This window comes from Argentina silus (assembly GCF_951799395.1).
Source record: "Argentina silus genome assembly, chromosome: 10".
NCBI lineage: Eukaryota > Metazoa > Chordata > Actinopteri > Argentiniformes > Argentinidae > Argentina > Argentina silus.
In genome coordinates this window covers 22,209,520-22,277,645 of record NC_139664.1, presented here as the reverse complement: position 1 = coordinate 22,277,645, position 68,126 = coordinate 22,209,520, and the positions used below count along the sequence as shown (strand labels likewise).

General features: G+C 41.4%; 2 protein-coding genes across 2 annotated transcripts; both read left to right on the top strand.

Annotated features, from left to right (window-relative positions):
* Positions 1-19,935: 19,935 nt before the first annotated feature.
* Positions 19,936-40,091, top strand: hjv (hemojuvelin BMP co-receptor; the record flags this gene model as incomplete). The annotated part of the gene is made up of 5 exons (XM_083679482.1): positions 19,936-20,038; positions 20,453-20,970; positions 27,127-27,788; positions 39,524-39,638; positions 39,855-40,091. The coding sequence occupies 5 exons, from the start codon at positions 19,936-19,938 to the stop codon at positions 40,089-40,091; spliced, it is 1,635 nt and encodes a 544-aa protein (XP_083535608.1).
* A 4,082-nt stretch (positions 40,092-44,173) lies between these two features.
* On the top strand, positions 44,174-48,445 carry txnipb (thioredoxin interacting protein b). Its single transcript, XM_083678225.1, has 6 exons — positions 44,174-44,551; positions 44,941-45,016; positions 45,111-45,258; positions 45,781-46,140; positions 46,469-46,789; positions 46,986-48,445. Exons 1-6 carry the CDS (start codon positions 44,296-44,298, stop codon positions 47,031-47,033), a joined length of 1,209 nt encoding a protein of 402 aa, XP_083534351.1. The 5' UTR covers positions 44,174-44,295; the 3' UTR covers positions 47,034-48,445.
* Positions 48,446-68,126: the final 19,681 nt, after the last annotated feature.

Here is a 68,126-nt window from a genome sequence, read left to right as displayed (position 1 = left end):
GACTGGAAAAGCAGAATGTTCTCAAGAAAGTACGGAGGAGAGAACATGCATACTCATTTCTGTATATATCTGGATGTGTGGCTGTTGTGTTTGAGTAGTGTTGTCTTTGCCATTTGTTTCTTACTGTATGAGTGGTGGTATCTTTGAATGATGGTTGTGTGAATGTCAGCAGTTGATTTTGACTGTTGCGTATGAGTGCAATTGCTGTGTGATTACAGCAATTATAGGAATAATGCGATTATGTTCTCTGTCTTTTGGCCCAAGAATGAACAGCTCAAAGATTATCATCTTTTTGACTGTTTTTGTTTGTTTTTCCATCATCTCTAACTGTAATGTAAGAAAACTTTCAATGGAGTTTTACTGAGGAGTGTGCAGGCTGAAGTATGAGGATTGATGTTGTCTTACATGTAAAAAGTCTTGCTGCACTGTCAGTGTGCACAGTGAGTTCACTAATATGCTACCTGTCAATTAGCAGATAGAAATACCTAGAATAGAGCTGACATTTATCATATGAGACAAGAAGAGTGACATGTCCGTTGTCCTAAATATATTGTATACTGTATCTATGAACGCATTTCTGCAGGACTTCTTACTTTAACAAAGCTAGGAAAAAATGTATTTTACGACACCCTTGACATACAAGTAAATGTGGGGACAGTTTAGTATGTGTTCTACTATCCATCTATTGAGTGATATATTTCAGCAACAATTTTTTTTTTTTTTTAATGAAAGCCAACCATTTCCTCCTCAAACAAGATCATAGAGGAGGCAATCATTTAATGTACCCATTTTTCGTTGCAGCTCAGAGCCTTCCGTTCTCTTTGTTGTCCGTGGAGCAATGTATCCCAATACGCTGCACATTCCACCAGTACTGCACAAGTGCCTCTAAACCAATATGAATTCAATTTTCATCAAATGTTATTCTTATCAATAGGCGTTATCGACAGACAGTTGTAAGTGTAATTCAACATCAGACTATGAAAAGGGCTAAGACAGTTTATTAAGATCATGAGGCAACTATAACTAATATTCTTCAATAATCAATAGGTATATATCATACATTTATATATCACAAAATTGCTACACGAATTACGGATTGTGGCTTTAAGCTAATGTTTTAGGAATGGGAACTTGATAAGTACTGTACATTTTAGCCTCTGGATATGAAACTTATTAGGTAACTTTTGGACAAGATAATACTGTCTCCGCACAATACAGATTATATTTACATTTAAGTCATTTAGCAGATGCTTTTATCCAAAGCAACTTACAATAAGTACATAGCATATGTCACAAGAAACACAAATAACATGCAGTTATTAATCCACTTTATTTGGCCTTTAATAGTGGACTTCTGTCTCTATTTAGACTCAATCTGGATCTACATGGATTTGTGTATATACATGTGTAGACTTTTGAGTTGATGCCCAGCAATTGAATATGAAATAAAGCTGATCAATTCTAGTAGAAGTGTTTCTCAGAGGTGTTTGATTATTGTAAGTGTTGTAGATAACCTCACAATCTCCAAAATACAAAACAAATTAACTCACAATAAATATCTTGTAATAACTTTTTTTTAATTTGTACCACCTTGACCATTAATTGTAATGAGTTGACAATCACATATGCAGATCAATTATACTTATATCAGTACAAAAAACAACAACATGGGAAGAAATGGAGCTACTAGCAGTATTGCTGTTCCGAGCCCATCCAGTCATATGTGGTGACACTCTTGCCAACTCAACAGTGCACATAACTGCAGAGTACTGTGCTTGTCAGTATACAGTATAACTCAGTACATAACTGCAGAGTGCTGTGCTTGTCAGTATACAGTATAACTCAGTACATAACTGCAGAGTGCTGTGCTTGTCAGTATACAGTATAACTCAGTACATAACTGCAGAGTGCTGTGCTTGTCAGTATACAGTATAACTCAGTACATAACTGTAGAGTGCTGTAATTGGACATGGAGAAGACACCAGGGCTCAACTGACTGCCCAGTCTGTCATGCCTCTCTGCTCAACATTTTATAAGAGAAAACCATAGAAATTAATATAGAACCTTGGATATGAACATGAATATGAAGCCTATGATATACAGTATTTGTTTCTCATGACGCTCCACGCTCTAGAGTCTGTCAAACATAGCTTGTCCAGTGGTAACAGTTATGCTGTTGATGGGCTGATGAAATTACTGACAGGTCGTAGCACCATTCAAACATCATAAGCGAGCACGTCCGTTTTGAAATTAAAAACATCAAACCAGCTTTTTGTTTATAGAATGTTGGACATCTCTAATGATAACATCTAACTAACTAGCGAGGTTCCATCAACAACTCTAGGATGATAATGAAAAACGTGAGGGTGGGTGAGGAGTTTCCTCGGGTACAATTAATTGATTGATTGATGCCATTAAAAGGATAACAGGAGTTGTGTCAGAGATACATAGTCTGTGAAAGAAGGATACAGATTTATCAATGCCTGCAGTTATGGCCACAACTAATTCGATTTGGCAACGATGAAACCAATAGCGCAAATGTATATAACAGTAAATGAGTGGCATCCGTAACAAAACACCGCAATTGCTTCATTCTTCCACAAAAAATCTGCTTTTGAGCACTGATAAACTTAACATCAGTCAGTTGTAAATTACTGGGGTAGAGCACGAGCTAATAAGATTTTTATTATTCATTTATATTAAGTCACATCAAATGATATCCATCAGGATAGGCCTATGTACTTTGAGAATAGAGGTGAAACTGTTTCTCCCTTCACGTTACCACAATTGAATTGTTTAATAAATTTGGAGTTGATTGAATGTGAATACACTCCACCCATACTTTTGCACTCAACTCGTATTGCCAGCTACAATGCATATGCATGACTATTAAAATGCTTCTAAAGAGGTAAAGTACAAAACCTCCAGTAACTCCAGTTACTTACCACCCACAAAACCTTGATAAATCTGCCCCTGTGTGTTTTGATGTGTTATATGCGCGACAAGTATGGAGTATGACCAGATGAAACCCACCGTTCTCTGGCATGTTTGTTAATATGCATGCTATACTGACTGTGGGCTCCAATTTGCATAATCACTTTTTTCTTGAAAACGTCAAAGACAACTAAAATCATGCTGTATTCTGAGTTGTTAGGTATTGTTTTGCTCAGTTTAGCACTATTTGCTCAAATAAATTGGAGCCCTGTGATTAAATAACAAACTACGAAAATGAATATACACTGCTGTACAATTTAAAGGGAAGTACTCACTATGTGATAGCGTGACAAAATAGTCCAGTTTCCCTGCCATAGGCAGACTTTAATGCAGAGGTCTTTAGGAGGGACAGTTAAGATGTAACCTGAAGAGATGGGTCTTCAATCTATGGCAGAAGATAGTGGTAGTGGTAGTGGCTCTGCAGTCATGACAGCAGTGGGAAGCTTGTTCCACCAGCAGGGCGCCAGGACAGTGAAAAGCCGTGAGCGAGTAGCGCGGCTGCTGCATCCACGTAGAGGCGGCGGTGCTAGGCGGCCAGCCGAGGTGGAAGAGCGGAGTGATCGTGCAGGGGTTTGTGCGCAGACCATTGCTTGCAAGTACGGTGGGGCTGTTCCCTTTGCCGCCTGGTAGGCGAGCACCAGGGTCTTGAATCTGATGCGAGCTGCTACCGGGAGCCAGTGAAGGGTGCGAAGGAAGGGGTGACATGGGAGAATTTGGGGAGATTGAACACCAGATGGTTGGGAGCATTCTGGATGAGCTGCAGAGGCCTGATGGCGGAGGCAGCGACCCCGGCCAAGAGTGCGTTGCAGTAGTCAAGGCAAGATCGCAAGTGTTTGGACCAAAAGTTGTACTGCTTCTCTGGTGAAGAATGGACGTATCCTTCTGATGTTGTAGAGGAAGAATCTACAGGAGCGTGCTGTCGCTGTGATGTTCGCCACACAGGATAAGTGGTTGTGAAGGATCACCCCAAGGTTCTTGGCTGTCTGGGGGGAGGTCACAGTAGAATTCTCTACTGTGATGGAAAAGTCTTGGAGAGGGCAGGCTTTCCCCAGGAGGAAGAGCAGCTCAGTCTTGTTAAGGTTGAGCTTGAGGTGGTGGGCTGACATCCAAGCGGAAATGTCTGTAAGACACGCAGAGACACGTGTTGCCACCTGTGAGAAGGGGGGAAAGAGAGAAAGAGTTGAGTGTCATCTGCGTGGCAGTGGTAGGAGAAACCATGTGAGGAAACTACCGAGCCAAGAGATTTGGTATAGAGGGAGAACAGTAAGGACAGAGCCCTGAGGACACCCCAGAGGACAGCGATCCTCTCCCGTCACCTGGTAAGAGCGATCGGCCAGGTAGGATACAAACCAGGAGAGTGCAGAGCCAGAAATGCCCAGTTCTGAGAGGGTGGAGAGAAGGATCGGGTGGTTTACTGTATTGAATGCAGTAGACAGGTCCAGAAGACTGAGAACAGAGGAGAGGGAGGAAGCTCGAGCAGAGTGGAGGGCCTCCGTGATAGCAAGGAGAGCAGTCTCAGTAGAGTGCCCTGCCTTAAAGCCGGATTGGTGAGGGTCAAGGAGGTTGTTCTGAAGGAGGTAGTGAGACAGTTGGTTAGGGACAGCACGTTCAAGGGGTTTAGATAAGAAGGAGAGAAGGGATACCGGTCTGTAGTTATGGACAGCAGTCAAGAGTTGGTTTCTTGAGAAGAGGCTTGACTCTGGCTGTCTTAAAGGCAGCTGGGACAGATTCTGTGGATAGAGAGAAATTGATTATGGTTGTAAGGAACAGAAAGAGGTATTTGGAGATGGTTGAAGAAAAGGGAGGGGATAGGATTGAGGGGGCAGGTGGTTGCCCGCTTGGATGTGACCAGTTTTAGAATATCATCAGGGGAGAGGGGGGAAAAAGGTGATAAACCACAGACCAAGTGTAGCGCACTGGGTTTGGGAGAAGAGGTAGCAGTGTTGGCGAGAGGTAGAGGGAAAGAGCTGCTAATGTCATCAACCTTCTTTTCAAAGTAGGTGACAAAGTCATCCACAGACAGGGAGGAGGGGGAAGAGGAGGGTTGAGGAGTGAGGAAAATGTGCAAAACAGTTTCCTTGGGTCAGAGGCAGAGGATTGAATTTTGGAATGGTAGTAAGAAGCTTTAGCAGCTGATGCAGATGAGGTGTAGTTGAGGAGGAGAGATAAGGTTTTAGGTCAGAGAGAGTCGAAGGATGAGGAAAGAGTGGTCAGGAGGGTGGAGGAGGCTGCATCAGTGGACAAAAGGGAGAAGGATTCAACAGAGGGTAGGGAGGAAAAGACAGAGGAAGAGAGAGTGGTGAGGGAGAGGGTACGAAGGTTGCGACAAGAGGATACAGTGTGGGTAGAGACTGACTGGGGGGCGGTGGATTTGAGAGGAAGGGAGAAGGATACAAAATGATGAAACTGGAAGAGGGGTAACAGTAAGGTTGGAGGTATGGGAGGATCTGGTGAAGACAAGGTTGAGCTGATTGCCCGCCTTATGAGTTGGAGGAGAGTGGGACAGGGTAAGGCCGAAGGAGGAGAGAAGGTCAAGTATTCCAGATGAGTGAAGCTTCTCTGACTGGATGTTGAAGTCACCCAGTAGTGAGAGAAGTCAGAGAGGGCTGCCGGAGTAGCTGTGTTTTCCGGTGTAATCCATGTCTCTGTGAGGGCAAGGAAGTGGAGGGACATGAAGCAGGCATAAGCTGAGATAGCCTCTGCTTTCCTGACCGGAGTATGCTATTCTTTTGTCTCACAATAATGTCCTCCTCAACTATTGAAACATGAAACTTATTTGATCTATTAGCCATCTTTGAAAGTATATATAATCCTAAATGTCTCAAAGTTGTGAAAGCACATTATTTTGTGAATGCTGGAATGTCCTACTATTGACTATTAATCCTTGCAGTGCCCGATCAGGGCACCAGAATATTGTGGCTGGATGCCTATCTGATCATTTGACTCCTTTCCTCTACCCATGCAATCACTCTCTGATGTGCAAAGACTTAAGGTTATATGATTATAGCTCACCTAATTGGTCTGTTGCCAATGTGGATTCCCTGCAATATTGCTATTTCACCTATCCCGTCATCTTTGAACTGAGAGAGAGGCTAAAGGGGGTGAGTGATTAGATTGGAATCCAGCCCTGGCAGTGGCAGAGTTGGAATTGGTCTTCAAGTGGCAGCTTGCCAGTCAGTGGTCAGGTGGGGACAGGGGTAGCAGTTGGAGTCAGAAGCTTACGAACTGTATTGAATTAATTCACTGGGATTTCAGTGGAATCGGTTGACCTGTTTATCCTTAGTAGGTTTAACTTTGAAAGTCTCACAATTTTTTAGCAAGATATTTCCATTTTATTCTGTGTGACTGCATTGATAATAGACAATGGTCAACAACAGATATTGTACATAAGTATGCATCACAAAATTAGGCTACATGTCATGTTTTAATTACCATCACTTAATAAAATGTGGAGCTGACCCAGGACATACATTATCACAGTGCTCTTCCACATATTTTCAGAGAAAACAAAAATGGAGAAAAAAACTTTTTAACGTCCATGTTGAAGATGTTATATTCCTCTGGGTCTGGGAGGCCGGGACGAGTGCAATATTGGGTGGACATCGTACAACAGTGCACCACATCCCGCACCTGCCTGGCCCTGGGAGAGGTTCAGATGAAATCTGGATCCTCAGGCAGCAAGGCTCCATCCTGTTGCCTCTGGCTTCCCAAGTTAACTTACTCCTCCACTGTATTGGAGATCGACCCATTCACTGAGGGAGAGAAATTGCATCAGTCAACTATCAAATTATGATTTGGAGTGTTGTGGTATTGGCTTGCCGGAGCTTGCAACTTAAATCAAAACATTTAAGTTGCAAACATTTAAGTTGCAAGCTCCATAACATTTAAGTTGCAAGCAGCCCATACCTATTTCGGCATCACTTATCCCAGCATTGAAAATATCCCCATACTTTCCATCATCAGAAATGTTCTCCGGCCCCACAAAATATCCAAAGGGCTGCTTAATATAAATACAGATTAACATTATACCCATCATTACCCGAAGCCACAGTGGACAACTCGAAACATGGCACTCCGCATTTCTGGATAGTGTGCAGGTAAACCAGAGGGTGATTGGCTCATAACCGAGGAAGCGGAAATGCAATTGCGATGCAGAGTGCCATGTTTTGGAGTTTTCCACAGTGGCTTCGTATAATGATGGGTATAAATTAATCTGTATGGATATTAAGCAGCCCTTTGGATACAGATAAAATGTCTGATGATGGAAAGTACGGAGCTAACTAGATGCAAGCTTGGCTAGTTGGCATAGTTGTAGCTAGCGAAAATTGCATTTAAATCCTTATCAGAACCACTCTCCAAAGTAGAATAACATTCTGCAGGCAATATTATATATTTATTTTAAAAATATTTTGGCTTTAGTCTTTTGGTTTACAAATTGCATCCATTCTTAGCACCAGCACTGACTGACAGCAGTCTCCTACTGGCCCCGCAGCAAATGTAAAATGTGAAATAGAATTCAATGTATGTTCCCAATAGTGACATTGCTAGCTCCGAAGTCCACCAATATGAGCTTTACACATGGTGGAATTTTGGATTTAGCTTAAATTACGTTTTTTCCCCCAAATTCTTTAGGGACATGTAGGCCCAATATCTTGTTTCAGTCTTTATCTGGCGTTCTTTCATGGATAGGAAACATATTTAGACCAAGTAAAATGCAGATCATTTTCTAATAGCTGAATAAACAAAATGTAGAAAAAAAAACTCTTGCCTGTCAACCTTTAAGAACGACAATGTAGCATGTGTTTCCAAAAACACGAGAAAACGTTTGTGGTTTGAGCAGAGACGGGCATACAGAGGAAATGAATCATGGATAGGTTTGAAACGCTGCACTCAAACCAGATTTTCTCTGTTTCAATTCTCATTTTCACATGAGGAGTTCACAATATTACACAATGAGGAGTACACAATACTAGAGCAGTTCTTGGAGATATTATTTCCACCTACGGAAGCAGCGCATCACAAAGTCAGCTTTCTCAATCCTTGTGAAACCGTTGTCTCAAGCCTTCTAGAATATTCATTGGTTTATTGCTTTGATGCGCACAAGATCAAAGTGATGGCATCACGTTATGAAATCTATAGGCCTAGGCGATCACAATTTGCAATTAATCCATACATATATAACCATACACAATCCATACATATAAATGAATTGCCCTGTTAAAACAATATTCTATTGTAATTATGGCCTATGTTTTTTTTGTGTGTGTATATATATATATATATCATGTTCATATAATTAAGCCTATGAAACAAAACATCCTCATAACATTATCACATATGCACGTTTCACAGCTTGTTGATGAGTAATTCCTTGATATACTTGTCTGGAAAGACGTCTGTAAACTTGATCAAAGTTTCCTCGATGAGCATCGGAAGTGAATAAACCTATGAATTATATGTTTGAAGGGCATGTTGTTGATGTTCAGTGACACCTTACGATAGTTCCTGCTGTGGTCGGAGCCTGATGAATAACTCTGACATTTAGCCTGACCAGTAACCACGGCAACAGGTCTCCTAGCGACCTAGGGCTAATCTGTAACGCAGCAAAGAGCTTTTCTTTGGGGGAAAAAAAAAGGTTTTCTGTGTAAAAACATTTCTGCATTATCGATCAAGTATTTTTTTTCTTTCGTTGCGGTGCAGATTTAAAATGGAAAAGTACCTAGGAGGAGCGCGTATTTGCCTATTTCATCAAGAGCTAGATTAAAACCTACAACTACATTACATTTAGTTTGAACACTTAGGCCTACCTCAAAAGACAATGACCATGGAGTTTAGTTATTCTCTTAGCTTTAAATAATACAACAAGTTCTAAGTATTGGATAAGAATCAGCAACCAACTCACCAGTGGTTACAAATGAGTCCTTATTTTGTCCAGAATTCCACACACTATAGATCAGTTTTCTTGTCTGCGTTCTCATCAAATTCTGCAAGTCTCTAGAGCCGAAGATAGTGCTTTTCATGCCTTTCCCAAAATCTCCCTCACAATGGACCTCCCGCTCCAGACAGCCAGAGCTGGGTCTGCCGCCCCGCCTCCACGGCCACAACAAACAAAGGCCACTATGCGGTGCTCACTGAGGCGTGGGGGTCCCTCTGAACACGTCCCACAGCTCCAGACATTCTCTGCAGGAGAGGGAACACGTCCGCCAAACGTGTGCGTTCCTCTCAGAACTGTTGGAATATCTTGGCTATAGCTGTCTGAGATAGAGATTCAATTTCTGTGAATGATGGAACTATCACAAACTGCAATGTACCGTCTACTGTCACTGGCGATAATCGACAGTGAGGTGTGGGATGTGTTTTTATGGAGGAGGAATTCACCTGTTACTCCGTCAACACTGTGGAATTTCGCGCCACTATTGTGCGCCGCTGGTGAGCGTCACGTGACGAATGAGAACCACACAATAAGAGAACAGGCGAATGGTGATACAACTTTATTGTCTCCACCGATGAAATCGGGGAGGGCACTCTTATTCGGTCTCTGTCTGTTAGTATGTCACACGCTTTTTCTCCGACACCACTGGGACAGTTTATGAAATGAGGGTGAATGATGGGACTTTCCATACAGATGCGGCATTTACGAAATAGCACTGATTGGCCCAGTTTTGACGATGCTATGGTGAAAGATGCCATAGAGATTGTTTCGGAGTTTCGAGGTGACGCCGATTCATCATTAAAAAAAACGTCATAATAGGATGCAACGTGGAGTCTAGCCTAATACAGTAGGGCTATAGCCTGACGTATTTGGGAATCATATTTTGAGAAATCAACATAAAACTGTCAGAAGTAAGACTGATAATGAATCAAATAAGCACTACAGGTTCCGGTAACGTTTCAGTCTGGCTACGAATGCAGCTGTATAAGGGTAGCCTAATGCAGTAGGCCTATAGCCTAATGAGTTTCGGAATAATATTTTGAGTGAAGTATGTTATGCCTGTTAAGCATGCCGCATAATTTAATACCGAAACAATATGAAAACCAGAGTTGTGTAACCTAGGTTTATTGCCAGTTGCATTTGTAACCAAAACAATTGCCTCTGCAAATATTTTGTATTAGCCTATTGCTGACATTTCTTTTTGAAGTAAAGGTGTCTTATATCAATACAGAGTTAGTATGATAGTAGCCTAATGACGCCCACATTATTTTTCTCGTTGGTCACAGAAGGTGCGCACGGAGGACACAGCAATGTAAAACACAGACAACCAGCGTGTCTTAGTAAAAAGTTTATGAATAAACGTCTTGCTTCATTCACAGGTTTCTCCATCACTCTCCTTTTATAGAGGTGTGCTACATCATTCATGGGGGACAACATGTTTACTGTACACTTGCTTATTTTAGATTTATTTTTTTGAAATTGGCGCTGAATGTGACATAACATTGTGTATGAATTGCCCTCTTAAAAACAATATTCTATTGTAATTACGGCCTATGATTTTTGTTAAAACACTCCAGCAACAACAGGTTGCAAATAGAACAGGTTGTGGTAGTTTAAATAGCCCCTCCATGCCTACGAGTATGTGCGCTTTAGCAGACAGTTGTTGCGCGAGCAACAGGTGTTTGTCGTGAGTGATTTATTTACGCACTCGTGGAGGAACACTGTAAAAAATCTCACTCATCTGAAAGCCGACAACGAGAGAGGAAGGAAAAGCCGCTTGCAATAGAGCCAGTTGGAGATTGGACACCCGGGACAAGAGCTCGTTCGGACACTACGGGAGTGTGTGTGTGCGCACCGCTGTGCATTTTTCCATTTGGAGCGACGGGAGACATTGAAGTCGTCCGTCTCCAGGAGCCTCAGGTGAGTCATTGAAACAGGACAGATTGTGCTGCTTCCTCCTCCTCATGATTGAATCCTGGGCTGATTGAAGAGTTGAACAGTTGTTCACCATTTGGAGAGACAGAACCACCCCTGAATATATGTGCTTACATAATCCTGCTTATCATAATAATACTACACAATATAATTAAATACAAAAAACTAAAATACGTTTTATGTTACATATTTAGAGTTATCAAAAGCTGTAAAAGACACAAAATTCGATTGAACACCATAACTCTATATCTGACCTTTGCACTTATAGGGTTTTCCAGCACACTCAGTTTTGACTCTTGCTACAATAGTTGGGCTACTGTACTTCAAACAACATAGGATACACTCTGCACTGGGCATGTTGTTTGTTTCTCTCAAACAGCTTAATACTTACTATTCAGAGAGGTAACAGACCTTATCGTGGACTGTTTTCAGAAGAATAGCCTATCTTGATTTGCATTTGGTTGATGTAAGCTACCCCCCCTCCCACACACACACACACACACACACACACACACACACACACACACACTGTCTTAAACACAGACACCATGACACACAAATGTGAAGACACCTGTGTCTACACACACACACACACACACACACACACACACACACACACACACACACACACACACACACACACACACACACACACACGCATTAGCCTACTGTTGCTGCCTCTTGATTGTGACCAGAAGTCAGGTCTCAAAAGGGATAAGGATTCGAATAGAACATGTAACTAATTCAATCATTACGATTGTAAATGAAAGCCTGTACCAAGTATCAAACCACCAAGGGAAACATATCTATTTCCCAACCTAGTATGCTAATCTTATAAATTGGTACCAGTTTACTTAAAATATTTCAGAAGTGATGCCGCAATTCACATGACTTCATAAACTATGTGTATCGCAGGACGTTTTTTATTTGCAGGTCACATTTGTCCCACAGCGGGATAGTTTGATGAAACACCTCGATATAGGTCTAGAGTGAGGGACTCATCTGGACCCTACAAACATGGCCGTGTTATCTCATAATAAGTAGTCCACATATGTCTTAATATTATACAATTTCTTATATTCTTACCTACAGTATGTCAAGATGTATGGTATATGACATTTTTTAGATGATTTTTAAGATTATAAGGTTATAGCAGTGGCAGTGTATGGATCTCATATAATATTATGCATGCAGTAAAATGAACCATTAATCATAACCTACTGAATCCAGAATGAAGATGATGTTACCATACTACATTGAACTTAAAAGAGAGCTTTGTAGTTGAAAGTGTCACAGACAAAAAGATGGTTCACACTTAAACATGCTAGGTTACACTGAGGAAGGCAGCATTCTGGAATGCCTGTGCATGATCCCCCTGTTGCATACATCAAAAGACAATAAAAATAGCCAAATATGTTAATACATACATACTGCTAGACTGTATTGCCTATACAGCTCATACGCTGCTACACTGTTCATACTGCATTCTATTTATTCTGCTTATAATACTACTGCTAATTCATATACTGCACTAATTATACTATACTGCACTACTATACTGCACTACTAGACTGCTCATATGCTGCACTACCTGTATATACTGCTCAGACTGCAGTTTTCTGCTTTTTTGCACTTCTGGTTAGACGCTAACTGCATTTCGTTGTCTCTGTACTTGAACTCTGCACAATGACAATAAAGTTGAATCTAATCTAATCTAATCAAATGAAGAAAGCGAATCCTAGCATTTTTTTTTATTTTATTTTTTTACTGTGAACCATCTTTTTCTCTATGACACCATACTAAATTGACCCTCATGCTGTTAGACACTATTAATGTGCTTAACTGACCTTGCACACTAGATGCAAACAAGTATAATTAATTGTTATAGTTGTTTTCACATAATTTATTTATCTTGATCATCAATGTAGAAAAGTAATTAAATTGGCAAAACAAATCCACAAACCGGTCCCAAGTTTTGTCTAGTTTGAACCCAGCTTTTAGGCACAAGTTGATGACAGTCCCTAGTGCTTAGTTCATTTCATGTCAAGTTCAAGTAAGTCGATCTATTAAACAGCAGTGGAAACTGGACATTGAAATGGTTAGGACTGAGTGAATGGCTTTCAGTGGTCTTCATGGACTCGTGTGTCCAACCCGTTATCATGGTGACGTCAGCGAACGGCATAGATCAGGCTCAGTGATGGTTTTCATGCTATCATGCAGTGTTGTGTGATTTTTTGGGGGGGTTAAATGAGGGCAAAGAGGTTGCCGTTGTAGCATTACCTCTAGAAAGTACCGTGTTTGTGTTTAATTCTCAGTCGACTGTCTGTGTTTGTGTGTACACAATTGCTAATTATTTGTTGTTCCCATTGAACAAACAGTACAGTATGTCATCAGTGTTGGAGGTCTGCCCCACGGGGGATGTCAGTGTCAGTTTGCAGAGGGTAGTTGTTAACACCCCACTCAAAAAGTGCAGCTGCATCACAATCTACTGGCCTGCATTCCAGACCTCAGCCACCACATTAGGCAACACAATGCCCACCAGACAACAAAAGGAGACGAGTCCTCTGCATTAAAAAGGAAACGGGAGAGAAATCACCTAGAATCACCTACTACCTTAAGTCCAATTCAGCTAAAGATTTGTTTGACATGTATATTGGTGATATATCAGATTTCTAGACGGATCATGACAGCTACTTTCCCATCCTGCCTCTCTCTCTCTCTCTCTCTCTCTCTCTCTCTCTCTCTCTGTGTGTGGTGTGGCTGCCGTTGGCCCACCTGCTTTTCTCAGCCTTTAAGCGCCAGCTATTTCAGACCAGAGGGGAACACATGGTTGGAAGGGGTAGGGTGGCAGCTGGTATATATAGCAAGCTCTATTTAGGCTCTCTGCTGCTCCTGTAACTGCCCCCCCCTCCCTCTTGCAACTGCCCTGGTGCGCTGCACAAGTCTCACACACTGGAAGTAAGGTCAGGCGTTAGTGTTGGTGCAGAGAGAGAGAGAGGACCACACATGGCACAGATGGTACAATCTGGCCCATGGCGACCTCCAAGGCACACTTCCATTGGAATCCATGATGAGGAGCACCCTCAATGCAAAAGGTTGTTGAGTATAATGCTAATAACACTAAGCCAGGGTCTCTGAACTCTTATGGGGTGGCATATTTTTGTTTTCCAGCCTAGCACTAACACACATGACTCAACTAATCATTTGAATGTACCCCCCTGCCTAAATAAAGGTTTATTATTATTAATAATAATAACAATATTATTATTAATAATAATATTAATAATAATAATAAATAATAATGGTTGAATCAGTTGTGCTAGTGCTGGTCACCCCTGGTGGAGAATGTGGAAACCCTGCACTAAGCACTATGAAGGTCTTCCTTTGGTAACACTTTACTTTATTTAGTTTGCCTTGATCTAGTAGTTTATTGACTGTTCATTTTTAGTTAATAGTTTAGTTACTAGTTTATACATAATACAACTGCTAAGTTGTTACTCATGGTTGAAATATTGTTACCTGTAAGTATTGTTACTTGCACTGATAGCTGTAATACTTTCATAAACAGAGCTCTGGAGTCAAGTAGTCCATGAGGATCAGATGAGGCTGACTGCTGCCAACTCTGATAGGGAGGTGATCACCTGATCACTTGCGATCACTTGCGACAGTGCGTCCCAATTCTCTACCCTTCACCCACAACGTTTTCTGGTCTGATTAACATTTAATTTGTCTAAGTTGGCTAATTAATCAGAAAATAGATCGATCGTACAAGAAACTGTACGCCTATGTGTAACACAACGCTTATATAAGCTATTAGAAACAAATTTGATGGGAAAAAATGAATGGGGATTTTCGGCTTGAACCGGAAGTTAGTTGACCAAAGTTTGACAACCACTTTGCCCCCCTATAACACAAAAGTATAGGGCCATTTTTGTTACCTAGCATAAGCTTGACATCACTTGACAGCTGTAGGTGGGCTTAATACGCTTGGAAACATTATCTTCTCTATGTAGTTTTTTGTAAATTGTGGCGCAGCTTCAACGTCATGCTACTTTGAGGTCGTAGAGATTAGGGATTCATATTTTCCTGTAACTCTACCAAGTTTCAATACCGGGAATAATTCATATTTATCCTGAGAGTCACTGACATACAGCAAAATGGAAGTGCCCATTTAAAGTGTTTAAAACCAAGATATGTTCACTATCATGCCAGGTTTCTCCCCAAGGAATGTAAGAGGGGTGTAAGAGGGGTCCACCTTGTGGACTGGCTGCGCTACTTTGTAAACATTTCAGAGAAAATGAAAGTGATATTTAGTAATGAGAGAGTAACTGTCTTTCATCACCAATGACATTGCTGTGAACTGCGAAACAGGCCGTTCATAAACTCTGAGCGTTATCATGTTCCTCAGTTAATTCAGAGCATTTCAGCAGTAGGCTATTGACACAAACCGACTCCAGGACACCCAGAATGCACTCTGAGTAGCGTTGTCAAATCACTCTAACTAAAGTCACATGACCAAAGTTGCTCAGCTTGCTAACAACCTCCTTTGACTAATGACAGGATATCTCCTATATTTGGCAAAATATAGTTGATGATTATACAGATAGCAGATCAGCTCATGAATAATGGGGAGATTAATGGAAATTGTTTAAATATAAGGTATCTTAATGGGGACCAACTTTAAATATCTATATGTACTCTCGTAACGTTTATAGGATCATGTCTCTGTTCCCTAGCCCTATGTTCCCTCAGCCTGATGTTCCCTCAGCCTGATGTTCCCTCAGCCTGATGTTCCCTAGCCCTATGTTCCCTAGCCCTATGTTCCCTAGCCCTATGTCCCCTAGCCCTATGTCCCCCTAGCTCTATGTCCCCCTAGCCCTATGTCCCCCTAGCTCTATGTCCCCTAGCCCTATGTTCCCTTATAGAATTAGATTTGTGCCAACACAATTGAGGATATATTTCAGAATCAAAAGCAATTTATTAGTATTGCTGTTGAAATAGATATGCTCAGCTTTTATTTTATGGTATTTGTGTACATATTGGTTTCACCATTCAAAAATTACAAGACTTTTTATGCATAGTCCCCCTATTTTAGGGTATCCAAAAGTGATGGGACAATTGGCTTGACAGGTGTGTTCTGTTACATAATTTGTATAAGAGAGTTCTCAATGTCTAGTATTGATTCTAGGCTTTGCATTTGCCTTTGGAGTCTGCTATTGGTGACTGTCAATATGAGGACCAAAGAGACGTCAATGAAAGTCAGGGAAGCCATTATGAAGCTGAAATATCAGAAACATAGCCAAAACCTTAAACCTACCAAAATCTACTGTTTGGAACATCAGTAAAAGGAAAGAAAGTGCCGCCTGGTAGGCCAAAGAAGACATCTACAGTGGATGACCGAAGAATGCTCACAATGATTAAGAAAAACTCCAAAACAAGACCAGGAACACTCTCCAGTAGGTTAGGGTTAGGGTTAGGTAACCAGTGCAGAGACTTGTGTGATGTGTGCTCTCTGTGTGGTCTCGGTCAGGACTCTGCTGCATTCTGTATGATTTGTAGCCAACCAATAGCTTTCTTTGGTAGACCAGACAGGAGAGCGTTACAGTAATCAAGCCTGCTAGTAATAAAAACATGCATTAGTCTCTCAGTGTCAGCCTGGGAGAGAAGTGATAAAACACTGAAGAGATAAAATATTTTTTAGTCAAAACATTTTAGTCACATTCTTGATATGGGTTTCAAAATTAAGATCTGAGTGAATGATGACAACTAAGTTTTTTGCCTGGTGCTTGGTGTTAAGTACTAGTGTCTTTTCTCTTTTGCTTGGTGTTAAGTACTAGTGTCGTTTTCTTTCTTCCGGCTTTTGCTCCATTGACTAGTCACAGGTGATATCTATTTTTCCGCGGCCTGGTTGCCTCGGGCAACAAAATAGTCCTGGGCAGTTAGATACATTAGGTCCTAAACCTGTTAAGAACTAGACCAGAGAGGCCAACCCACTTTTCAAGTCTATCAATAAGGATATCATGGTCCACAGTATCAAAAGCTGCACTCAGGTCCTGCAGGACAAGGACAGAAAGCATCAGTGTTATGTCTGAAAAAAATCTTTAGAGCTCAGAAGGTTTTGTTTTTCTTTCAGTCACGCTTCCTTGACAACCAAACAAATTCTTAATTTATCCTTTATTTATACAGGGGAGATCTTACTGAGACCAAAGTCAACACAATATTTCAAGGAAATAAAAGCAGAGGGGAAAAAAAATAAATCTATAAAACAATGAATGAAAAAACATCACCGTCTGGTACGGTAACAGCACGGCCCAGGACAGGCGAGCTCTGCAAAGGGTGGTACGCTTTGCAGAAAGGACCATGGGAGCTCCAACCCCCCCCCCCCCCCCCCTCCATGTCCTGTACACCAGGAGGTGTAGGACCAGAGCCTGTAGGATAATGAAGGACCCTCACCACCCAAAAAACGGACTGTTCCAGCTGCTGCGGTCAGGCAAACGCCTTCGCTGTCATGCAGCAAGAACAGAGAGGCTTAGACTGAGTTTCTTCCCCCATGCCAACAGGATCATCAACGATGACCCCACCAGTGCCCCCCTCAAGTCACTCACACACTCACTGACATCATAACACATACACACACATAATTACCCATTGCATACTCATCTTTCACTGTAATTAACTGTACTGTCAACCTGTCATTGCCATTGTATATAGCCATTCCATTGTGTACCTTGCTTACATTGCTGTTTATACTGCTGTTTATATTCTATTTATTTTTAAACTTATTGTTGCACTCCTCTGTGGCACTGTCACTTTTGCATTTCACTGTATACTTGTATGCACGTGACAAATAAAGAATCTTGAATCTTGAATCTTGAAAAAAAGAAAAGAATAGCAACAATGATATAAACACTTAAGGCATCAACTCAACCTAGATTAAAATAAGATGTGGATAACAGAAAAAAAGCAATAGATAGGAATCACATAACAAAGGACCCGCTAAAACAGTTAACATTTTCAGTGAATACATCCACTAACATTCTCTTGAAATGGGCTGGATAATTTGTGACCCTCCAAATCAAAAGTAGGGTAAGGTATGATGGGAGTTTCTGTAAAAGTGATATAAACAAAAGTAAGCCAACAAAAGTGGTCCTTAAAGAAGTAGTAGCAAAATGATCATGAATGCGATCTGTCTAAACTGACATCTGATATGGGTCACTTGTAAAACTTGTGCCAACAAGTCAAACCAAAAAATTGGATAAGAAATGATCAGATTAAGTCACTTTGCTTGCAGTTTTAACCTAGCCTAAATAGCTTCACACTGCCATGCTATCTGTTTCCAAATTGGACTTGACAAAGAGAGGCACAGCTTTTAGTATTTTTTTTTTTTACTCACTTTCTCTCTGTCTTGTTTGCTCTTCACTACTGGCAAACAGAGGGAGAGGAGTCCAAATTGCAAAATGTCCCTTTGAAAACATTGGCATGGCTTAGCTTTAACAAGCGGCTTAAATAACTCAAAATGGGTCTTTGATACTAGTGCAGCTTTAGTGCAGCAAAGATGGTAAGATATACTGTACATTATAATTGTTTTCCAATAACATGTCCTGGTGAATTTTCTTTGTTGACCGAGCTCTAAAAAAACGAGAAGACATTCACTTTTTCTACTGAATGGAAACTTACAGTGCCTATACATTGTCAGGGAAAATATTTGTGCTTTTATTTTTTATTTTTATTTTTATTTTCAAACAATATATGAATTGTAAAGGGATAGTGGTCAGCTTTGTAGAGATGCCCTTTTGGAAAATAAAAACTTTGTCCTTTCCATGAATGTGACCAACATATATTGTTTTGCTCTGATTTTCATATTTGTCAACAGGTTCCTCTGTATGTTCCTGATCTTGTGGATGACAAAGCTGAAAGATGATGTCAGACTGCAGTTGATGGGTCCCAGGAGAGTGGAAGATTGTTTTTCACTACATTACTATCTCAAACAAAGTTAGCATCCATTTACTAAGGTACTGTAAAAGCAACATTTCCCATAAATTGAAATTGATTGATAGAAGCATGAGGAATGAATGTAATGAGGGTATAGGTTGAATTTGATTACACTATAGCCTAATCTGTTGGCAGGTGACATTTTATCTTTCATAAAGTTCCTACAGAAAGTCTACAGGTACACCCACAATGTTCACATTGTATTGCCTCAGAGCCTGTACAGTATTTAAAGGTAGACTCTGGGATAGGATGTCATGCCAGGAGTTGATGGTTTCCTCGTTTCTTGATGGTCTCTCGTTTCTTGATGGTCTCTCGTATCGTGATCGTTTCCTTTTTGAAATAATCTCTGGTAGCGTCTACCTTTAAAGGGACACTTCACCAATTATAATTTTTTACCTCAATCAGAACGTGTTACGAATGTGTGGGCATGTGAAAATAATGCGTCCAAATGCGTTCTGTAGATGCAGGGTTAATCACATGGTTTTTGAAAACTACAAAGAGATTTAGGAAGGAGTGAGATTATCGTTTCCAAATTAGGTACTGCCTGGTTTGTTTACATCCATAAACACTGCGCTAGCGCATACATCTATCACTTGTGTTTACTAACGTCTCTATGGATGTTGTAGGATTTCATCATTCTGACATATTACGTCCTGGTCCAATAAAAGGCTATTTTCTCGCTTATTTGCGAAAGTTTTTGTATATTCCCTGGATATTTAGACAAAGACCACTTGCACCACTTATAACTTGCAATCAAATTCCTTCAAAAGTAGATTTAGTTCCTAAGAGTAGAGGGAAAGGGCTTGTTTCCACATTTACATTTTACATTTTTGTCATTTAGCAGATGCTCTTATCCAGAGCGACTTACAATACATGTCTAAATTAAGTGAATCAACTATACATCACAGTCATCATAAGCAAAACCTTGCAATGGCATAAGGATAAGAGCCACAGGCAGTCACAGTGCTAGAGAAAGGAAGAAAACAAGTTGTTAGTTTTAATTTTTATTATTTTTTATGGCCGGCAGCTCTAGCCAGTGTGCTGAGCCTGGTCTGTAGGCAGCCTTTAGAGGCTGGGAGGGAATGGGGACACTGGCCCTCAGCAGCGACCACAACCTGCTGTCATGGCATTGGAAACGCGGCGTTGGTGTGGCATTGCTTCTGGTTCACCTGTGCTGCCTTCAAGGTAGGTCTCAATTATACACAGTTTTTGTGTCAAACTAAAGTATCAAGCAACTTTGACACCTCACACACTTATGTTGGTAATATGCTCATCATTTAGACAATGTTAGTTGTCTCGACTACTTGGTTGCAATATGTCACAGTATGTGCGTATCTTGTTGTGTTTATAGTAGATAGTACTGATTAAGTATTTGCCAATGTTATGCACACAGGATGGTTTAAACTGAAAAAGTTTGTGTGTATATGGGTTTTAATTTGAACCTAGATTGGGAAGACAGGATTTACTGGTACTTGAGGATTGCACTATTAATCAATGTTCATGCAAAATAGTATCATTGCAGTAACGGTATGCTGCAGCATGCAATAAATGGTGACTATTGGTGAATTGCAAACTTTATCTTCCTCCCTTTTCCCTCAGTATGGGCCTCCTGCCGCATCCTGAGGTGCAACTCTGACTTTGTAGCCGCCACCCTGGACCTGGGGGGTAGTGGCAGCAGTGGTGGAGGGGGGAGCAGGGAGGGGGGCAACGCAGGCTACTGCAGCGCCCTACGGTCCTACGCGCTCTGCACCCGCCGCACTGCCCGGGCCTGCCGAGGCGATTTGGCCTACCACTCGGCCGCCCAGGGCATTGAGGACCTGGTAAAGCAGCACAGCTGCCCCAGGACAGGCCCCACTGCTCAGCCCCGGCCTCTACCCCAGGCTCCCATCTCCAGGGACACCTGCCTCTATGAGAAGGGCTACTTGCAGCGAGAAGGCCGGGCTCCAGAGTACCTCCACTGCGGGGTGTTCGGGGACCCCCATGTGCGTACCTTCCACGATGAGTTCCAGACCTGTGCTGTGAAAGGGGCCTGGCCGCTCATCGATAATGAGTACCTCTATGTGCAGGCCACCAGTGCGCCCATGAGAGGAGGGGCATACACCACAGCCCTGACAAAGGTTAGTAGATAAACAGGTAAACAGGTAGCCTGGATACAGACTCGCTGAATAAATGATGTTGTGGCTCATTAAAGGATACAGTACTGTATGTGTGTGTCACATAGCGGTCGATCCTGTGCCTGGAAAAGACGTGCACTCTTATACTCACACTAGCATCTGTCCTAGAAAGTACACATGTTTCAACATACTCACAGTAGCATCTGCCCTAGAGTGTACACATGCTTTAACAGAAGGCGCAGTACAGCGACTACAAACACTCCTGTTGTGTGCCAACAGTGTTGTGTGTCTGATTCACTAAACATTTAGCATCCCAGACTTTTTCCACAATGTTATATTCCGTTGTGTTATCGTATACAGGGAGCTTTGCAGTTTCAAAAAGGACGTATGTGAGCGCTTTTGGAGCCTTTGTTCATGGTTTCACATTTGCCCCTGTTTTCCATTGTAGACTGGGGTGTCGCTGGGGCTGGTCTTGTCATACTCGATGTGGCTATATGGTGGAACTGATTCGACATGCTTGGCACAATTGCAAACAGCTGGATGTGTAACACCGTGGCTGTTGAAATGCCCAATAAAGAAATGCACCTCCAAAGAATAGTACCATTGTTAAGACAAACTATAATATTAAAACTAACTATCAAAAACGAAACCATAATGTTAACTCCATCAGGCGTGGGACGCAAACTCAAAACCTTCACAGGGCATGCCATGTACATAACCACTACTCTATCGCTTCTCCTCTATGAAACTGTGTTTCATGATATAGGAATTATGTGAACTTTCTATTTGTTTTCCACACACTGCAAATCACTGAGATGCCCTATAATAACTTGTGACCAGCAGCCTGTAATCATCGCTATGATCTACTGTCCGTTTTAAAGAGGTGCAATGACCTGTACATGCCACACTCCCAATGAACGCTTATGACACTTTTAGCAGAGATCAAAGTAATGCGATAATCATGTACACAACATGTCAAAGTGTTCAAACTACTCTCTTAAGTCATTTCAGTCAGAATGATGCCACTGTGTAATCACTTCACACTACTCCCCGCACTAGAGTAAATGCAGGACCTTTTCTATAATAACATCAGTGTGTACACAGATCAACCAGAAGCAGATACAGGAGTGGACAATGTGCAATGATTTCCAAAACAGGCTCGCTGCAGTAAGAGATAAGAATGTGTGTTACTCTGCACAAGGTCTCGGGCCTTGATGTAGCCTATTGGCAGCAATGGATTTAGCCTGACTTAAACCTAAATAGCATTGTATAAATAACCCACCCTCCAATCTCTTCAAAACCATCCAGGACAGTTCAATAAAACAGAAGCTCATGTATAAGAAGCATGCATTACTGCTCGGGGCACAATGTTATACTGTGTAAGTCAATACAACAGTTTGGTGATACACACGTGTAATTCAAAAAGGAAATGTGTAGTCATTTATTGCTGGTTTGCGGTTTACAGAGGTTTCATAAATTAAATGGTACAGAGGCAAAATAAATTACACACACACACACACACACACACACACACACACACACACACACACACACACACACACACTCACACACACACACACACACACACACACACACACACACACCCTCTCTCAACAACATGCAGGGCACAAAAAGTCACACTCCACTGGTGGGCTGCCAACACAGTCCCAGTAGAACAACAGTTTACATTTGGGCTTGGTACATTCAATCTGAAAGATAAGAAACAACATTGTACGCAACAAAAACTAATCATAACCTCTACCAACCATCCTCTCACCACCAATACACTTTTTGAAAAAAGAGCTGCAACATAGAACCATAAAGGGTACTTTGGTTGTCGTAATGGGAGAACCCTATTGTAGTTCCATGTAGAACCCTTTTCCAGAAGGTTCAAAATGGAACCTAAAACTGTTCTACATGGAACTAAAAATGGTTCTCCCACAGGGACAGCTAAAGAACCCTTTTGTTTAAGAGTGTAAAATTGTGAATCTCACCCATTGGTCTTGGAATAAGGTCACCTCACCACAGGAACGGCAGTAGTCCCCCAATGGGTCTATTGAAAATGGAGCAAAATGAGTAATCTGTAAACAGTACTATGGCAGTTAATTCACCACATGGTGATCCTTTTCAACACCAGTTAGGTTATACCTACCAGTGCCATTCAGCAACTGCTGCACTATGGTTCTCTTTATCAAAACCACACCATTGGCATCCACTGGAAATTCAACATCAACCCCCTCCAAAACACATTCTGCAAACTGTGCACAAAAATAACTTCAGAGAAATCTTCAATGTAAGTCCAATGTATATAACACAGTTACAATTTAAATATTTTACAAACGAAAGCCCCACAGGAAGTCCTATCAGTCTGGACAGGGTGGGGAAGGGTTGTGCAAGTCCAGCGGGAAACTGAACAGTTCCTCCTCATGAAGGCCCTAGAAATAAGTATGAAGTAAATGCCAATGTTAGAGACTACTAACTAATCTGTCAAATCAGTCCAATATGTACATTTGTATTCACATTGATCTTAATCCTGACTTCTCCAACTTCAACGCCTGGTTGCATCCTTGCATTTTGCCAGGTCTGACTCTTTTGCACCAGGGGGGTCCAGGACCAATGCCATCCTCTCTTTAGGATAGATCACATTTAAACCAAATACAAAGAAGACAGTGATTACTTCCATTACACAACTCAGGGCCAATTGTCCCTCATGTTTTCACTTACCACCAGTGTCCATTGATGGTTGTGGTTCATTACTCCAACAAGAATATCATATGTCAGAGGATCCAACTGAAAATATACCATACATTCACATTATAGATAAGGGACTTATGTCAATGGCATTCACTCTCAGATATGAAAGGTTGAAGAGCACTCACCTTCTGTCATCTGGTAGGAGTCGACATGAAAGATGTGCAGACCCTGCCTCTTTGTTCTCTTAATTTGGCCAGCAAAGTAGGCATTAATCACCTGAAGATATGGAGGAACACCATTCTTGCCATTTCAAATACAAATGGTTAATGCTGACATGTAAAACACACACTAAGGTACATTGTATTAACAAAATGTATGAATTGTAGTGTCATACAACTAATTCAATTTTGCTGGAATACACCTTGTACGGCCCTATGCGGCTCCACAGGACATCCCTTTACCTTCCTTCCTGTTTCATCAATCACTGAAAAATATACATATTGGCAAGTCACAGTGATGGCAGAACTTAATGATGCGGGCATGCAAAAGGATGACTGATGACTGAAATGGACTGAAATAGAGGCTCAAATCAAAGAACCCATCACAAAACAATGGCTTCAGGTTGACAGCAAAAGGGCGCACGTATATAGACTTGCCATTCAACCCATAGCAGAATCACTGGGTCAGAGGTGGTGCTGGTAGATGGGTCGGAGGTGGTAGATGGGTCAGAGGTGGTGCTGGTGGATGGGTCAGAGGTGGTGCTGATGGATGGGTCAGAGGTGGTAGATGGGTCAGAGGTGGTACAGGTGGATTGGTCAGAGGTGGTGTTGGTAGATGGGTCAGAGGTGGTAGATGGGTCAGAGGTGGTGCAGGTGGATGGGTCAGAGGTAGTGCTGGTGATCTATATTCACCCTTGGGCGTGTGACCCCGTCAACCCCAACAAGGTCAGCACTCTGGCCCTCCAACTTCAGGATCACTATGAGCATCTAGCTTCCCCCCTTTGTGCTGCTGGCTACGGATGTTCTCTGGCATAACCTTCTCCCCAACGGCAAACTCCTCTGGCTTCCCTGCTTCCATCGTCCTTTTAAGGATCTGCCCAAGATTTCCATCATACAAAACAACCGTTAAACATGGTGGAAGGGTTATGGTTTGGGCATGTATAGCTGCCACTAGAACTGAGTCCTTGTCTTCATTGATGATGTAACTGCTAAAAGCAGCAGGATGAATTTTGAAATGTACAGAAACATCTTGTCAGCCCAAGTACAAGCAAATGCCTCCAAACTCATTGGACGGCGCTTCATCATACAGCAGGACAATGACCCAAAACATACTGCCATAGCAACTAGGGAGTTTTTCAGGCCCAAAAAATGGATTTTTGCTGAAGAGTACAGGCCTGGCAGAGCATCGCCAGAGAAGATATTCAGCGTCTGGTGGAGTCAATGGGTCGTAGACTTCAGGCAGTTATTGCATGCAAAGTATTCTTGACCAAATACTAAACATGAGTGCTTAATTTGGACATTTGATCAATCTGGCCCATCACTTTTGGTGGCCTAAAATAGGGAGACTAATGTCTAAAAAGTGGTTTCTGAATGGTGAAACCAATATGTACATCAAATTAAATCTGAGAATCTCTACTTTAAACTCATGGTAATTGTTTGATTTCAAATTCAAATTTATTGAGTGCAGAGCCAAAAGAAGAATTTATTTTTATTTTTTTATTTAAAATAAGAGTAATGTCCAATAAACAGTTTAAATGCTTGTCTGAACTGTTACTAGATAACCTATACAGTATGCTGTAACATACAGAGTGATCTGTACATTGTGCCCCAGTAGCAGCCACTAAATCCAAACCTACAGACCTTGACCATCATTGCTTCAAACTATGATTCTTAGCAGTGTTGCCTGTTGCCTATGTCTCTTTCAGTCTACCATTGTACCATTTGGACAACATAGGCCACTCATTTGACTATAGAGACATATTTAAAATTATTACAGTATTAGACAATTATCATGAAATATAATTGTTGTTTTTAATTAAGCAATTTTCTAAATGTTTTCAATTATTATAAAAGTGTCACATTTGGGCAAACTTTGTGGTGCTCCTATTGAAAAGCAATGAAGATAAAACTGGTCTGCTAGTCATGTTACTGTCCAGTGTAAAATTCGGTGTAAAAACTAGCATATACAATTTATCAACTGTATAACCACTGTGTACCCATTGCAAATTGTGTGGGATGATGACACATCAGGGTTAGTTCTCAAAGCATTTATAAGTGTATTTATAAAGCATTAATAACTGGCTCCTGATTGCAAGCTCCCTATTTGGCAAGCACCAAGTTAATATCTATCAATCTAAACTAATGATTTATAACTGTTTGTAAATGGTTTATATCATTGAATAATAAACTGGTTATAAATGATTTATTAAGTTATTATAAACCATTTATAAACCCTTAACAAATGGTACCTTAATGTCAAGTGTTCCTGGAACGGTAATTTTGCAGACTAAGGCTGATGTTATAAAACGCCAAATCCACAGCTGTCCCTTTTGAAATTGATTGATAACCATTTGGTTGAACTAACTGCGTTATGCCAAGTTAAAACATCTGAAATGCCAAGTAGCCCAGCCTTATTTTGTAGGCCTACCCCTAAATTAGGCTACAGCAATTAATTCACATACATTTCCAACTTTCATCAAGTGAGCATTTCGTGATTGGATGTGTGTGCACTCTGGCAGCTTCTGTATGGATTGGCATGAAATACTTTAGTTGTGGTACAAAACAAACTGGACACATCGAATTGAGCAACGCCAGATTGAACAGCAGGATTTTTGTCTCTGTTAATTGAGGGATACCCTTGTGTGTAATAGCCCTTCTCTTACATGCATTGTTGCATGTCAGTTTCTTCGTCTTGCTATGATGACAGCTTCTATGGCAAGTTTAGATCTAGGTAAGATAGACTGTGACATACCATCAGTTTTCAGAAGTTCTTTATAGCACCACATTAATTGTGTATGGCAAATAGTGATGACTTTTTTGACTTGGACTATAATGAGCCTTATTTACATACAACATTGACTGTATGTAAATGTTGTATGTATGTAACAGTCTAAATATAGATGATCACCATGGTTATTGTGGCGGTATAACAGGAGCATAAGCCTCACAATCAATTTGTAAATTCATCCCTCAGACTGTCACCAAATATTCCTTAAAGTTAATACCTATAAAGAGAAACAGACAAACAATCAAGTGTTATTACGTTGATTACTATTGCTTGTTATGTGGTGGAAAGGTATGCTATGTCCTGTTGCTCTTTTCTTTAGTTTCTTCTTGAGAGAACCACTCACCAGGTGTTGCATCCTTCACTGTTAAAGGGGAGGCACATTGACTAACTATCCTATTATTCTATTATTCTATTATTATTTATTATTAAATGGCATATATTATCCTATCTCCTTGACAGATCACCATCATCTTTAAGAACTCGCTCCAGTGCATCGAGCCGCAGATCTACCTGGCGGAGCTAGACAATGTGCCAGCTGCCTTTGCTGACGGCTCAGTGACCAGCGGCGAGCGGCGGGGCCAGCACAGCCTGAGCGTGCGCTCACAGAATCCCGGGCGCCACGCAGAGATCCGCGCTGTCCACATTGGCACCGTCCTGGTGGTGCGCCAGAGTGGCCACTCCCTGGGCCTGTCTGTGCGCTCGCCGCGTGCCATCGTCGAGGCTTTCTCTCCTGAGCAGGACCTTCAGCTGTGCGTGTGGGGCTGCCCGGCTTCTCAGCGCCTAGAGAGACCACCCCGTCCTCCGTCGACTTCCTTCACCTCTTATTTCCTCAACTCCTCCTCCCCACAACCATATGCTGCTGCCCAAGCCCACTGCGCAGCCCTCCTCCCAGCCAGGGATGTGTACTACCAGGCCTGCCTGTTTGACGTGCTTGCCACTGGGGACGTCAACTCTAGCACAGCAGCAGTTGCTGCCCTAGAGGATGCCCGGGGTATGATTACAGACCCTGATAAGGTACATCTGCGGCTGGCCGCCACGGCAGACAGATCTGTCCAGTGTCTGCCTGTGGTGCTTGCTGTGGCAATGCTAGCTGAGCGTCTGGCGGCTCTATGGTCGGGTCAGTGTGCGCGAACCTTGTGACTGGATGGGGCTGGGTGTGTAGGATTAGCAACACATGCTAACTACGGATGATGTTTTCTCACACGGGTGGATGAATGGTCTTGTCCTTACACAACAGTTTATGCAACGACAATCTTTGACTGTTTGGAATCCTGTGGCCTTGTGTTTGGCTGGATCACTGTTAATAGCCACATTGATGCTAACTACGAAGGTCTATTTTCTATATTGGTCTTTTGTCATAAATGCAACAGATACCAGTCATCAGTTTGTGCCTTACTCATCATTTACTGAAGGGAGAGGAGGATGCTGATTGGAATTAGTTAAAAGTAGAGTGAATGATCTGGGACAAAAGTCAGTGGCAAAGGGTGAAGTCTAGATGAGCCCAGCTCCCTGTTAACTTCATGCCCTTGACTCTGAAGATCCATGGTACTGCCAAGATATATTTGATCTTTTAGACAGAGCATATATTGGTGCGTTCTGAATACTTTTTGATATAACCTTTTATCCTTTTCAATTTGTAATAAACTATTGAACTGGAATTCAGCAGTTTATTTCATGTAAATAGAATACAGTGCTATCTTAAACTCTGTAAGAACACTAATTTATCACTAATTTATTACGCATGTGTCATTTTCTTTGTCTCAACCTTTGTATGCAGTGCCGAGTTGTTTTTTTAATGTAACTTATTTGTTAAAGAATGTTTACAATTCATCATGTCTAGACTTTTATCAAAAACTGAGATACTCAAAATACATTGTTAGTACAGTATCTTTACTATATTTAGTTTCTAAAACCAGAGACAATGTATTGTCACATTCAGAGATCTCCAGTGACAAGAATTAAAACATGAAATCATAATATATCTAAAATATTTCTCTAATGTTAATAAATGTGTTCTGTGCAAGTATTTGATGATCGATTGTGAGCAATGTGAGTTTTGAAGCTGTGTACTTATGGTTAAGAAAACTCTTGTGTGCATCTTGCATTATATATATATATATATGCCATTTAGCTGACACTTTCATCCAAAGTGACTTATATTTTTGTATATATTTTTCAGTATATATGGACCCAGCAGGAATCAAACCCACAACCTAAACGTTGTTAGCCATGCTCTGCCAACTGAGCTACAGAGGACCACACCAACAGCATTATCTATATTTCTCTCCTAACATACGGACCTGGTTTAATGAATAATTCAATATTGAGGATGAAACAACTGACTTGACAGAGAAAACATGTTCCACCGGGACACATATAATGCATATATTTTTCAATAGTTGTGCAGATAGGGCACTTTGAGCTGTATGGCGCCAGTAAATAGCCATCAACATTTGCGAAGAAATTCAAATTCATTGGATGGCGTTTCATCATAAACCAGTTGCTTCCCTCAGTCCTGGAACATAACCGGGAGACAAAAACTGCTGTGGTTCATGTTGGGTCAAATGATATCAAACTGGCCTGTTCGGACAAACTGAAAAATGACTTGATACAGTTCTCCACGACCCTTAAGGACCCCCTGGTCCACTACCTCATTTCGCTCAGGTGACATGAAGTTTCGCAGGCTATGGCAGCTACATCGGTGGCTTAAAGCATTCTGTAACACAGAGGATATTCCATTTGGAGAAAATGTTGACTTGTTTTGGGGGAGACCAGCAATTTTTAAGCATTATGGAGTGCACCCAAACAGAAGGAGCAGAGATCCTATCTGACAATATGGCGAAGGTATTAAAGTGGTGAGAGGGGACACCAGTCGTAGCCCTCTTAAGGTAACCCCAAACCATTTCCCTCATACACTGCCAATAAAACATGTTTAAGTACAGGCTAGCAAATTGGCCTACGTCTCAGGGGAGGTACCCACCCTAGAAACATCAGACGATTCTAAAATGAGAAATGGGCTTGGACTATTACATTTAAATGCCAGAAGCCTAATAAATAAAATTAGGCTTCATCAACATGTGGGCTCAGCAGGCAAACCCAGACATTTTTATGATCTCTGAAACATGGCTAAATTTGTCAGTGCCTGACAATGATATGTCCTTAAATTATACCGTATTTAAGACAGACAAAGAAGGTAGAGGAGGAGGGGGGCTATTTGTATCGCCCACCATCTGCTCATCATAGTACCCTTGATAACTTAGCTGCATCACTATCCTCCATTCTGAAGTAGAAATAATATCTGATTTAAGTCTAGACTGGTTGTCTCAAACCTCAGATAAAATCAAACACCTATGCGATGGCTTACAACTATCACAGTTAATCTAAAAACCAACACGGCCTAACTTGAAGAATCCAGATAAATCCATCCTGCTAGACATCATCCTAAGAAATAGGCCTTATACATACTGTATATGTAGTGGTGCTTTCCCTAATGACATCAGTGAACACTGTCTGATAACCTGGATTAAAGGTGAAAAGACACAAAAAATCTGCCCCACGCTTTCTTACAAAAAGACATTTTAGCGAGCACGTTTTTTTACATGATCTTTATTGGTCGAATCTCTACCTTATCACCTGCATGCCTATTTGGCTCTAGAACATTTCTCATCTATATTTACATCTCTGGCAGGCAAACATGCCCCCTTTAAACGCCTTAGAATTAAGAATAGAACTAATCCTTGGTATTCCACAGAACTTTCATCTCTCCTTTTGTTGAGAAACCAGGCCTGGGCCAAAGCTATAAAAACAGACTCAGTAGCTGATTGGCAGGTTTTCAGACAACTGAGAAATAGATGCACCTCATCAATTAAGAAAGCAAAATCAAGCTAATTCCTGTGCTATCTCGGATTCTGCTGCTGATCCTACATAATGAAAACAATTAACACCCTGAAGTGTGGAAATTCCTCTTCATCCCTACCTAAAGAAGTTTTGTCAGACTCTGGCCTCATTACAGAGGAAATTTAGATAAGTAATACCTTTAATCAGCATTTTATCTTGGCAGGCTTTTTATTTGAGAGAAATTATGGTTTGGCTGACCCTGGTCAGACGGTCAACTGCGCTCCCATCTCCCAGCCCCCAGCCACCTCGATGGGAGATCAGTGAACTACTAGCGAGTCTTTGTTTTCATTTCAACAATTTTCTACTTGTGATGTACTAGATACCCTGCTTAAAATTGACATTAAAAAATCAATTGGGACTGATCTGCTTGATCCAGGCCTATTGCAGCTTTCAGCTTGACACATATTTTTAAATCTATTATCTCAGATGCTATCCCTAAGCCTTGGAAGGCAGCCCATGTGCACCCTCTCCATAAAGGTGACCGACCTAGATAACTACCGCCAAGAGTCCCTGGTCAACTCCCAACTAAGAACCTTTTTATGTTCCCATTCTATTCTAAATGTACACCAATCTGGCTTCAGACCTGGTCATAGCACTGTCTCAGCTGCTACCCTTGTCTTAGATAATGTGTTAAATTGCGTAGATCAGAAAAAAACATTGTGCTGCCTTATTGATATGGTCGACCATTACCTACTCATTCAGAGATTGTCTGAAATAGGCCTGGATCAGGCTTCATGTAGAAGGTTTGAAAATTATTTAATAGACAGAATGCAGTGTGTCTTAACTGATTTTCTGGACATAACAAAGCGTGTTCCACAAGGATCCATTCTTGTTCTGGTTCTTTTTACTATTTACATCAACAATATTGGATTATCTGGAAATAATTGTAACCTGCCTATGCCGATGACACTGTTTGTATGTCTATATGTGCTATTGCCCACACAATTGACCAGGCTCTCTCCGAGCTACAGTTTGCATTCGCTGTCCTACAGAGAGCATTTGTTGGGCTGAGGTTGGTGCTTTATGCTGGAAAAACGAAATATATGTTATTTACCAAATCATAGAAAAATGTATTTGATTTATGCATATGGACTTTGGGTGCTGCCCCCATTGAGTGTATCCCCACTTATAAATACCTGGGCATTTGGTTTCACAAAGAATTAGAATCAGAATCAGAATTATTTTATTTGGCCAAGTGTATTTGCACATACAGGAAATTGACTTGGTGAGGTTAGTGCATGGGACATATAAAACAACAATATATATATACATATACATATATATATATAAGCAAAATATTAACAAAATAGCAAAAAACGTACAAAATAGAACTATAAAACAATAAATCATGTAGACTCTGCGAGGCTAAGAGGCAATGAGGCTAGAGGCTGTGAAATGGCTATGGGACATGTACACTACAAATTACAATAAATTTAAATAAATCTAAATTACACTGTCAGTGCATTGTGTATGTGTGTGTGTGTGTGTGTGTGAGACAGGGTGGGGTGGGGGGGGGAGTGGAAGTCCTAGAGTCAGTGAGAGGCAGGGAGCTTGTTTGTGAGCCCCACTGCCATGGGGAAGAAACTGTTCAGGTGGCGCAAGGTTTTGGTCTTGATAGACCGGAACCTTTTGCCGGATGGAAGTCTATGGAAGAGATGGTGACCAGGATGGGAAAGATCAGCGATGATCTTTCCTGCTCTCTTACTGGTCCTGGAGTGGAACATGTCCAGGAGAGACGGCAGGTTGAAGCCGATGACCTTCTCGGCTGACCGAATGTTCCGCTGCAGTCTGCTTTTGTCCTTGGCAGTGGAGGCAGCAAACGATGAGCTGAAGATGGACTCAATGATGGCCGTGTAGAACTCAACCATCATTTTCTGCGGCATGTTGAATTTCTTCAGCTGCCGCAGGAAGAACATCCTCTGCTGGGCCTTCTTGATGGTGGAGGTGATGTCCTCCGCCCACCTGAGGTGAAATTATTGTCCCCAGGAATCTGAATGACTCCACAGTGTTGTGGGGAGTCACACATGATGAGGGGGGCGGTTGGGGCTTGGCTTCTCCTGAAATCTATTACCATCTCTACAGTTTTTAGAGAGTTCAGCTGCAACAGAACAAGTTGTTCTGGCTGCAACAGGAAGCCTGGCTGTCAACTTCCTTTCTGTAGGCGGACTCATCCCCATTGGAGAAGCACTGTCCTGGTCTGGGGGAGACAGTGTCTGGTCCAGCTGCCTTGCGGGGGTTCTGTCTCTTTAACAGTTTTTTTACATCTCTCTCCTGGATGGAGGGGGGGGGCTGTCTGGGTCCATTGTGTAGGGGGGGGTAGTGTCTCTGTCCAGGCTGGGAAGAAGAGGTGTGATAGCTGTGGAGGGGGGTTGGGTGTGTGGGTCAGAGTCAGGACCAGGTCCATTGTCTGTCAAATCTACAGTAGAAGCTGTTTGAGTCTTGCTGTGAACCAGGGCTGGTCATTGTTGTAACTCACCCTGGTGCATGTTGGAATACATCTGTCCTCACTGAAGCTGATGTATGACGTCACAGACTGTGTATTCGTTCAGGCTGTTGGAAGCAGTCTTAAAAATGTCCCAGTCTGTGTTATCCAGGCAGTCACGCAGTTCCTCCACTGCTTCTCTGCTGCTCCAATTCTTAGATCTCCGCACAGCAGGTTTAGAAAGTTGTAGTTTCTGCCTGTATGCCGGGATCAGATGAATAACAGTGTGGTCAGATAGTCCCAGAGCCGCGCGGGGAACTGCATGATAAGCTCTGCTGATGGTGCTGTAACAATGATCCAAAATCTGACTTGAAGTTCAGAAAACATATGGAGGAGCTTGTTAAAAAGCTAAGATTTACGGTGGGCTTCTTTTATAGGAAGAGATCTTGCTTTTCCCTGAACAGTAGACAGTGGATTGTGCAATCAACCTTAATGTCAGTGCTTGATTATGGTGCCCTTCGCTTTATCCCACTGATAGTTTAATACTCATCATTGCATACTTTATCAAAAGGTTGGCTAGATCTTGTTAAAGTCCTGTATATCTCTTCATTACTCCCTTTTTGTGTTATAAAGCCCTACTGCATAAACCCCGGCTTACCTAACCTCATTATTGAAATTAAAGAACATAAATTACCTAACTCATTCTCAGAGTTGGTTAACTCTTGAGGTTCCTCGGGTCTCCATCGAATTGGGTAAATATGCTTTTAGTTATGGTGCACCTCACTGCTGGAACAATCTGCAGAGAACATTTCAGTTGGTTGCTCTGGGGACGCTTGGGCAGTTTAAAGGACCTCTAAAAAATGTGTTTGTGTTTCTTGATCGTGTTTTATAATGTTTAAATTTTGTATTTGTATTATGTAGGGTTGTAAACTGTGTGTATGCAGGGCTCCCTTGTAAAAGAGACCTTGGTCTCAATGGGACTCCCTGCTAAAATAAAGGTTACATAAAATTAAATCATACTGTAAAACAATTACTCAAAACGTACTGCTACAGCAACTAGGGAGTTTTTCAGGGCCAAAAAGTGGAAAGTTTTTGACTGGCCAAGTCAATCTTCAGATTTAAATCCAATTGAACATGTATTTCATTTCATGATAAGATTGTAGGCAAAAAGATCTCAAAACAAACAACAACTGAAGATGGCTACAGTACAGGCCTGGCAGAGCATCACCAGAGCATCTGGTGGGGTCAGTGGGTAGCAGACTTCAGGCAGTTATTGCATGCAAAGGATTGTCGACCAAATACTAAACATGAGTGCCTAATTTGAACATTATATGAATCTGTCCCATTGCTTCTGGTGCCTTAATATAGGGGGACGAGTAAAAAGTCATTTCTAAATTGTGAAACTAATGTGTACACAAATACCATCAAATTAAATTAAAATGCTTCAAAGTGTCATTAAATACGTAGGGCACAAAACTGTAACCTTCATTTGTATGCCGATGATACTGTTGCATATTCTGTTGCCCCTACAGTTTAACAGTTTTTTTTCTGAGCTTCAGGCTGCATTTACTGCTCTTCAGAAAGCCCTTTTAAAATTTAAATTGGTACTTGCAAGAAAATAAGTTGTATGTTATTTTCCAGATCACAGAAAAATGCATCTTTTGACTTATACATGACTGAGCATATGTACTTTAGGTGGTACCTCAATTGAGCAAGTTCCCCATTATAAATACTTCTATCTATATTTTTTAATTAAGAATCAGACTTGACTTTCTTTAAAGGAACATGTCCTGCCTATCTTACGAAGGTAGGAAACATATAGTCCAAGACACAATTTTACCTGTGATTGACTATGGTGATATTTTATACATGCATGCACCCACTAGCACATTAAAATCATTGGATGTCACAGCGTGCTTCAGTTTATAACCAACAACAGATATACCACTCATGATTATACTCTATACCAGAATGTGGGTTGGGTTTCCCTGGTTAAACAAAGATCATGCCATTGGCTTACTTTTGTTTATAAAGCACTTCCCTACTTATGAATTGGAGGGTCACAAATGATCACACAATATCTCAAGACTGGCTAGCTTTGGAGGTTCCCTATACTTCTACAGTTATTGGGAGAACAGCTTATAGCGTCCATGTCCCATCCTCTTGGAATGGCCTTCAGGAGGAACTAAAGCTAGAGTCATTGGTCACCTTAGGCCATGTCAAGAGAATGTTTGTGGATTTATTCATTGAACATTTTAACTATTTTCCTTTGTTATGTGATTCCTATATTGCTTTTTTTTTTCTTCTGTTATCCAATTTATTTATTTATTTTAAATCTTATGTCTTAAGGGTTTATATCATTGTTGTTATTCTTCTTTTTTCCATTCATTCTTTTGTAGATTTCCATTTTTCCCCCTCTGCTTTTATTTCCTTGAAATATTGTGTGATTTTGTCTGTCTGTTTTTTTATCCCCTTGTATCATACAGGGTTCTTCTGTAAAAGAGAAAACACAGGTCTCAGTAAGATCCCCCCTGTATAAATATAGGATAAAAAAAAAAAAAAAAAAAAAAATTCTTGACAAGCATGTGCGTCTTATTCAGTGATTTATTAGCAAGTTCATTATCACCTATCCAACTGGTTTGGTGATCTGCATTTTATCAGATAGGTCCGTATCCTGTACGAAACTTCAGCCTACACAAGCAATAATGACCATACAGTAATGTGTGATTTGCATGAGAACATCAGGATCAAATGTTTGCACAGTTGCTTGGCATGCATCATAATAGATGTCCACATGGCCGGACAGTCATTTCAGAGCAGTGATGGAACGCACCTGATCTGGACTGCAACTGCGAGTGGTAAGCACTGGCCTATCGCAGTTAACGGTAAAACATGCGCCTCTGTCCACATTAACCGGGTGATGTACAGTGGGAAATGGAACTGGAAATGTATAGATTAACCAGCATATCCTCTTAAGCTTTAGGCCCTATTTGACTATTTTCTGCCTAAAAAACATACCCAAACTAAACTGCTTATTACATTAGAAATATCATAATCAGATGCAAAAGCAGGATTCATTTTGATAGGTAACACCTTGAAGTTTGTGTGGATATGCTCAGGTTATAATACAATAACATACTACACATGACAAGGAGACAAAGTGCAAATAAAATATCCTAAATGTATTTTTTCATTTTCAAAGTCATCTTCCACAGAACATTGACAACTCTACTATAGGTCACATGAGCTGAACCCCCCCCCCCCCATCGTATGTACGGCAAGGCAAGGCAAGTTTATTTATATAGCATACATTTCATACATGGAGGCAATTCAAAGTGCTTTACATAAAACCGATAAAAGGAAAGAGCATAAAAAATAAAATAAAAAAAGAAAGCATAAAAGACAAAAAAAATAATAAAAGTCACAGTGCATTTTAGGGTCAGAGTGCAATTATTAGCAGCAATTTGGTTTTCTTTACCTTAGAATACCTGTTCCCCGGGTGTTTGGGACTCTAACCCAAATCTGTATTTGGGACTCTAATCCACATTTTATTACTCTAACCCAAATACCTTAGTTAACTTTGGCAATTTAAGGCAACGGTGAACATAAAGGTTTTTAGCCCATTTTTGAAAGTAGCCAGAGTTGGGGCTGATCTAAGATCTTCCGGAAGTTTATTCCAGCTATGTGTAGCATAATAACTGAATGCTGCTTCACCATGTTTTGTTTTAATCCGAGGAATAATTAGTAGACCGGTCCCTGATGACCTAAGAAGTCTAGAGGGTTCATAGTGTGGAAGCAAGTCAGTAATGTATTTTGGCCCTAAACCATTAAGTTATTGATAGACAAGTAATAGTATTTTGAAGTAAATTCTATAACATATTGGTAGCCAATGCTGAGACCTGAGAACTGATGTAATATGTTCAGCTTTCTTAGTCCTTGTTAGAACTCTAGCAGCAGCATTCTGAATGAGCTGTAACTGCCTAAGTGCTTTTTTGGGAAGGCCTGAGAAAAGACTATTACAGTAGTCTAACCTACTGGAAATGAAAGCATGAATTCGTTTTTTCTAGGTCTTGTTTGGCCATGTATCCTCTAATTCTTGCTATATTTTTTAAGATGATAATAGGCCGATTTTGTTATAGACTTGATGTGAGTGTTAAAATTTAGATCTGAGTCAATAATAACACCCAGATTTCTGACTTGGTTTTTAGACTTCAAAGAAAGGGAATCAAGAATAGCACTAACTTTCAGCCTTTCTTCTTAAGCACCAAAGACTCAAATCTCAGTTTTGTTTTTGTTTAGTTGGAGGAAATACTCTTGCAGACTGAAAAAGACAAGGTCTGGGTCACATGACTGGACAAAGTCTAGTGGTCAAAGATAGGAACTACAACCAAAAAGGAATGCATATGTTTTACGGGAAATGTGTGAAAACAGCGGTTAATCTATACATTCAGTGGTTAATGTATAAATGTCCTCTTAAGATGCACGGGACGATCTCTGCTTTCATTTGATATGTTTAGATATTTGATCAGTTAGTCATAACACAGTAAGCTGCATTGGTGAATGCCGTATATCACAGGAAAGGTGCTATAATATGTAGTGACCCTGTTGCGCATTTAGAGTGCTCACACACTCAATCTTTGTCTGATCACAGCAAACTATGCTAGCTCTGTTTATAACAACATAATAAATAACTACATACCATACATACGATGTCTGATCAAACACAGAGACCTGTACGGTGACAGTTATGACATGTTTGTTGTTTGATAAAATGAAACGCAAAATCAACATCTCGACACTTTGGGCTGTAGATTCACTTGACTTTCACAGAAAACAATACTGACCTGCTACTTAGAACCTGCCCTGTTTCAACCAGTACCAAACATGTGTATGTTCTATAATATTTTTTGAGTATTCAGAGCGTCTGGAGACGGGAGCGTGCATCTTCTTTTTGTTAGAAATTATTTTTTATAAAAACAGTTGCATTATAATGCTCAATAGCAGACGAGTAAATAAAGCTATTCAGTTCTTTATTTAGGGTGATTACATTTACTAATTGTATTTGATATTCCATATGCAAATCAATTGAATTAATATGTTTTTTAATCATCTGATACAGGGAACATTTGTTTGGTAATCATTAACTTTTGATTGAGAAGTGTTGGAAATCATTATTTTTATAAAAACAGTTTATTATTGCTATAATAAAAATACATTACTGCAGTGTGCTAAATGTACTAATGTGATGGCCTGTTGATGAATGAGAGATGAATCAAGCATTAGTTCCATGGTACATTGGATTAATACATGAAGAGGTTAGGGTCAGGTCATCACGATGGATGTTGCAACACACGCATAACACAAGAATGATGTAATGGAAAAATACTAGGATAGGAAAGGACAAATCAGAGTAGGTATATGTTTTCTTCAGCAGGTCAATTCGTTCCCCAGAGGGAACGGACCGGCGATATCTCTACCTGGAACGGATCATGTGTCAGGGGCTGGGACCAGCCTAAAACACCAACGAGAGGAGAGCCAAGTCTAAACCGCGGCTCCTCCCCAACCAAATAGCCAATCAGAATAATTTTGTTTACTGTAAAATGCTTTGTTTGACATTTTGAATGTATCCATTTTTGGAAGGTTGGTTACAGATTAACAGCTTGCTGACTGTGATTTTCTTCGCCAAAAGTGGTCCTTGTACAAGCCTAGAATTCTGACATATAAATAAATAGCTAAAAGTAAGAAGTAGTTTGTCTTCTCCTTCAAATAAAGAACACGTTTTCCCACAGTGTGCGTGTGTGTGTGTGTGTGCGTGCGCCTGGAAGAGTATGTGTTTGTGCGTAATGGTGTGAGTGCCATCCCAACAGGGTAGCCGTCGACGCCTCGAAAGTTGAAGCCGCTGAAGTGGTAGCTGATACAGAAGTGTGTCTGTTCCCGGGTTTGGCCCACATGGCACAGGGGCCGGAGACAGGAGTGCTCTACCGTAGTAGTTTGTCTTCTCCTTCAAATAAAGAACACGTTTTCTCACATTTTACTTTGCGACTTTTAGCACTTCCCATAGCGAACCCCCCCCCCGAAAAGCCAAGATCCGCACCTTTCCTGTGATATACGGCATTCGCCTCTGCAGCTTACTGTGTTATGACTAACTGATCAAACATCTAAACATATCAAATGAAAGTATACATGATATGTATACATTAACCACTGAGTTGGTAAATGTATAGATTAACCGCTGCATTCCTCTTTGGTTGTCGTTCTTATCTTTGACCACTAGACTTTGACCCATACTTTTGACCCAAACCTTGTCATTTTCAGTCTGCAAGAGTATTACTTCCTTAACACAATGATGAAAGGTAGGTCATGAAATGAATTAAATCAAAACTAGTAATTTAAAAAGAAATGTGAGATACAGTATATGCACACAAATAAATATGATTCATGAGTAGCATGTAAAGACATGCATATTTGTGATTTTTGTGATTTGTGACACTGTGGTTGGCCTGATCACTAACAACAATGAGTCATCCTATGAGTTAGAGCCCTGGCAGACTTGTGCCAAGACAACAATCTGTCCCTCAACATCAACAAAACTAAGGAGCTGATCATGGACTTCAGGAGGAAGGACTTCAGGAGGACATCCTCATCCACATCGGTGGGGCTGCAGTGGAGAGAGTCAGCAGCTTCAAGTTCATCGGTGTCCACATCATTGAGGACTTAACATGGTCACAAGACACCCATACAGTGATCAAGACGGCTGAGGAAATTCGGCATGGACAAACTTCTACAGGTGCACCATAGAGCCATCCTGACAGGCTGTATCACCGCCTGGTGCGGCAGCTGCACTGCTCTCAACTGTAAGGCTCTCTAGAGAGTAGTGAAAACGGCCAAGTTCATCACAGGCTGTGAGCTCCCAGCCGTACAGGACATCTACTCCGGGAGGTGCAAGAGGAAGGCCGGGAAGATCATTGTGAGAATGGACCGCAGCCACCCCAGCCACACCCTGTTCTCTCTGTTACCATCTGGCAAATGGTACCGGTGTATCCAGACCCAGACCAACAGGTTCCAGAACAGCTTCTACCCACAGGCCATAAGACTGCTCAACTGACACCATCTCAGGCAATGTCTCCAATGACTTTGCACACACACACACACACACACACACACACACACACACACACGCATGCATTCACACTTACATACTACTCACAATACCATTGGTACTGCCCAATATTGTTGCTGAGTTTCTGCTACTAATTACTATGCCACCTTGTGTTATTGTTTTTTAAATTATTGTTATATTGCATTGCATTGTTGATTGTTTGATTGTTAATTGTTGCATTGTTGAGGAGCTAGCTTGCCTAAGTGTTTCATTGCACTGTATCATGTATATTGTGTATTTGATAAATAAACTTTGATTTGATTTATTAGTAGCCTAGTAACTCTGATAGTAGCTAGCTAGCTGTGACGAAAGTATGTCAACACTAGTCTATCTTGTATAAAGTGGTCCTCAGTCCTGGTCTTGGAGAGCTGGGTGTAGGTTTTAATTATTAATTACACCAACTGATTAATGAATGTCGAAATTAATTGTTCAGAACTATTTTTAAATGTTTTAAATACCCCATATCAATGTAATATAGCTTCAGAACTATAAGGACTACATGCATAATCTTGGTACCGATTGAACAAGAACAGCGGGAATATTGCCTGTTAACTATTGGGTGAAAGATACTGTAGTGAAGATCAACAATAGAAAATATAATTTCTGCATAGTTTGAAATACAAAATGGAAAGTAAATAACTATCTGGGATCCTGTGATGGAATCCTTCATCTTGTGATGAAGCCATTGAATCAATAGAACTATATATCAACAGAAACTGTAGCCAATTTGGGCAAATACAGTGACTCGATGAATTCAAGATTTCAGTATCTTAGAGAGGGTTGGCACGAAAAGGAGAATAATTCAATTGGCATTTAAATCTAGGTCAGTACCACAAATCAGTCACTGGAGGGTGCCAAAGACCACAACTTCTCACTGAAGGCTGTTACCTGAAAGCATTACAATTGGCCAACAGCAAACGCACACAATGTAGAATGATGTGGATGGACTCAAAATGGCCGTCAGCTTTTCATTTTGTAATAGTTGTAGTTTTGAAGCCCATAACAACTTAGTAATGGACATTTTGTCAATAAAGAAAGCTTGTGAGTGTGTGTGTGTGAACGCACAGATGTGTATGTTGGTGCGTATGTATGTATGAGACTGAGTCTGTCTGTCTGTAGCAATAGTCTTAATGCAATTCTAGTGATCACAATAGCTGTGGGTTGTTGTAGACCTTCAACAGAGTCTCTCACTATTTCCGTGAACTAACAAGACCATATATTCCCTCCATCTACAGTGCCCTGTGTAAGTAATGGGACAGATACTTGCATATCTGTACTTGGTATATGCTCTAGATAGAGCGTAATAACACTTTTTGGAACATAGCCATAGAATAGAGTAGTAACACAATAATACAGTAACTTCGCAATACACAATAGTGTAATAACAGCAGCAGTGGCACTATATACAATATAACAGTAGCAGTCATAGATAATAGTGTGCCTTTAATACACAGTGTCCTGTGTAAGTAATGGGACAGTGAAGCATTTTTTCTTCTTTGGCTCTATATTCCAAAAGTTTTGATTTGAAATAAACAATACTATGAGGTTAAAGTAGAGATTCTCAGCTTTTATTTGACAGTAATTGTGTACATATTGGTTTCATCCGCACAGATATGTATGTTGGTGTGTGTGTATGTATGTGACTGTCTGTCTGTCTCTAGCAATAGTCTTAAATCTTGGTGCCACATCACATCCCATTATTGCAGACTATATTAACTAGGCTACATTTCTGTGTAATTTAGGCCCACATTGGTCACAGTTGCTGTCGACCACATGCCTGCACTCACTCTTGCTCTCTAAGACCAGGGTTGGAGACTACTATTTCATATCATATACCAAGTGATGAATCAATCTTAATAAATCAACAAATTGAAACTTACTCTGCTACATCTCATTTGTTTGACAGATCTGGAAAAATGTGGATACAACAAATAATCTTTCTCCTGGTTTGTACCTTTTGGGTGTGTATGGGACATGGACAGCAAGCGATGTTGGACGAGACAAGGAGGAATTTCAACATGCACTGTTCTGTCATGTTGACTCGCTCGTCGACTGCATTACAGCTCTCTTATCTGTTGGGGTCTTAAAAACCTTGGTTCAGAGCATGGATACATACTGTTCAGGGGGCTGGATGCTGGTCTGCCATGCCTTACCTCAATCCTTTTTAGATATGGGTAGATTGGTTGGATCCAGGCTAAGGCATTGTGTCCTGACCGTCCAGGCGCTCTTCACATGTGAATGGGGTGGCAAGGGTACAGAACTACAGCCTCCTTAAAGCTGGCAGGCTTCGGTCAGATTCCCTGCAGTATAGATCATTTCGGGAGTCCTTTTAGTTTCTCAGGGATTAAGGAACGCAATTAGCATGATTAAGTCTTGACTCTTCCTCTAAGTGAACAGCTGGTTGTCATCTAGAGGGGGGTGTTTTAAGTCACTTGTAGTTCAGTCGCTGAGTAACTCTTGGTCTCACGGTTGCTCCTAGGCGTGGTGAATACACTGTTCGTGATTATTCATTCTTCTTAGGATTCTCACACTCTGTTTAGAATGGATGAGCTTTTATTTACACTAGTTGGATAGAGGTAGCAGAGGAACTACATCGTAATTCTCAAGTAATAGTTGCTTGTTTCCCATTCTCTTCCATGTCCTGCAATTCGTATGTCGACCATGGACGATGCCTACAACCTATGTTTTACATTGAGGAGGGAAAATTAATGACCAGATGCCGGTAGAGTACTCCTGTCTCCGGCCCCTGTGCCATGTGGGCTAAACCCGGGAACAGACACACTTCTGTATCAGCTACCACTTCAGCGGCTTCAACTTTCGAGGTGTCGACGGCTACCCTGTTGGGATGGCACTCACACCATTACGCACAAACACATACTCTTCCAGGCGCACGCACGCACACACACACACGCACACACACACACGCACACTCTCTCCTCAGCATCATAAGAACGTCAAGTGGATGAAATCAAAAGATTATTTTATGTATACATGGAGATGCGATATTGTGCAGCAATAACAGCTGTTTACAGGCCGATGGGTTGATGTCCTCAGCAGCCTACAAACGTGCATTAGATTGAATTCTAAGAAATAGTGACACCCAAGGTGCTGAGTGATGTATGATATAGAGAAATGTTGGCAATGGCTGTAATAAACAGCGGTACAGCTGTCGGAGTGTCGGTATGTGTATTCATCACAGGTGGTGGTGGGACGACCATTTAGATTCACATAATGCTAGAATGACCCGTCTGATCCAGGTGGCATGGCCATTGTCCCCACACTGAAGAAGGTGCGGGGGACACCGGGAGGGTCACCTGCTAAGCAGGCACTAGGATTGGCTTGGACACATAGACGTGTTGGCGTTTGATGGTTCTGTTGTTGGGGTTTTGAAGTTTATGGGCTCCCCGCCTTATTAGATTGTATTTGATTGTTTAACTCCAGGCGGAGCCATCCAATTACGCCAAACCTAATGTATTACCATCAAACCTATTGTATTACCATTTTCATTAAATGCCAAACCTATGTATTACATTTTCATTAAACTTATCGACATAAGTGTGCTGACTGAACTAGTGGTTTGCACCTTGCAGTGTAGCCTCTGTAGTTCCACTGGTAAAGTTGTCTGCGGACGGTAGTCTGACACATTTCATTTATTCGAGACCGTAAACACGTGTACGATATCAGTGGTCAGAATGATTGGATGTCTCTTTTTTAGGGGCACGCTCTCCGTCCTTTCACCACGCCCACATGTAACTTATCCAGACTGTACACACGGCGCCCACGCGCCCATTCTGTGCGTTGATTGGGCAAGAGTAACACCAACAAGGGATTTGGACCAATGAGAGAACTGTACATGCGGCAATTCAGTCTGTGCATTTTCTGACTGCGTGCAGTTTTGTAAGGGGACACTGGAATGAGTGTGCAGGACAGGCTTGGGAAGCCCAGTCGACATCCATATAAAACCGATGCAAACTGTTTACAGTCAGTTCCAAACTAGGTGATAATATATTGCTAATATTATACAGAAAGGTTACAGTTCTAATAGTGATCGCATTGCAGCTATTGAATGTACTGCTCAACAGTGTCATTTGACAATTTATTATAATTTATCTAAGAAAACGTAGCGGTCACATACTGAGCAATTATCAAAATGGTCATCATGACAAAGAAACTAAAGATATTTGAGGTTGTGTTTAATGATCCTACCAAGGCGCACTATTCCAGTGGCGACAAAGTAGCCGGGAATATCGTGGTTGAGGTGTCCGACGTGACCAAGTTGTCAGCTATGAGAGTGTTAGGAATTGGATGCGCAAAAGTGGAGTATGCGAAGGGAAAGCAGAAGTGTCGCGAGGAAATAGAATATCTAAAATACGAAGATGTTGTTCACCTGGACCACCATCCTAGAGGTACTATTTTCAGTGAAGAAATGTCAACCATATGCCCTCTTAAAGGTCTTTAATTCATGCGAATTTAGCCACAATAATGCACCTCTCGTTCAGCTACAGTAGGCTATTTACGCAGTGCTTATTAGAGGATACTGTTCGCTCAACACTGCGCAAAAAATGAAACCTAACAAAAAGCGTTGTAGAAAAATAAAATGCTTTAGTCATTCAGTATAAACGGTCATGCATATGTTTATTTGAGCATCTTGAAAGTGCATCACTGGTTGATATCATAGTGATGACCTCTAGGTGAAAGTTGACCTGTTGTGTGCACATACAGTAGCCTACAAGTATTGAACTTGAGATCGTCTAATAATAATTAAAGGACCCTAACTGCATTTTCTCATTCACAGATTCTGATGGCTCTGTCACTCTCAGACCAGGAAACAGATATGAGTTCATGTTTGGCTTCGAGCTGCCTCAGTCTGGGTAAGCATCAATGGCTTTTTATCAAACTACTGTTGAAATTCTTAGAATCTTAGAATATATGGTTGACATATCTCACCTTGTTATATGTCAACAGGCAACTGGTTTCTTCCTATAAGGGGAAGTTTGGCTACGTTCAGTATTATGTCAGGGCTGTAATGGAGAGGCCTTGTCAGCCAGCCTTGCAATGTGAGAAACACTTTGAGGTGGAGGAGCCTTTGGATGTCAACATCCCTGACCTCCTGGTAAGTAACTCCCTATTTGCATCACAGTTGTCAACACACAAATATGTGGTGGTGTTAGACATTGATTAAACATTTGAATTGTTACTTCAACTTGTAACATTCCCTAATTCATAGATTATAGTTATGATAATGCTGTTTGCTTGAGCTTTCAAATATCTAGACAATACTGAAAAGATGATACACATTTGCCATTCACATACAATGCCCTGAGTTAGTAATAGGATTTTGGCAAGCCTAAGGTTTTCGCTATGTTTCTCATTTTTCACCTGTCAAGATAAATTGTCCCATTACTTTTGGTGTCCTGAAATAGAGGGACTACATATACAAAGTGTTGTCGTTTCTAAACCAATATGTACACAAACTCAAATAAAAGCTGAGAATCTCTACCTCATAGTAATTGTTTGATTTCGAATCCAAACGTTTGGAGTATAGAGCCAAAAAAATTGCTTCACTGTCCAATTACTTACACAGGGCACACACTGTATATTGTCAATCATGCTTCATTCATACCATTTTCCCCAGGCTCCAGCAGCGGGTACAAAGGAGAAGAAAGTGACCTGCATGTTCATACCCGACGGCCAGGTGTCCATCAGTGCCAAGATCGACCGCAAGGGATTTTGCGAGGGCGAGGAGATCTGCGTCAACGCCAAGTTCGAGAACAGCTGTTCACGCATTGTGGTTCCCAAGGCGGCAATCGTGGCCAAGCACACCTACCAGGCCAGCGGCAGGACCAAGGTGCTGCGGCAGAAGCTCTCGGCCGTGCGGGGAAACCACATCATCTCTGGCATGTGCGACATGTGGCAGGGCAAGACCATCAGGGTGCCCAAGCTCAGGCCATCGCTGGTGGGCTGTGACATTATCCACATGGACTATGCCCTTATGGTGAGCCAGAAACTCAAGCAGCAATCTAAGCCAACCTGTTATATTGTGAATTTACTCACTAGATTTGTAGAGAACTGGCTTAAGCCTCTGGAAAAGATGGATTATGAATGGAATCCTACAGCTGAATAACCATACATCTCTGCTTTCTGAAAAATTGGTCATGTGACATATTTCTAGTTGGACAGTAAATGTGAATCATCCTGACCTAGAAATTGACTAAAATTGTATGTAAACATTTTAGATCCCAGTACATTGAAGGAACTGACACTCATCCATGTTTTCAACACTCGAGAACCACTCTAACCACCTCTCCCCCTCCATCCGACAGATCTATGTCCACATCCCTGGCAGCGATAAGCTTATCCTGGAGCTGCCTTTGGTCATTGGCACCATCCCCTGCAATGGCTTCAGCAGTCGCACCAACAGCATGAGCAGCCAGGCTGAGTCAGTGGTCGACAGCACCCCCTCCAACAGCTGGGCTTCCCTGCGACTCCCCTCCGGGCCCCCTAGTTACAGCGACATCTCTCGTGACTGTCGCATCGACAGCCCCCTCACGCCGCTACTGGACGACTACGACGCGGATGATGACGCTGGTCTCTTCATGCACGCCCCTGAGCACCGATACTCTCCTCCCCCCACGTACTCTGAGGTGAGCGTTAGGATGACGTGAACACACTCACTAATGTAGATATTGAAATATTGTGTAAACATATTCAGTGTTATTTCAGCCAAAACGAAGCATTGATTATTTCAAAGAGAGGATGGTTATTGGCACTTGTAGTTGTCAACGGGTGAGTTTAAGGCAAAGGGCTGATTCTTTTCTCCCTATTGTTGTTTTTTTCTAGGTTGATGAGGACCTCAACAGCAATGCCCGTGTTCTTCAAGTCTTTTGAACAACACGTTTATTGACTTTTTGTAGCTTAAGCACTTACTGTTAGTCTGAGTGAGATCAGAGGTTGGACTTCAGACTGGTAAAGGAGGAGCAACTGGGAAGCGTGGAAAATGACGGACCCCCAACCTTGTGAGGGACCCCCACCCCACCCTTGAGAACTCCATCAGGGATCAGAGCCTGAGACATGGAACTGAGAACTTTAGAATGATAGATTGTAGAACTTGGTGTGTAAACTATCACCCTCACAGTTTTCCCCATCCTCAATGTCTCACCAGTTATATTGTACAACAGTACATTAGTGTGACATCATAAAATGACCAGCTAGAAGACTGCATGGGCATCATGTAATTGTCAAGGCCTTTAGACTGAAGTCTGTAACCCTCTAGTCATTCCACATTAGTTCTGTACTTGGTGTTTGGTCATTTTGACAGTCTCCCTATTCTCTTGAATGAAGCAATGTTGGATTTGACGTCCTTACATTGAAATATGTACAGCTATCATGTTTGGACAGGCTGATAAAAGTAATTAAGGGATACAGTAGAGTTGGGGGATAAACTGAAAATGTTTTCAGGCCTCATACAGACATAATTTGGCTTATCATGATAATTCCAATGATGACACAGTTATGCTATGTCCTGCAGAACCATATCCAAATCCACAGCATATTCAGTGATACAGATTTCTGCATCTGTATCCTTCCTCAACCAGACCAACGTTTTCCTTGAATGTGGGAATTGTGACCGAATCAACCGAATCAGACCCTTTCAATACAACTTCAGCAAGCTGTGGTTTTGTTCCAGGCAGAGCGCATTGTGGTAGATTTCAGTGAAGTCCTAGATGTGCTTTTCTAGAACTCCTAGATTTGTTAGCTGATATTCTTTGTAATTTATAGGTTGTACCTCATGTTTGATCATCAATTGGGAAATGATTGCTTCCTAAAAGAGCACAAAAGCTGTACACTCCTAGCTAACTTTGAAAAGCAAGTCAAGCAAAACAGCTATTTTTCTTAAAAGGGCAGTGTTTTATTTATAGGCTTGAAAGCAAATAGGCATATAGGTAGACTACCTATATGTTTGTTCATATCCTCTAGGATACAGCAAGTTTTTATGTCGGTATGTATTTTATATGGCATTTTCTTGTACGCAAATTGTTCTGCAACTGTCAGAAAAAATATATTTATAGTCTTCCAAATCTGACTAGATGATAATGTAAACTGAGCTGTTTATAATTAATTGTATGAAACTAGCTTGTCATGGTTACAACCACATGTATCAAATGACAATGATCTGTGTGATCTGTGAATGATCTGTTATTCTTTGAAATTGTACATACAAATAAAAGAACTTAAGTGTTGATTTTTTAATGAAAACCTATGGGTTTGTTTTCTATACACAGCAAAAATAAATATTTTGATTTGAACTACCATTTATGTGTTTTTAATATGTACATTATTTGTTCTCTGTGACATATAATTATATACATATGATTTTCCATAGATTCTAATTTCACTGGATTTTAAAAACAAAAAAATCTTCAATAGCTCTTAAACCCAGTGTGACATGTCTATGACCATTATATATTCACTTACAGTAAATTATCAACACTGCAAATCAGAGGTCACCTTCCCATTCCCTTCAGGCTGTCAATGGAAAGTGACTTGATCTGATACTATCATTGAAGCAGCAGTAAGCACAAAGCAGACTTATTTATACCAAATAGCAATGAAAATTATTTGATAACTTGGTCTTTATGGAGCAGGCAAACATTTTTCTTTTGCTGCTGTTTCTCCTTAAGGCATTTTAAACCACTTTTGGGAGTAGCAACCAGTGTGCAGATTTATTTCATGTTTTTGTATGGTTATCTCAAATACAGTACCAAAGAAGTTTTTCTTTGGGAAGTGCGCACAATTCTTAAGGAATCTACTTGGATCTGTTGGCCGATGCTTAGATAGCTAGACGAACCTAAATATGACTATACAGAAGGAACTGTCATTCGTTTTGAAAATGATGAAAATGTCATTCGTCATTTTTTCTGCTTTTGTATTCAATATCGTATCATTTATAATCGGTCGCATTACACACGAGTCGTGTGTAATGCGACCCTGCCATTATATGAATTATTATGCGAATGTTATTATGTTACAGCCTTCTGAAAAATATTGATAGTCCCACAGCAAGGCAATGAAAATTGCAAATGAAAATGGCTTGAGCCCCTGCCCCTTTGCCCTGCCAGTCAATGGTGTATTTTTATTTTTGTATCATTACGTTTTACCCTCCCCTAAATGGTTGCGCCGATTTTCACCTCAGCCGATTTCCAGAAAAAAATAACGTCTCTTGCGACTCATGCAGTTACTGTCTTTGATTGTGGTGCGAGGTGTCAGCGCACTCAATAAAAGTCATAAGCAATAGCAAGTACAAAGATCCAGTTGTGTCCCCTAACCCAGACTCAGCCAGTGTGTCTAACCATTGGGAATAGTTATGTAGAAACAGACCACCAATGCCATAGCCAAATAATCCCATTTTATTAGTTTTAGCTATGCACTGATCAAGAATGATCAAGTCAAGATACATGACACATGCATTAAGTTAGCCTACTTGCTGCAATAGCCAATAGAGAAGAAGACCAATCAACAGTATAATTGCAAACTGAGATATAGATAACAAATACCTTACTTATTATACTTTACTATACTATACTAACCATGCAAGGTTCCATGGATTGTTGCCAACAGAGGTCTCTGGCGAGCCAAACACTATCCTGAAGTCTCCATTTGCAATGTTACTATCCTGGTATTCGTCTCTACCAGCGATCGCAGCAAGTATCCCTTTATCTTGCAATCTTGGCTTGATCCTCCATGATCGACAGAAAAGGACATAACACCAGTAAAAGCAGATTGTCTGGCCATTGATGGTGATGGTCTTCAGCTATCTTGGAGCACAGTGTTGGCCGGGTAGATTAAGGTTTTGTCATAACTCGTTGGCAAGCAAGGAAAAACGTCTCTTTCGGAGACTAGTTTTCTCAAACAAATCCTCTGTATATCCCTTATACATGCATTGTGATGGAACTACATCAAAAACAAACAAAAAAACAGCAGAAAAACTTTCAGAAATGTTCATGTTGCAGAGTAGGCGAGTGCATACCGGTGGAACGTAAACAAGGGGGAGGGTTAATAATAATAAATAATATATACCATTTAGCTGACGCTTTTATCCAAAGCGACTTACAATGAGTGCATACATTTTTTCAGTATATATGGTCCCAGCAGCAAGCGAACCCACAACCTAAGCATTGTTAGCGCCATGCTCTACCAACTGAGCCACAGAGGACCAGGGTTAGGGGGTAGGTGTTGTTGGTAGATGAAGCCGATTAAGCCAATGGCTATACCGTCCATTTTTAACGTTTTTTTCTATTGGCATAATGAAGGCCAAGTATAACGCGTTGGTCCAACAGACCTTTCGCTCATTCGGGAGGAAGTGTCTGGGAACGAGACAAGTACAGCAGTAACATTAAACTGTAGTAACAGCCCTATATGCATGCATTACAGCCAGCATACTGTAGTAGCAGTGATGGAGTGGATGAATGACAGGCAATGACAATCTCACCAAGTTGGGTAGTAAGCAACCCACTAGAAACCCTATGCTGTTGTTTACTCACTTCTGCAGCTGTTCCCGAAGAGCAAGCCCTCTCAAAAAGGCATCCGTGGCTTTTTTATCTCCTCCCTCCCTCTCACACTCTCTCTCTTGGCTGCCTTTTCTAGCAGTCCAAGTTGTTGTCTGTTGCCAACTTTAGGCTAAGCCAAAGGATCTGGCCAAGTAGGTCTTTTTCAGTTCCTACCTTTACCCCTTCTACCCCTGCAGTAAAGTTAGCTTCTTGGAAGGTTTCTTACTAAGTCTGTTGAATTGAAGGCATATATATATATATTGTAGTACTTACAGTGGTAATACATTATGTTTGGTTTGGTAAAGTAGCGTTAAAATGATAATATTATGTAGAATGGTAATAAAACAGTTTATTGTGAGGGCAATCCAAGAACAGGTCCTTTACTATGCTGGGTGGAACACACAGAAATGACTGAAGCAAAGTAATCTCGTACCCAAACACTGGCTATTTTTAGCAGGGCCTATTTTGGTGACTATCTCACTGCTCAATGTCAGTCAAGATTTCCCCAGCCAGTCGGGAAGCTGGATTTCAATTGCAGACCTTACCATGGTTACAATGGGACAGACAAACTTTTAAAATAAATAATTTCGACTTTTTTTCCGGCAAAATCCTTAGTTACATGATTGTATGACTTGCAAAGGAGTTTTGAAGTTGAGGGTGCAGTATTTATCAAGTTCGGCTGCTTGTAAAAACACCTGTTGGCTAAATATGTCTGAAATTTAAGGGTGGAGAGATTAATCTAACCCTAAAAAAGCACAGAAATACAAACCCTTTGCAATAAACTACCTATTATGTTTCTCTGACCTTAATGAAATGAAGAATACATTTGGTAGGCTACTAGAATGGACTGAAATAAGCCTAACTAAAAGTGAGTAATCAGAGGTCTCTATAGCATATACTGAGCCCTGTGTAAGTAATGGGACAGTGAAGCATTGTGTCTTCTTTTGGCTCTATACTCCAAAGGTTTGTATTTGAAATCAAACAATTGCCATGAGGTTAAAGATTCTCAGCTTTTATTTGAGGGTATTTGTGTACATTTAGAAATGACAACACTTTTTATACTTATTTTAGGTCACCAAAAGTAATGGGACAGATTAATATAGTGTCCAAATTAAGCACTCATGTTTTGTATTTGGTCACCAATCCTTTGCATGTAATAACTGCCTGAAGCTTGTTCTACCAACGGGGCGCCAGGACAGTGAAAAGGTGTGACCGAGTAGTGCGGCTGCTGCATCCATGTAGAGGCGGCGGTGCCAGGCGGCCAGCCGAGGTGGAAGAGCAGAGTGGCAGGGGTTTGGGGGCTGACCATGGCTTGCAAGTAGGGAGGGTCTGTTCCCTTTGCCGCCCGGTAGGCGAGCACCAGGGTCCTGAATGTGTTGCGAGCTGCTACCGGGAGCCAGTGAAGGGTGCGGAGGGGGGGAGTGACATGGGAGAATTTGGGGAGATTGAACACCAGATAGGCAGCAGCGTTCTGGATGAGCTGCAGAGGCCTGATGGTGGAGGCGGGGAGATCGGCCAAGAGTGCGTTGCAGTAGTCAAGGCGAGAGATCACAAGTGTTTGGACCAAAAGTTGTGCTGCTTCTCTGGAGAGGAATGGACGTATCCTTCTGATGTTGTAGAGGAAGAATCTACAGAAGCTTGCTGTCGCTGTGATGTTCGCCACACAGGGTAAGTGGTTGTCAAGGATCATCCCAAGGTTCTTGGCTGTATAGGAGGTCACAAGATTCAAGATTCAAGATTTCTTTATTTGTCACGTGCATACAAGTATACAGTGAAATGCAAAAGTGACAGTGCCACAGAGTAGTGCAACACAATAAGTTTTAAAATACAATAAAATAAAAATAGAAGTACTAAAAAATATACAGTATAAACAGTATAAACAATATAAACAATATGAACAGTATAGAGTTCTTTACTGTGTACTTTACTTTACAGTACTTTACTGTGATACTGTGTCTTGGAGAGGGCAGGCTTTCCCTGGGAGGAAGAGCAGCTCAGTCTTGTTAAGGTTGAGCTTGAGGTGGTGGGCTGACATCCAAGCAGAAATGTCTGCAAGACACGCAGAGACACGTGTTGCCACCTATGAGTCAGAGGGAGGGAAAGAGAGAAAGAGTTGAGGGTCATCTGCGTAGTTGTGGTAGGAGAAACCATGTGAGGAAACTACCGAGCCAAGAGATTTGGTATAGAGGGAGAACAGTAAGGGCCCTAGCACAGAGCCCTGGGGGACCCCAGTGGTGAGGGCTCATGGAGAGGACAGCGATTCTGAGAGGGTGGACAGAAGGATAGGGTGGTTTACTGTGTCGATTGCAGCAGGCAGGTCCAGAAGAATGAGAACAGAGGAGAGGGACGAAGCTCGAGCAGAGTGGAGGGCCTCCATGATAGCAAGGAGAGCAGTCTCAGTAGAGTGCCCAGCCTTAAAGCCGGATTGGTGAGGGTCAGGGAGGTTGTTTTGAAGGAGTTAGTGAGACAGTTGGTTAGAGACAGCACGTTCAAGGGTTTTAGATAAGAAGGAGAGAAGGGATACCGGTCTGTAGTTATGGACAGCAGACGGGTCAAGAGTTGGTTTCTTGAGAAGATGCTTGACTCTGGCTGTCTTGAAGGCAGCTGGGACAAATCCTGTGGATAGAGAGGATTTGATTAAGGTGGTAAGGAACGGAAGGAGGTCTTTGGAGATGGATTGGAGAAAGGGGGAGGGGATAGGATTGAGGGGGCAGGTGGTTGCCTGCTTGGATGTGACCAGTTTTAGAAAATCATCAGGGGGGCAAAAATCTGATAGACCAGAGACCGGGTGTAGCGTTTGGGAGGAGAGTTAGCAGTGTTGGTGAGAGGTAGAGGGAAAGAGCTGCTAAACGCAGTGTATCCACTGATGCAGCCTCCTCCACCCTCCTGTCCACTCTTTCCTCATCCTTCGGCTCTCTCTGTCCACAGAACTCAAGGCCGGCACGATCCTCTCCACGCGCTCCCTGGCTGTCTGAAACCCTGCAAGCTTGTAGAATAGGGCTCCTGGCAGCTGAGAGGAAATGGAGAAAAATTGGCCTCCATGATGACCCAGAACCTTATCTCTCTCTCCTCCTCAACTACATCTCATCTGCATCAGCTGCTAAAGCTTCTTACTACCATTCCAAAATTCAATCCTCTGCCTCTGACCCAAGGAAACTGTTCCCCACATTTTTCACACTCCTCAACCCACCTCCTCCCCTCCTCCCTCTGCGGATGACTTTGTCACCTACTTTGAAAAGAAGGTTGATGACAATAGCAGCTCTTTAAAAAAAATGATTTATTCGTTGTAAGGCGCAAGGGCGCAGAATAGGATTACGTTGTAATGTAGCAATGACATTTTGGAATTAAGTTGTTATGCAGCAAAGGATAAAAAGGTTTATCCGTAATGTGCATGAGCGCAGAATAAGCAAAGAATAAAGCTTCCATAATGCAGCAACAGAGATAAAATGACAAAAAGAAAAGGATACAGGAGAGCAGGAAGTTTCTATCCTTAACAAGCTATTGGTAACAATAATAAGTCTTAGGTTAAGGCATGGTGTTTATAAAGTTGACACAGGTGCGACTCTTTCATGTCTAAGGCAAAAAGATCTGAGCTGTCCTTTGAGTAATCAAAACATCCAATCTATTGGAATTAGTGGAATTCTACAAACTGAACCTATGTCTATCCCATTGCAAATTGATTTAGATGATATTAAACTTCAACATTATTTTATCGTCAGTAAGACAACACCCATAGCTTTGATGGGCAGAGATCTGTTGACTAAACTCAATGCAAACATTTTCTATTCACCAGATGGTGTTGAAGTTCACATGCCGTCAAACAGGGCACATCAATTGTTTTCTAATAAAACTAAATAAAACAATCTAATTTCCCATACTGCTCTAACTAGATTATCAGAAACAGACTTTGTAACAAAATTGTTTACCATGGAAGGGATGAAGACAGCAGCGTCCTGCCATGTGGCGGCTTTATTAATTTGAAGGCTGTAAACATGCCTTTTTCTGATAAGGTAATTGATAAAGAACATATGCAAGTTTTTTCATATCACCACACAGACTTTTGCTATTAGGAAAGGTATTTCTAATGATATTGAACCTTTTGTGTGTGCACTGAGAAATGATTTCAATGATATGGACGCTCTGGTCAATTCTTTCAATCACTATCTAACCTTGCCGCCAAGCAATGAAGAGTGAAATAAGAGTTGTATTATTTGGTCGTATGGTATGGAGCCAACACATTTTTTTGTAAAGGATTTACAAAATACTTTGAAACTACAGAATTGTACAGATGAGGAAAGGGAAATATCTTTGTGTCCTCCATGCGTATTGAGTGAGGTTCCATCAACACGGTGGGCCCTCCATTCAAATCATGTGGGCTTATTGAATGTGGCGCCATATGAGGCCAAAATAAATCCGAACAAATATCCAGTCTCCATTTATTACAGCAACGTGTTATTGTCAAAAGGATGTCACCAAATAATACTCCAATCAATCCCATCCTAAAACCTGGAACCAATAAATATTGATTTACACAGGATTTGAGGAAGATTAATGAAGTGATTCCACTTTCACCAATTGTACCTGACACTAATTCAATTTGACAGCAATTGACAGCATTGCCTGCCGACTCTAAATGGTATACAGTAGTTGATTTATGCTCAGCCTACTTCTCTATACCAGTTCATGAGAACACACAAGATCTTTTTGCATTCACATATGCAAATGAGTAGTATGTTTGGACTCGTCTCCCTATGGGATATGTTGATTTGGCCACAGTATACAGTAAAGCCATAAATGTGCACTTGTCTAAGTTATCATTACCTTGTGGGTCAGCGCTATTGCAGTATGTGGATGATATTCTTATAGCCTCAACTATATGCATTAAAGACTCTCTTGCATTGCTCAAACACTTAACAGAAGGGGGACACAGAGCATCACTGGCCAAACTGCAATCAACATGGAATCGGTCAATTATCTGGGATATATTCTGAACAATGACTGTGGATTTTTATCCCCTGACAGAATGAAAGCAATCAAAGACATTGAAAGACCACAAATTAAGACTGAGATGTTATCGTTTCTGGGATTAGTAAATTATTCCAGAAGCTGGCTAGCTGAACATGCAATATATGACACAATCCTGTGCAAAGCAACGCTGAAGGAGGCTCCTGAATCGATCCTGTGGACTGATAATGGGGATGTCGCTTCAGCTGTATTGGCTCAGACACATGGGGATGGTATAAGAACAGTGGCATATTTTAGCAAAATGTTACCACTCATTGTAAAGAGAATGGTGTCTTGTTTATGAGCTGTTGAGACTGCAGCAATAATGGTTGAAAAATCATAAATCATTGTCTTGGCACATCCCACGATATTACATACATCACATACGGTAAATATAATTTTGCAAAATATTACTACACAACACGACAAGCCAGAGACATAATAATTATGAGCACATTTTGACAGGCACTCAACTTGACTATCTCTACTGCAACACACACCAACCCCACACAACATTTAAAAACATTAATGCGTGTGGTTGAACCATGAACAAGATAGTGAAGAGATTACGCATGACTGCATGGAGGTAATTAACTCCACATCCAGCATGCGGACAGACTTACAACAGACTGCCTTGGAAGGAAAGTGAACTTATTTTGTATTGTGATGGCTCTTCCATACAACCAAATGATAGAACTAAACTCTCAGGATATGCATTTGTTGATAATGAAGGAAGATGCATAGAGAAGTATAGATTACCAGTCTCATCTGTGCAAGCTGCTGAATTGATAGCATTAACTAGAGTGTGCATTTATGCTAAGGATAAAGCAGTGACTTATTACACCGATTCAAAATACGCTTTTTCAGTAGCACATGATTTTAGTCAAATCTGCAGGAAAACCAATTCAACATGCTGAACTAGTCAAAGGCTTACAAGAAGTAATGATGTTGCCATCTCATATTGCAGGACATTCGAGAATTGATTCAGACTTTGCAAGAGGAAATAATTTAGCAGACAAACACACTCAAGATGCAGAATTGAATGTGTTCTTCCCACCATGGATGAGTGATAACACACTCATCTCAGTACAACAAATAGACCCTCCCTTCCCTGTTGATAATCTAATAACTTTTCAAAATCAGACAGAAGAATCTGAAGTAACATTATGGAAAAAGAAAGGGTGCATCAAGGATGAAAAAGGTTTGTGGAAATTCAGAGATGAACGAATAGTTTTGCCAAAATTAGCTTATGATCCTCTTATCGCATATGTACATGGGGCTACACATGTTGGTTATAAAGGAGTGACAGAGTACATTTCAAAATAGTTCTTTATAACAGGTTTGGAAAAGCAAGTTTGAGAATTTATCAAAAGATGTTTAACTTGTGCACAGTGTAATCCAGACATAGCTTAAACATGAATACTTGCCAAAACCCGAGGGACCGTTTCAACAGTTGCAAATTGATTTTACACACATGCCAAAATGCAAAGGTTATTCATATCTTTTGGTAATTGTAGATAGATTTTCAAAGTGGACAGAGGCTTTTGCAACAAGAAAAGTAAATGCTTAGACAATAGTGAAGTGTCTAATGGAACATGTAATCCCGCGTTTCAGAATTCCAATGGGAATTAATTCAGATAATGGAACAGCTTTTACCTCTAGGATAACTAAACAATTAGCAGCATTGTTCAGGATTAATTGGACATTTCACATTCCTTACAATCCACAGAGTTAAGGTCAAATGGAAAGGACGAACAGAACTATAAAAGACAAATTCATGAAGGTGCACCAATCGAGACAAATGAATTGGATTGACGCATTACCATTAGTGCTTTTATCAATAAGAGCTATGCCTAATGCTTGCACAGGATTGCTCCCCATGAAGTTTTAATGGCTAGACCTTTTCCTCTAGGTGCCCTGATGAAGGAGAAACCAGCTGTCGATTTAACACAATTACAGGAAATGCAACAAAACTATGTTCAACACTTGCTCTCTTTTGTTTCTAAATATTCTCAGCAGGTGATAGAATCCCTCCCATCACATGGTGATAAGCCCATACATACATTTCAGCCAGGCAATTATGTCCTGGTGCGCAGTTTAAAAAACAGTGATTCTACAAGGGGAACCACATTATGGACCTCCAACAAAAAGGTCCTTCTAATGACTCGCACCGCAGTCAAGGTCAGAAGTCAACTCCAGTGGATTTATGCATCCAGATTCAAAGCATCACTGCCAAATTCAACACCAAATTCTGAGTAGTTGAAAAGAGTCAAAATGAGACGAAAACAAAGAGAGGGTAACCTTTATTATATTATTGTATTAATCTCATAGCTACGATCATTTATTCTTTCTTTTCTTTATTATATGAGAGAGCAGGAGAAGCCATTGAAAAGACCATTCCCCCCCGAGAGAGGAATAGAGAACGCCAGGAGGAGAATCAGAATACTAGGAAGGATAAGAGACGGTCTCAGAACAGTGTCATATGTCATAGGGCTGGGAACCCTGACAACTGTTCACTCATTAATATTGCATGACAAATACAACCAAGCAGAGAAAATGATGACTAACAGGACTGACTCAAGAGAAACTAATAACAATGACAATACTTTGAAGCATGAGCATAGGACAATCACTAACGGCATGAATAGACAGATGAATAAATTCAGGAAGGATAACTCAGATACTCTTTTAACCCATCGTCCATTAGATCTAACAGCATGCATCAACAACACAAGTCAATCTTGTGTACGTGCACGTCGCAACATTCGAATGCCTAAGCCTTACATAAATGGAACGTTAGACCACATTTCAGCGTAGATGATGTTGATCAAGGGATAGATAGATGTGACACCATGAATTGTATAACCTTGATTGTACTTTCTTTTACTGATTATGCGAATGAATTGTGAATTCTCTGACTCGACGCGAAAGAACCTCGACTACTTCAGCCGGTCAGATAGCGCCCCTGTGCAACCAAGGAGACGCTGGGGGTTCCGCTGACTGAAGACTGAAACTGAAGACACCTTTTTTTTCTTGAAATATACTAATCTACCTCTATAAATTATTATAACTATCAATTAACTGTGAAGGATTACCGAAATCATGTATTTTCTTATGTATATGGATATCCATTTTATTATTTTATGCATATTTTTCTTGTTATCCTTGTTATTGTGATGGAAAAACTTAAAAGCTGTTAATTAATCATGTAATTTACTTCTACCCATATTCTTATTTGGGATTTTGTCCTCGATATGGATGAGGTTTTGCTCAAATAAGACATGTATTCACATTATAGATTATTTAGTCGTGCACTGATCTTTTACTCAATTCTAGTCAATTGTGGATTGATTTGGTCGTGTGTGGTCCAGATGACTGAGAAGTTATACCTCTTTTGATAATCATATTGAGAATCCAGTGGGATTCATTCTAGACCTGTACATGAGGACTATTTCTCAGCCATGTGGACTTGTCTTAATGACAGTATCTTTAGAATTCAGGAAAATGACAGAATCTCGGACCATCATGGACCCAGCGGAGATACTCAGGCTGCGGGAGGATTCCGCAGCACAGCGGGAAGTTTTAGCTCAGCACGAGCAGGGGATGCAGCAGGTGGCCGAGAGCCTCCACCAACTTACCATCATGGTCCGCTCCATGTCGGAGGCTCAGGAGGCCGCCGCTGCACCCGCACCGACACCGCCTGCTCCAGCTCCCCAGACCCCAGCACGGGAGCCGCGCCTACCCCTGCCTGAGCGCTACGGCGGACGTCCGTTTCTCACCCAGTGTTCCCTGGTGTTCAGTCTGCAGCCCTCATCCTTCCCTACAGAATGCTCCAGGGTGGCGTACATTATCACCCTGTTGACAGGCCGGGCTCTCTCTTGGGCTACGGCCGGGTGGGAGCGTCAGATGCCAGCATGCTCCGACGTCACTCTCTTCACCCAGGAGATACGTAAGGTTTTCGACACCTCCCGGGCGGCGTCGGGGCAGGAGGCCGGTCGTCGCCTCATTGGCGACGACCGGCCAGTGCAGTGCAGTGGGCGACGACCGGCCAGCGCAGTGCAGTGGGGCTCCGGCCCACAGAGGGTCATCGCCCTGGTCGACTCTGGAGCAGTGGGGAACCTGATGGACACGAGCCTGGCGGCTGGATGGGGAGTCCCGCTCATCCAGCTAGCGGAGCCCATCCCGGTCCGGGCTCTGGACGGTCGGCCCCTGGGAGCTGGCCTCATCACCCAGCGCACTATCCCCGTGCGCCTCCAGGTCGAGGGGGCCCCTTGGGAGGAGGCTCATTTTTACATCATTGAGACTCCTGACTGCCCCCTGGCTGGCTTCCAGCAACCCCCGGATTAACTGGGCCACCGGGCAGGTTGTTCTGGGGGTAGGATCGACCGTCCAACCTTGTCCATCCAGTTCCCTTACCCCCATTCCCCACCCACTGCCACCCACCTCCCCCGTTCCCGATCTAACCGGTGTTCCCCCGGAGTATTGGGACCTGGCGGAGGTCTTTAGTAAGTCACGGACCAAGAGCCTGCCACCCCACAGGTCCTACGACTGCGCTATCGACCTCCTGCCGGGTTCCACGGCCAGAGACATTGGACATGAGGGAGTACGTTGAGGAGGCGCTCGCCGCGGGACATATCCGACCGTCCACGTTGGCGGCGGGTGCAGGGTTCTTCTTCGTGGCCAAGAAGGATGGAGGACAGCGGCCCTGCATCGATTACCGGGGCCTGAATGCCGTCTCTGTTAAGAACCGCTACCCACTCCCCCTGATGACCTCGGCCTTTGAATCTCTGCAGCAGGCCCGGGTCTTCACCAAGCTGGACCTACGCAACGCATACAACCTGGTGAAGATCCGGGAGGAGGATGAGTGGAAGACGGCGTTCAACGTGCTGAGGGGCCATTATGAGTCATGCCCTTCGGATTGGCCAACACCCCGGCGGTCTTCCAGGCGTTGGTCAACGACGTCCTGCGGGATCTCCTGGACCAGTCTGTCTTCGTCTATCTGGACGACATCCTCATTTTTTATAAGGACCTGGCCCAACATAGGCTGCACATTCGCCAGGTCCTGCAACGCCTTCTCTGCCATCAACTTTTTGTCAAGGCGGAGAAGTGCGTTTTTCACCAGGAGACAGTCTCATTCCTGGGATTCATCGTTTCCAGGGGGGAGCTGCGCATGGACTCTGCCAAAGTCAAGGCAGTGTTGGACTGGCCCCAACCCTCCTCATTAAAACAGTTACAACGCTTCCTGGGGTTCGCCAATTTTTATAGGCGGTTCATCCGGGGGTTTAGTGCCCTGGCCGCTCCCTTGAGGCAGAGAACGGGGGACCAAGCGATGTCTGAGTATCTCTCCGCACTTGGGTCCCTCGCACTACCTACCAACCCTAACAACTGCCCTGCTGTCCATTCTCTTGGACAGTTGTGTGGTGTCCCAGATCGATCTGACTAAAAATGTTCTTTATTTAACTTTAAATTTGAGTATCCACCTTCTTCCACACATCATTGGGTATTTCTGTATTTCAATTTACTGAAATTTCTAAAAACGTGTTTTCGCTTTGTCATTCTGGGGTATTGTGTTTGATGGCAAATTCTTTCAATTTAATACATTTTAAATTGAGTCTATAACACAACATAATGTGAAAAAAGTCAGAATACTTTCTGAAGGCATCTGCATCTGCTTATACGTATAACTGACTCAGCTTCGAAGAGCAACCCTTACTTGCCTCTGAAACATTCAGAATGTGATTATAATCCACAGCCACGGCTCAGTTTTAGTTGACCCGAACAGTCCTCAAGTTGAAATTGAAGTTTGTAAAAATTAAACATACATGTACAGTAGCAGTATATGCAATGGACCACAAACATCACTGTCCAATTTTCATCCACCATAGCATCCGTATTCTATAATACCATTGCAATACATACAGTATGTACAAATGTTACCATAGTAATAGTGCACTGTGCCTGGTAACAAATATCATATTTGTCATCTTCATCAGTGTCATCGTCTTCATCAGTGTCATCATCATCATCATCACCATTATAGCAACATAAGGACCAGCAAGCAGTAAGGTCCTGGGTTGTACGTTTGTGTTCTATCCAGACATAATATATAGTGCCCTGGCTATACACTACAAAAGCTTGAATTTGAAATCAAACAATACTTGTTGGAAGTAGAAATTCTCAGCTTTTATTTGATAGATTCTCAGCTTTTATTTGATGGTATACATATCAGTTTAACCATTCAGAAATAACACTTTTTATACATACCCTTTTTAAGGTACCCAAAAATAATGGGACAATTGGCTTGACATGTGTTTCTGGTAAGTCAGGTGTGTTACGTCACATCATGTGCAGGCATAAGAGTATTGTATCTAGTATTGATTCTAGGCTTTGTGTTTCCCTTTGGGGTCTGCTATTGGTGCCAGAAACATAGCCTAACAATTACATGTAAAGTAAAGTGTCATAGCTAAATTGATTACTTTGACAAAGACTGATAAAGTCAATGTGTGTGTCCTTTAGAATCTGAAGAAAATATCATGAAATAATACCAGTGATGTGTTCAGTATAGGTGATGCTGTCCAACCTTTCTTTACATTGGTTGGTATGAAATGTCACTTGTCAACACGTCACTTGGCTTGTTGCAGATATAGGTCAGTGGGTGTGCACTCTATGGTCACTCTACACTAACCAAACACTTTACTAGGAACACTATACTAATACTGGGTAGGGCCTCCCTTTGCTCTCAAAATAGCCTCAATTCTTTATGGCATTGATTACATAAGATGTTGGAAACATTCTTTTGAGATTCTGGTCCATGATGACATGATTGCATCACGCAATTCCGGCAGATTTTTCAGGTGCACTTTCAAGCTGTGAATCTCCCGTTCTACCACATCCCAAAAGTGTTCTATTGGATTCAGATCCAGTGATTGGGAAGGCCACTGAAGAACACTGAACTCATTGTCATGTTCATGAGACCAGTTTGAGATGACTTTTACTTTGTGACATGATGCAGTATCATGCTTTGTGACATGGTAAATTGTGGCCATGAAGGTATGCACATGGTCAGCAACAATACTTAAATAGGCTGTGGCATTCAAGCGATGATTGATTGGTATTAACTGGCCCAAAGTGTGCCAAGAAAACATTCCCCACACCATTACACCACCTTCACCATGACAAGGTGTACAGGTGTTCCTAATAAAGTGTTCAGTGAGTGTATTTCAGTGACCGACACCAAGAAGTTCACCCATTTACCCATCTGTGTTCCCAACCAAAATGTGCTGACCTGAAGGGCACTGTTGGTAATTTTTGCCTAGCTACAGTGAAAGAAAATCCTACAACAAGACACATTAAGAAAAGACTGAGATGGTCAACAAGTCCACTAAATATAACAGCTGCAGTATCCTCTGAAGTTAGAGTTGAGCTTGAGGAGCAGCAAAGGGTTCTCAGGTTCTCAAAGGTTAACCATTTACAGTACCCCTTTGAGAGATGAGTTCATTTTGCTTTGACCTGCTTTCCAATAGACCCCCCTATGTCTTTTCAAGCACACTCCAGCCTCACTTTCCCCCATGATATAATCTTTCTGTGATCATGAGCTGGTCTCGCTATCCTATTGGCCAATAGTGCCGGTCACAGAGTTTTTGATTGGTAGAGCTTTCACTTGCACTCATTCACTGCATGATCTTGACTTGGCATGTGTATCAGAGTCAGGGTGTGTTGACTAAGATGATTAAGGGTCCACAAACAGGGATGCCGTTTCTATATTTAGAATATTGCTTATTTTAGCAGTCTGACATACACATTTATCTGAACTCCTGTCTGATCCCAAATTAACCTTATCCAGAGATCAGATGAACATCAATAGGCCTTTATCTGGTCACTAATAAACATTTTGAAACATTGAAACATTTGGCAGATTATATAATCACACATAGCAAGTATATCTTACAAAGGTTTCATACACCGTTAAGGCCTACATAAATACATTAATTCAGCAAATGTCAAAGTATTGAGTTCATGCCACATTTGACAAAGCACCAGATCTAAGACTTAATTCAGCCACTATAAAACTTTGTTTGAACTCTTTTCTCATTTTCTGCACCTCTAGCATTTCTGCCTAACATGTAACTCCCAGATGTATAATTGTGACCTCCAAGGCAAGGTGATGTAATTCATTTCTACACCCAGATTTATGGCACATTTCATTTTACAATGGGCTATAGTGTGAAAAATAACATTTACTCATGCCAGGTCTTTATCTATTTAGTCATTATAGATAGAGAGTTCTAGAATCTAGACTTGACTGTTCAGTTCACAGCAGTGATCTTTGTATCATGTTCTGAATCTGAAGTGGGTCATGACTTCCCTGGGTGTCATTTGACACAACTTTGGTGATGTACTGTATGTCTTTGCTGACTCACTGTGTCTGCTCATGGACTGTGGTAGTTGTAAGAAGAGGTGTGGGGCAGGCCTAGAAACTTTGGAGTTCATGACCTCACATTGTGACTGATGGTTGTCTACAGTGACTACATTTCCAGGTGAAGTACATATGACCATTGTATGTATATACACAGTATTTGACCCTTGTATGTACCCTTGTTTCTCTCATTAGATCAATTGTTCAACTGAGAGGGTGGGAGATGACTGTGTGCCAATTGCAGTACCTGTGATTTAGTAGGATCTTTTAAGGCAACTTTTGCAATGAATATAATCAATATATCGCTTGATGTATTATAGACAAAGATGGACATTTGCAATCTCAGAAGCAATTTGTGTTTCAGTTCAATCATCATGGTGCAATGTTTTAAAGCACATCCTCTGGGAAGATGTTGATGCAAGATAGTGCTTACACTATAAAGATGTTTTATAGTCCTTATATAGGGCCTCTGTCAATGGGCCCTTTTATTATTCCCCTTAGGTGGGTCCATCAAGCTAGGGACTGATTTACACAGTTGTCTGTGTAAAGTCCCTTCTATTTCTGGCTGGTGACATTTGAGATAGAACTACCGGTATATCCATGTTAAAGGCTGATGACTATGCTGAACCACTAGTTTGTCCTTCCTGACCCAAAGCAATTTACAGAATCTGAGGGGAAAACTGAAGTTAATGTATGCATACATGCAAATGAAATAAAAGTTTGTCTTACAATGTACAGTAGGGTTCTATGTTTGCTGTAAACGCAGTCATTCTTTCCAGATGCACTGTTATCGGTGGATGGGCTGACTTCATATGGTATCATATGTGTTCTAATGATAACAAACGTGTGTCAATGACATTAACCCATGTGACATTTGTATTCTATGAACTGCACTTTCATAACTGTGACAGTGAGTTTGGTAAAACAATAACAACAATACATTAATAGTGATATCAAGGGTATGTAAAGGTCAGTTGAATATAAACACCAACTTTTCCCCCCACCACCTCCCCACTTATGCAATTTTGTTGACAACAATGAACCGAACACACACTCATCTCATGGTGTCAACAATTACAGTACAATCGCTCCCAGCCAAGATCTGTTTTAACTCCTGATCTCATTGGTTGTACCATAGCGTTCACAAGGAGAGTCACTCCCATATGCATGCTCATTATGGTGTGTGAGTGATTGGCAATTCAGTGTTGCATGCTGTAACACATTGCTAGAGTATTTAGGGACCAGACGGACACTTCCTTTTAGAGGTTTGTTCTTTGATCTGATTGTTTTATAATGCAACATTTTTAAAAAGTCTTCATACCAAGGTTGTTTACAAAGACAAAGGAGAAAATATTAGTATGGTGCAAGTATTCATGTTGGCAACATCTAGACTGAAAGGGCACACTAATTTATAACACTACTCATGAAGAAAGCTGCAATTACTGCAATCACCAGGTTATACGAATCATATGGTCCTTATTTGTCTGGTCATGTTACTGTAATCAATTTGCATTCTAAACATATTCAAGATAAGTATTAGTACCATAGGCAAGTGCTTTTTGCACAGTCATGATTGGTATATCTGTGTCAGTTGCTTCATGTGTATTGATTATGAGATGTTACATGGACTGTATGTGTGTCCTCTTGCTCTATAAGCAGAACAGACAGTGACCGACTCAGCTTTTAAAACTTGTCTGGGGATCTCTGTGGGCACTGTCTGGGGGTGTGTCTGAAATATTTGTGCTATTTTCAAGGCCAGATTCTTCAGCACACATGATGGCCTTGACCTGCTTATTGTCATGAACACGCCTCTATTTACCGCTTCTCCTTCCACATGAGTGCAGACTAGACAGTGCTACAGCGAAGTAGTATTTTTACTTATTACTGCGGACACAAATTGCCAATATGCCAATAGGTAATATACCAATAGTTAATCCCACAGAGGATGCCATCTCACTAGCTATTCACACTCTTCTAGATGCCTAGACAAGAGGAATACCCATGTCAAAATGCTCTTCATTGACTATAGCTCTGGATCAGCACTTCATTCCAGCATCATTATCTCCTCCCAGCTGGTCACTAAGCTCGGGCCCAAGGTCAGAACACTACTCTCCAACTGGAGTTTTTAACAGGCAGACTTGTGAAAATAGGCAACACCACCCCTTCCACACTGACCCTCAATACTGTGTGCGTTCTAAGCCCCCTACTGTTCACCCATGACTGTGTGGCTAAACAGAACTCCACCTCCATCATTAAGTTCGCTGATTGCACCACTCAAGTGGGCCTGATTGCCAATGACAACGAGACAGCCTACAGAGAGGTGGTGAGGGATTTGTCAATGTGGTGCCACAACAACAATCTCTCTCTCAACGTCAGCTTAAGGTTTAAGGTTTTGGCTATGTTTCTGAGAGATTTAATATTTCAGTCTCATAATGGCTTCCCTGACTTTCACTGCTTCACTGACTTTCACTGCTTACTTACGCAGGGCACTGTATATTTTCTTGTAGCCTAAACCAGGGATGTCGAGAGTTACTAATTTTTTCTGTTTGATTTTATTAATGACAGACTTGATGACACTGCATGTTCAGCTTTCAAAAACACATTCTCCTACTATTCTATTCTCTCCCCTCCTCTGTGAGAGGGTTGCTCTGCTCTCCTCTCCTCTTCCTGTCAAAGACAAGTGGCAGACAAGGGGAAACAATAGTTAATAAACAACTTTTAGGCTACCAAACGAAATATTAATCTGTACTGGATTTCTGATATTAACATGAAATTAATGTATTGCTAGTGAGATTGTTGACGCTGAATGTCCTCTCTCCTCTCCTGAGAGGGTTGACACCGCATGCTCTCCTCTCCTCTTTCTGTAAAAGACAAGTGGCAGACAAGAGGAAAAAATTGTTAATTAATTACATTTAGGTTACCAAATGAACTATTCATCTGTATTGGCATTCTGATATTAACATGAAATAAATGTATATTTACCTTGCTAGTGAGAGGGTTGATGCATGCTGTATTGATTATTATTATTATTATTATTTCCAGATCCAAGTCTGTAGCATCCACATCAAAAGCTTCACTCAATGTCCACCTACATGAAGGGATTGCTGATTAATTATACTGCTGTTTATACTGCTTATACTGTTTATACTTTTTATTATTTCTATTTTATTTTATTTTATTTTAAAACTTATTGTTGCACTACTCTGTGGCACTGTCACTTTTGCATTTCACTGTATACTTGTATGCACGTGATAAATAAAGAATCTTGAATCTTGAATGCCACATAGGTCTCCAGTTCGTCAAAGTCACTGAACCGCTCCTCAAACTCCTGACCAAGCCTAACTGAGCTGTGTCGTTAGTATCAACTGGCTCGTCGCATTGGATCGAAAAACAAGAGCACGTACCTACATCTCGTTCTAGCTGTTGTTGAACGTCTCCTGAAAGGGTTCTGTCGGGTTCTAGTGGTATTTAAACAATTTGTCAATGCCAGGATGTGTCATGGCATCTTTGACAATGCTACCATCGGTAAACGACTTTTTGTTCTTGGCCAACGAATATGTCGCTTTAAACGAGGCCTCCGTTGCGGCTTTATTTTTATCCAAAGTTTGGTGAATAATTAATAATGTCACCTTCCGAGCATGCAATGCACTTTCTGCTGGGAAATCAAGCTCAAATTTAGTTTTGTGTAGTGCGGTATAGTTGGCAGAAGTTTAGAGCCAAGGTGTGATGATGTCATGACGGCACTGGTAAAAATGTTTTTAAGGTCATTCACCTTGTCAAAACAACCACCAGGAGGCATCGTTGAGCATGATGCTCAAGCCTCACCTCACATTTGGAAAAAGACTGTTGAGATGAGTTATTTGCAGAGGATTAACAATGACGAGAATAAAACAAACTTTATTTCCCCTGTTTTATGGCCTGTACAGAGTTATTTGAACACCTCACATTCCCACAGGAGCGGCACCCCCTGACAGCGTGTGTTTTTTATTTTATTTTTTTGTAATTAATTAATGT

Excerpts from the sequence above, each read along its gene's own strand:
- txnipb (XM_083678225.1), top strand. The coding sequence starts at position 44,296 with ATGGTCATCATGACAAAGAAACTAAAGATATTTGAGGTTGTGTTTAAT. Across the intron at positions 45,017-45,110 it reads TTCGAGCTGCCTCAGTCTGG|GCAACTGGTTTCTTCCTATA; the intron begins GTAAGCATCAAT and ends ATATGTCAACAG. Across the intron at positions 46,141-46,468 it reads ACATGGACTATGCCCTTATG|ATCTATGTCCACATCCCTGG; the intron begins GTGAGCCAGAAA and ends TCCATCCGACAG.